This window comes from Amborella trichopoda, chromosome 8 (genome assembly GCF_054954075.1).
Source record: "Amborella trichopoda isolate Santa Cruz 75 chromosome 8, AtrichopodaSantaCruz75HAP2 v2.0, whole genome shotgun sequence".
NCBI classification, from domain to species: Eukaryota; Viridiplantae; Streptophyta; class Magnoliopsida; order Amborellales; family Amborellaceae; genus Amborella; species Amborella trichopoda.
Window position 1 is genome coordinate 5,254,246 of NC_142343.1, and position 72,089 is coordinate 5,326,334.

Here is a 72,089-nt window from a genome sequence, read left to right on the forward strand (position 1 = left end):
TCGAGTAACCACTTTCGACCCTATATCTAGTTAACTATTCCGATTCAATTTTTTGTTACATTGGACCAAATAATGTGTCCAACAATTTTTTTATCTATGAATCTCGAGATCGAGATGATTGATTTGAGGGTTTCCTAGTATAACAATTTTCTCTAATGGAGCTTTTAGGTGTACACCTTACATAAAATTTTTCCGTCTTAAATTGAGAAAAGCTCTTCGGATCCCCGCCCTTTTCAGCTTTATTAAGGGATTATTGTGTGCCAGCAGTACAATCCGGTAGGGACCATATTTCAATTGCGAGAGACAGATTGTACTTATCATTAATGGCAACATCATTGCGCCCTAAACATGCTCTCTATGAAAATGTGAGCATGTGGAGAGAGCGAGAGCAATACATTCAAGAAAGAGAAAGAGAGTAGGGGGGCAAAGGTAAAAAAAGATAAAAATATAAAAAATAAAAAAGGAAAGAAAGGAGAGGACTTTTAGAAAAATTGTTTCATGTGAATGGACTGCATTTCCACGCATGTGGTTCAGATAATGTAAAGCATCTATCTTCACGATAGATGTAAGTAGGTGTTCCATGTAAAAACAATAGAAATTCACAGTTCAAATGTTTTTTTTACAAGAATTATTTTTAGATTTTAAAATTTATTTATTTTTTCATATTCATGATCTCTATGTTGGATATTTTACATGTCCTTAAGAATTAAGTCTTAAAATCCATCTCAAAATTTTTTTTATTAAGAAGCCGATATTTCTACAAATGCGAGCTTGGCTTCATAGAAACCAGGTCCCTTTTTTTTTTTTTTAAGGAGTAATTCAAAGGGGAAGATACACCAGTCCCTACTCATTATTTCAAATAGTATAGGAGTTAGTTAGTTTTTTGTAAGTATTAATGAGGTAGTGTTCATGAGAATGAAAACCACAATATGGTGACTAAAGTGTGAAGACGTTACAACCACCACCCAACCCTTTTCCCGAAGAGAGAGGATTTCTTTGGAAACGAGTGTAAGAGAGAGATGGAAAAGTGTGGGAAGTTGAGAGTGAGAGGTTATGTGAGGTGGGGTTCCATTGAAGGTTATGTGAGCTGGGGTTCCATTGAAGGTTGAGTGCGCCGAAGGCGGCTTGTGGCCTCTCTTTGACAAAAATAAAGATTGGAAAGGAAAGAATGTGGGGTGGTGATGGTGGTGGTGATAGTGATAGTGGTGTTTAAATTAAAATGAAAGGGCAGCCGTCTCAACCACCATCATGAACTTCTTTACTTCAAACATTCACACTCGATCAGTCTTGAAGATTATGAGTCTAATGTTTCAAAATTCAATTTCGATCTCGGTTAGTTAATGGGCACATTCTGCAAAATCGGCTGGGTCAATCTAGAACTGGCCGGGTTTACTTGGACCTAGGTACTGGTGAACGGTACGGTGGTCAATTTGACCATCGTATCTTTAAGTAAGACTTGAAAAATATCAAAAAAAAGTCCAAAAAAAATAATTTGTTTGTAATAAATTTTTTAATGTTTTTTATTCTTTTGTAAAAGATTGGGATATATAATGACTATTAATATTTATTTTTATATATATTTTTTTAAAAAAAAATATTTCTGAAACACTTTTAGACACAAATTGATCTTTTAAATTTTATTTTTTTATTATTTTTTTTAATCTCGTTTAGATGTATTTTGTTTAATCATATTTAAAAATATATTTTTTATATTTTTAGGATTTTTTACAATCTTTTTAAAAATTTTGATCCCCATCCAGCCAGCTGGGACTTGCTCTGTTAGCCGTAACTAGTCGGATTTTTTAGGCTTAGGTGTAATTGTGGGCATCGACCGTCTTCTTTTTGTAATTTCAGTATGATTTTGTGAGATTTTTGCTACATTTCGGATAACCCCGAAGTCAAGCCACCCATGTTCCCTGAAACCAATAGAAAAGATGGGTTTTCCGAGCAAAAAATCATCTGAATTCGTTTTGGCCTTTTTTTAACTCTATCTTGGGTTTGTTCCTTTTAAAGGATTCATGGGTAAGATATGATTTTTTTAAATGGTTTCCTCAGTTGTGAGATATCAATTAGTATTTGGGCGGTATTGATATAAGGTGCCTTATGTGGTATCTTAATATTTATAAAAATGTGAATTTTCATTTTAAAACGGATTACAAATTTATGTCTGTTATTGTTTACTGTGCAATCTCTTATCTTTTAGCATACTAAAATTTGCCTAGAGTAAATAAATAAATAAAAGCTACGTTAAATTGGTTTAGTCATTTAAAGGTGGGTGATCCTTATTTTAAACCAAACAAGTTGGAATGATTCTATAACCGCCAAAGTAGTGTACTTATGAAAAATTAGATGGTATTAAAATATTTGATGATTGTCAATAATAATTTTTATTTTGATTTATTTTGATAATAAAAAAAAGTGTGAATCATTAAGGAGCCCACAAATTGGCGTTGAGCCGTCACAAATAAAAATCAAACCCAAATGTGGTTTTTTTTATCTGTACGCCTTGGCGGAATAAGATGGTTGGTGTGAGGACTGTAGACTTAGGTGACGTTAAACCCAAAGGAGTAATGTCTTCGTTATCTATAATGTTTGTGATCAACCAGCTATATGAAGGACATAAGGATTGATTCTTCACTAACAATAGACCGTTTGCGTATCATAATCTTGGCCCAAAGGAGTGGTGTGATGATGGATCGGTTTACTAAAGGTACTTGATTTTAAAATAATGAAACGTTAATTACTCAGTTTTATGGGTAAATATAGGTTTGTGAACTTAATTGTTCTAAAATCATGGCAGCTCTAGATCCCTTTGCATTTATTGGATACTTAGTTGGAATTCAAACTCTGAACGGATCTAACTTCTCTTATTAGAAGCTAAAGATTGTAATCACTCTAGGAATTTTGGATCTTGATTTAGTCTTCCGTGAAGGTGAACCTCCCAAACCTAACAATGAGAGCACTATTAAGCAGAAAGCTAAATATGAGAAATAGGAAGGTCTAACAGGATGAGCCTCATGATTATGAAGAGGTCTCTAGGTAAGACTATATGTGGTGCTATTTCTGATAAGAATACTGCTAAGAGTTTCATGAGCAAGGTGCATGAACAATTTGTAGGTCCCACTAAAGTTCCGGCAAACACCCTTATGACAGTTGCTGACCATGAGGCATTATGATCACAGCTCTATTAGGGACCATATTATGCAAATAAATTGATATTACAAATAAATTGAAGTCTATGGACATGGATATGTTAGAGGTCCACTCTTTGCCTGTGCAGTATGATACTCAGAAAAAAAAGTGGAATTTGAATGAGGTTCAAATTATATGTGTTCAAAAAGAAGAAAGATTAAATAAAAGCTAAGTTAGAAGTTGCCCATTTAGCAGAGTCTAACTCAAGCAGAAAAGGTACTTTTAGAGCATGAGAAGATACAAATTATGGGATCCATACAATTGTCAATCAAAAGAGACTACATATTAGATTCAAAAACAAAATAACCGGAAGGAAATAAAATATTCTTTTTGCAGGAAGAAGGGGCATTTGAAGAGAGATTGCCTCAAATATAATAAGTGATTAAAAAATAAATATATCCATCAACAGTCAAATACTCAATGAAGAAGAATTGAGGCTTGTGATGGCAAATGGAGTTGAAGAAGAAATAAAGACAATGGGAGTAGTTAGGCTAACTCTTGATGGTAGTTTTGTAGTAGACTTGAAAGATACTCTTTATGTGCTAACTGTTGGGTATAATCTTATATTAGCATGAAAATTAGATATTTATAGCTTTAATCTAATTTTGGCCATAAAATTTCTTCTCATATCATAGTAAATGTATTGTGGATTCTGAAAAATTATGCGATGGTCTCTATAAATTGAATTTAGATTTTATTTTTGTTGAATTGCTTTAATACCTTAATGTGTGTAATGTGAAACATGAAAATGTGAATGCGAATATTTTATGTTGTGGCATAGAAGGCTAGGACACTTCCCAAAAGAAAGGCCACAGAGAATAGTTAAGTAAGGAGCATAGTTAGTAAAAAAACGCTATACTAGATAAGCTATTTTGAAGTTGTAGACTAGTGAGAAGCCTAATTTAAGACATTTGCATATATGGGGACGCTATGCAGAAGTCAAATTTTATAACCCTTTTGAAAATAAATTAGATTTAATGTCTATAAGTTGTTACTTTTTAGGTCTTTCAAATTTGTAGAGAATCTTGTGGATAAATGCATTTACCTTGAGTTCAGTGGGAGCAGGTTCACTATTTTGGTTCTATATATAGATGATATTCTACTGCCAATAGTGACATTCATATGTTGCATGAAATAAATATTTTTATCTTTGATATGAAGGACTTTGGTGAAGTTTCATGTGTGATTAGCATGGACATTCATTGACACAATATGGAAGTACTTTGGGATTGTCATAAAGGGCATACATTGAGAGGGTGCTCAATAAGTATAGTTGTAGAATTGTTCCCTAGTTGTAGCGCCTATTATTAAGGGTGATACGGTCCCAAAAATAACTTAGAAAGAAATTATATGAAGAATACTTCTGATGCATTAGCTGTGGGAAGTTTAATGTATGCTCAGGACTGCACCTGTCCAAATATACCTTTTGTGGTCAAAATATTGGCTATATATCAGAGTAACCAATGACTAGAATATTGGAAAGCATCTAAACAAATAATAACGCATATGCAAGGGATAAAGAACATTATGCTCACATAAAGTAAATATGATCATCTTGATGTGATTGGATATTTGGTTACATATTTTATTGCCTATCTAGATGATAGGAAGTCGACATCAGATTATATCTTTACGATGGCTGGTGGAGCCGTTCTATGGTAGACTCATCAATTATAATAGCAAAATTTGCAGCTTGCTATTATAAGGCTACTAAGCAAGCTTTTTAGTTGCATAATTTTATCTTGGGGCTTCGTGTTGTTAATTTTATTTCCATGCCACTAAGATTTTTCTGTGATGATTTCGCTGCAGTTTTCTTCTCTTAAAACAACAAAAGATTGGACTTATCTAAGCATATAGAAATTAAATATCTTATTGTGAGGGAAAAACTAAGGGAACTTATAGTATCCATTGAGCACATCGGTACAAAATTGATGATTGTTGTTGCCTAGACCACGGGTTTGAGTCCCAAATGGCTTGTAGAGCATGTTGCTCATATGGATTTAAGTGACACGTGGGATGCACTTGGTCAATGGGAGTTATATTGCTGGCCTACATTCAGTTTGATTTATGCATATTGGATGCATCAAAGTTCCTGTTTTATATGTATACCTAACGATAATAAGATATAAAATTTTGGACCGTTTGTAGGTGAGATATGGATTTTACTATATCATAAAGTTTTTGTCCACCATAAACGTTAAATGTTGGAGACTATAGAGAGGGTTGGTGCTAATACTATAATTATGAAACGGCAATGTGTCACTTATAGAATACAATTAGCATTCATGATTTGATATTAGTAGTTTCACTTGTCAAAGTCTTGATTTGGAAAGAGTATTTTGCATTTGTTTAAATTGATGATGTATTTTTGTTATAATTATTGTTAGCCAAATTGGGATAAGATCATGTAAAAATAAACTACAGATTTACAGATTTAAGAAGTTGAAAAACATGTAAATCTTTCTTAGATCGTTGTTCATGATTACCAAAAAACAATCGATGTAAACATACCTTCCATAATCCAACAATAAAAAAAAACGTCTTTTTGTTCTCATCTTTGAAGGGGTGGACCGTCTTTCACCTCTTTTTCCGTACAAGCTTGATGTGAAGCTTTCTTGTGGAGAATGAGTAAGAGCTGGGACCGTCATTTTATATCATTTCCTTATTATGTTTCTTTCATTTATCCTACCCATCATATGTACTTATCTTTAAGAGAGAGTGTGGGAGATGATTATCAGTAATTTTTATCTTAATATTGAATAATTGACTCACTTAAATTATGGATAATTTTACCCTTATATAATTATTGTTAGACCATAAATTGGAGATATTTTCTAACATTTAGACGATGAGCAATGTTGTGTTCTATTTCTTAGTTTCCTTTTGATTAAGCCGAAAAGTTGCTTTATTGTCACCCCAAAAAGTGTGCAAAGAGGGAATAGCTTTCAACAAAGATCATTAATAATCATTGAGTCTTATTCCAAGTATATGGAGTCGGCATAAATCATGTTATGCCATTTTGCTATATCAAGAGCTATATCCTCTGTCAAATCATAAGTCACTATGTCAATTCTCACTAGTTTCATTCATGTTTTTCTAAGACATTACTCTCGCTCTCTTTTAGAGCTTTTTGAACCAATTTGCTCACGCAAGCCGGTGTGATATTAGGTCTAGCTTTTATCAAAGCTATTAAACTTGGTTGGGTCGTGGTGATAGGACCCCGACGCTCTAATAATCATGTTGTGGTTTTTGAACATCATCCTACTAATACCTTAAAAAATACTAATTCCTAAATTATTAAAAAACCAGGTAGAAATGTGAATTAACCAAAAAAAAAAAATTAAAAAATTAAAACCCTAAGGAGTAAGGACCAAACCCTTAAAAAACGGCCATGTCAACTATTATTTGCACCCATGTTTTGGGTGGCATAATGAAACCACCCGAAACGTGGGCGGCAAGCTGGGAAAGCCGGTACCATCAGCAATGCAGCAAATCATAAGACGCCGCGTGGAACCGGTAATCATAGAGTCACGTGGCCCATCGTCGGTAATCGACAAGCTCGGTAGCAGGCTTGGTCTTTGCTTTCGGTCGGGTGTACACCGGCAAGACTATAGGTTAATGACACGTGTCCGTCCTCTAAGATCCTCTTACCTTACGCATCTTCGTGGCAACGTACAAAAGCGAAACATGTTTTGTTTTTTATGCTCTTTTTGATTAGTGGTCGTGGCCTCTTCTCAGGACCACCCGAATTATTGGATGAAATGTACATAATAAAGAAAGGAAAAGTTAATATAGACCCGCAGGCTCTATAAAATTAGCCCACCCAGAAAATTTCAATATACGAGGTTTTTTACTATCTCCACGTCAAGACACGTGGACAAAAAAAAATGGATTTTCAAATTTAAAAATAGTCCATCTTGTAACGTATTTTTGAATAGTTAATTTTTAAGATTTTCAAATTTTTTTAGATCTACTTGATCCACATTATTTTTTAATCTTTTATAATTAAAGATAAAAATATACTTTAAAGCTCTTACAAAGATTTTCACATTTGAAACCATATTTTTTGACATTATTTGAAGATGTGTTCTACTTTGATTGTTTAGAGCCTCAGCTCTATACAAACCATATCCAATAAATTTTATTTATTTTTGATACAAAGCAGTCACAATCATTATCAGTCATTAGATATAAAATCGAGTGGCTTAAAATGTATCATTAATTGGGGGTAAAGTTCAAAATAAAATTTCTCAAACTATATTTATATGATATATATTAAACTATCGGACTAAGAATGACTACGACTTTCTTGTACCGAAAGTGAGTGGCCTTGTAGTATACAATCCCATTATAAGATTTTAAATTAGGGAAATACAAAGTTACCATTTGTATTCAAGTTAATTGTATAATAACTCTTAATGATTGGATGCGAAAGTTAGCAGCTAAATATGAGAGATTATTTGAGCTTAAGAAAAAAATTTGATTTCTATCATATACTTCAAGCTATCTCTCTTATTTTACATTTGATAGCAAGGAATGATTGGGACCTCTTTATAAAGGGCCTCCTCTATTTTATCTTCGAAAACTTTCATGCTTTTTATCATTTATTGTTAGTATACTCATTATTCGGATTTCAACACACAAATAAGGTATTTTACTATTAATAAAAACAAATATTATTGTAGCTTTTATTGTTCAATATGCAAGCAACATACGGCTTTGTCTTTTAATCTTCGAAAAAATTAAGGAAAATTTACCAAAATATTAGTAATAAATGAAAGTTTAATATTTTACCTACTTGTAATTATTCCATGACCGTGTGTGCATGAGTATTTTGAATTAAATCGAAAGAAATGAGTAGAATGTTCAATAATTCATCTCTCATGGGTGTTTAGAAGTTTTTTTGAAAATTTATATAAGACGTCAACTTATACTACAAATATATTGTGGACATAAAAAACCCACTACAAAAGGTTATTTCGACATTTGAAAAACTTCTAATTGCTCACCTAGACCGGTACGGATTATGATCATCAGTCAAACCTTATTCCATGAATTATGGTTCTTCATTCTTCTCCATCAAAAGTCATACTTTCAATAAGACCAAAAATTACTTAGACTTGCATGGATAGAAGGAAAAAAAAAAAAGTGATTTTTAATCCTAAAAATAATATATCTTATAGAGACAGTCTATAACCGTCTCGATTGCCATTTTAAGAAATCCCAATTCTTCTATACTAACTAGGAATTCCATTTCTCCCTAGGAGTTCCATCGTTCCCTCAATGTGAGGAAGCCACTCTCTCTTTCCAAGCAATTGCAATGGCCACATCTCTCGTCTTCTTACTTAAAACAAGGCTTCTTGATTGCTATTTTCATTAGGAGAGGCTTCACCATTGCCATTTTTAGAGAGAGAATTGAGCTGCCCTTGTTTTAGAGAGAGAGAGAGAGAGCTCTGAACAAGTACCCATGTTGTGCTAGAGATAGAGGGCATGTTGCCACTTAGACAGAAAGGAATATTTTATTTTCTTACCAAAAGTCAGTTGTTACTTTTGTTGTGGTGTGTGGAGAATGTAGATGACGAATTGTAGTTCACAAACAACAAATGGGTGATATCAACTGTCGCGCCACTCTATTTCTGCTCTGATGAAGAAACTTTTGTCAGAACATCCAGTGCTGATTGATGACTCATGGTTGAAGTGACCAACAATAGCACTAATCAAGGATCAATTTGTATTACACCGAAGAAATCATTTATAAACGCTAATACAATTAGATCAGCTCTTCGTAGACAAACTTGAAATTTGCGATCTCAGATAAGATCCGCTCAGGATCATGAAATGCTTTTTTATCGGATATGAACATCTTTTACACAAAATGCACTTTTAAGTAATTGCTCCATGGATCATATATCTACCTATATGAAGAAGAAATCATATAAGGAAATGGATTTGTAGTTGTACATATGGTACTTCAAACATGGAACGAGCATAAACAAATTTGCAATACTTCTTTATCGTTTGAGTTGTTCTGCAAGATCAGTCGTTCAAGATCTTTGGTGGTAGACATAATTGATTGGGGTTAATCCCATATCACATGACTGACATGCATAACTGATTGGAGTCCATCGCAACGTGCTTAACCAACCAAGATAATTGATTGGAGCTGATCCCAACCAGCCTTACTGACTACCATATAACTTATTGCAGTCAATCACCACTTCGCATATATAACAGGTTAATAGATTGGATCCACCAATTCAATTGTGCTTTCAAGCTATGCCCCAAACTTCTGCTCTCCCTAAGACACCAACAGTTACTCTGTTCATCAACTACACTAAAGTGAAAGTTTATCCATTTTGAAAGTTGGCTACATTGAGGCAGGAGCACCCAAAACCCAATTTTTTAAAGAACCAGGTTTGAACCAGGTTCTACTGATGATGCTTTGAGGACCAATCATAGCGGACAACGTCGCGCGAGAAATTTTTTACATTTGTTAATATCAATAACTGAAAGAAGAAACAATGACAAGAAATTGCAAATGACTTATGAAGTAGTTATATCCCCTCAACTTGAGAATATACAGTGGCTGTAATTTACAGTAATTTACTGTAAACTATTATTAGTGTTCTTACACAAATCGGCTACTCTAATTAAGTTAATTAACTATAAACAAAATTAAAACCAACATTACTAAAAATTACTGACTCTATAAAACCATATAAATTGCTGCAAATTACAACAAATGGAATTGTACAACCCTAGTTATAGTTAACCTTATTTACAACAATACTAATTACTATACTGGGGTAACTGTAAATTAGGGTTTCAAAGAACCTAAATACTATGAAACTTAATTTGGTGTAAATAGAAATAAACTTAATTGTAGTATCAAAATATCTAATTCATCTTGGGGCATATGAACCTAATCAAGTTAATAAAATTATTGTAATTACAGTGAAAAGAATGCAAGTTCAACAGTGAATAGAATTCAAGTTCAACAAAATTGTTGTAATTAGTTTTCTAAAGCCCCAATTACAGCACATCTAATCTACATTAACAGTATTAGGCATACAGTAAATTAAGGTTCTTATAATTAGGCATTTGGAAAATCTATGAAAAACATAATTGGTACCTGAACTAGTCCTCATTGGACCGACTCAGATCACTGAAATCACCATATTTGGGGTGACCCAACATCAAATTTTAAAGAAAATTAAAAATTCAGAAAAAGATTTAAATTGAAACTATTTGAACAATGTTTTGAAAAACATAATTGGGACCTGAACTAGTCCATCGTTGGACCGACTCTGATCACTGCTCCTATCTAGATCACCATATTTGCAGTGATCCAACATAAAATTTTAAAGAAAATTAAAATTCAGAAAAATATTTAAATTGAAACTATTTTAAATCATTAATTTCCTTTTTAAATTATTTAAAATATATTAAATATGTTGACATCTAGTGATTATAAAGTATTTGAAACGGAAAAGTCTCTTTTAAACATCATTAAAAATAATTATTAAATTTAAAACAACGAAAATATGTTTACAGATTACAGTTTCAACTTTAAATTTGAAAAATTAAATTAAACTGTAAACACTTGTAAAAATATCAATTGTAAATAATTTGTATAACTTATATCGTTATCAAATATATTTCTATAATCATTTAAACTGTAGAAAATTGTAAAAAAGTACCTAAACTAAAAAAGGCATCAAATGAAATATGATCATATTAAAAAATCTGATATAATCGGGATCTTGAAATTTAATGAAAGGAGGTCAAAATCATCCAAATTTATGAGAAAATATATCAATGAGGGAGAGATAAAAGAGGCAGATCGGGCAAAACCCCCAAAATTTTGAGCTTCTGGTTTCAATAATAAGAGCTTTCCATCCTAATTTTTTTTAATAAGGATCTTCTAGAGCAAAAGGGTAATATTAACATGCAAACTATTTGAGAGTAAATAGAGGTACGAAAAAGTTTATATAAAGATAGAACCTTATAATGTAGAACTATGGATGGACCTCAACAATCCATTGGAAAAGGTAGTTTTAATGTTGAACCGTTTGATTGATCATCTCGGCATCGAGATCTATGACCATAAAAAATAAAAAGATTTTAAGTCTCAGAAATCGTGCATTTTACAACATATTATCTACACAGTCAAGACTTTTATATGTTTATAGATCTACTTGATTTTAACCATTTTAAAATTTAAAATTTTATAATTAGATATAAAAATAGATTTTGAGATAATCCTAAGAACATTTTACATCAAAATTATATACCATGATAAATTTGAAAATACACCTTACCTTTACAGCTACAGATGCATCTGTATGCCAACTGCACCCATAGAGGAAAAATGAGAGAGAATGGTAGATTTGGATTCAAAAAGGGCAAAAAGAAAGAAAAAACCAAAATTTGATCTCCCCATGATTTCGGTGAAACCGGGAATGAAGCCTAAAAGTTTTGTTAGGGATATGTGAATTGGATCAAGATAAGACAAATATGAAAGAAATCAGATGAAATTAGGGAGGGTAATAAAAAATAATAGTATTCTACAAATAGTAAGCAAGCCTCTATTTAAAACACAATTTTAGATTTTTTGGAGGGATTGTCAATAAAGAAACTATTTGTCTTTTGTACATGGAGGTAACAATTATTTTTGTCTCTTAAATTTAAAAAATATGTGGTTATAAAAGTATCATTGAATAGATTCAAAGTTCTAAAAAAAATTATCAAACTTCATGACTCACTCCAAATCATCCAGTTTAACATCTAATGAATAGGAAAAGCATTGACCTCTATGTATAAAAGATAAAGAGAAAATTATAGATACCTATCAAAATCAACTTTTTTACTCATCCTATCCCAATATTTTTTCTCTCGTATCTTAAACCCCATTACTATTTTTTATTGTATTTATCCCCCAGTCAACAAGTCAACTAAATTAAACCTAAAATACCATTCTCCTCTCTCACTCTCTCTACCCACCCTCTCTCTTTCTCTCTCTACCTACCCCCTCTCTCTATTCCCTCTCTCTAACCGCTCTCTCTCACTCTCTATCTGCCTTCTCTGCCTACCTTCTCTCACTCCCTCTTTACCCGCCTTTTCTTTGTCTCTGTTTCTCTCTCTACCCGCCTTCTTTTTTCTCTCTACACACCCTCTCTCTTTTTTCTCTAAGATATTGGGGTAGGATGTCTAAAAAGTTGATTCGGAAGTATCTATAATTTTCTCAAAGATAAATGGTCTATTTGTAGACAATTCTGTTTTAAAAATCTCTTAAGGACTATGTGTTTTTCAAAGGATCTTAAAAAAAAGCATGTTTTTTTAGTGGAACCGATATAAATATGTATTTTTTTTTTTTTTCAAAAAATATTTTCCAAAAAACTTCTTCCCCATAGCTTTATTTCTTCATTGACTTAATATATTGAATTTTGGTTTAAAGATAAGCACATTATTAATGGGAGTAAATTAAGAATCTTGATTTAAAAAAAAATTCCATAAAAAATTCCACCAATAAGCTCTCTTAAAGAACGTGCATGAAAAAATACAAGCAATATGTTCTCCAAAAAAAATATATCAAAACAATCGTATATTTCAAATAATCGGCAGAAGAAGAGTAATCCAATGAAAAAAGCATTTGTGTTTTTTTAAATTTATTTAAACTCATAGCTTCCTTATAAAAAGCACGAGAGATAAAGTTTAGACATCTAGGAATTCAATAGGAGACTCGAATTTGCTTAAGCATTTTGATTAATTTCATATTTTTATTTTTTATTTTATTGGTATATACGATATAGCATTTTGGAAGGACCACTATTTTACATATTTGATTCTTTATGTTTTCTTTTAATTAACTTCAATCCTATATTGAGGGCGATTTTTTTATTTCTTTTGAAAAATAATCCTATACCTTGGTTTAGGGTTCTTGTTATGCATTAGTTAGTTATTGTGTTTTAGTATTGTTGTTGTTGTGTTATTTTATGCTCCCAATAAATCTTTGATATGTTTTATGTTGTGACAACAGTGTAAACATTGTTGTTGGATTTATTGAAAGTTTTTGACAAAATGTTTTCAAGTATTACTCTAATGACACTAGGTGAAGCCATAAAATTACTTTTGATTGGCTTTAATGTATCTATGCAATAGTTATAAATCATAATGTTATATTGTATCACCTTTATATATCTGTCGTTTTCACTATGGTTTTTTTAACTAAATCTGAAGTATTCACAATTCTATAACTTACTTTATTTTTTGGCATTCCGTATATTTGCTTTATTTTTTCCCCGACTTTTTGAAGTAAAACCAATTTATTATTGATGTTTTGGTTTGTCGATATTTTATTATTCCCTGACTTGCTAATTATGATTTTGACATTTTCTACCCAAAAAAAATCTACAAAAATCAGACCTATTCTTGGTTCTTGGTTCTATAAAGAAATGAGGAGTCACGTGGGAGCATACTGCACATCTACTCCCTCAGTCAAAATTCCGAGCTACGTTTATTTTTTTATTCTAAAATGTTGGGAACCATATGAATATTATTAGATGATTTTAAAAAAAGAAAATTAAAATTTTGAGTTTTGTGATACTTAGATCTAGCCCTTCAAATATTGAACGGTCTCCATTCAATCTTGAGGCATTTTTTTTTTTTCTAGTACATGGAGAGTTTTTTTTTTTTTTTTAACTTTTTTATTCAATGGGTTGTCGAAATTACATCCCAAAATTACTCCCCGAGGGAGTAAATGAGAATTTTGACAATAATCAATATGCGAATTAGGGGAGAGGGAGACGTAGGAGAGACTCGCGAATCATAAACCCCCTCTATGTTCCCCCATCTCTAGTTTTGGGAAGAGGGAATTCTAATCCTAGTTATTGTTTAATACTTTTAAATAGTTTTAAACTTTATTAATGGTTATTTAGACCAACATTGACAGAGGTTGTGGGTGTTTAGGCTCAACTAAAGGGACTCACGAGAAATTATGTTCCATGCCCATTTCATACAATATACAAATATTGATATATGGAAAAAGTTTGTCTAGAGCTTAGGCTCTAAATAATCAAATCAGAGCCACCTCAAAAATTTCACTAGAAGAGGTTGTTTGATGCTTAAATATCTTCAAATTGATCATCTCGACATCAAGATGCATGGACATGAGAAAAAAATGGATTTCAAGTTTTCGAAATAGTGCATTTTATAACGTATTTTTGGACCATCAATTTTCAAGATTTTCAAGTTTTCGTAGATATGCTTGATCCGCACTATTTTTGAAGCTTTAAATTTTATAATTAAAGATGAAAATATATTTTAAGATTATCATAAAGATTTTCAGTATTGAAACCATATTTCTTGACACTCTTTGAAGGTGGGCTCTAATTTGATTGTTTTGAGCCATGGCTCTATACAAACCACACCCTTCATATATATATGTGTGTATATTAAAATTTGTGTAGTTTACATTTGCATTTGTATATGCAATAATTCATGTTATACAACTATAATAAAGCCCCCAAATTCAACTTCTAAACATCCTCCCACCCCCAACCCCCCCCCCCCCCGAAACCTTTTTGCATCTCACCTTAAATCCCAATACTGTTTATTCTTATATTTATCTCCCAAAATAAAAAACAAAATAAATGGATTTAAGATAAAAATACCATTATTCTCTCTCTTCTTTTATTTTAAGGTCACATGACTCTCTCTCTTGGCCCCCACTTTCTTTCTCCTAAGACAAAAACCCATTATCGCTCTCTCTCTCAATCTCTCTCTCATTATTTATCTCTCTTTCTCCCTCTACCTTCCCTCTCTTTCTCTCTCAATGCCGGACTACATTACAACCCACATTACTGGAACTTGATGTGGTGTGCTGGATCGAATTTTTTTTTTGTAGCCTGACACTTTTTTGTTCCAGACCACCAAAAATTTTTGGTCCGGCACGTTATGTGCTGGACCGCATTACCAAAGAAAGAGAGAGAGAGAGAGAGGAGGGAGAGAGAAAGAGAAAATGGGTCAAAGAAAGAGAGAGAGAGAGAGGAGGGAGAGAGAAAGAGAAAATGGGTTTCTCTTTGAGAGCGAAGTGTCACATGACCCCAAAATAGAGGAGAAGAGAGAAAAATGGCATTTTGTTTGTCTTAAATCTATTGACTTTTTGACTTGTGGTAAATATATATAAAAAAATAGTACTGGGATTTAAGGTGGGACACAAAAAGCTTTGGGGTAGGATGTCTTGAAAGTTTAATTTGAGGGGCATTTATAATTTTCCCAAATATTTATAGACCAATTCAAATTACATCATAACTAAATAAATAAATAAAAAAACTGCAAATTATTAGCTAAGGAATTTGTTAGGCTATACTACGTAGTGGTGTAGACTCTTAAAGTGCTTTACCCTTGAATTGTAATATAAAATTTTTCAAGTATGGGTATTTTTGGTCATTTAGAAGGGTAAAATAAATATTTTTATAAAAACATAGTCACATTCTATTAATAGTTAAAACAAGCATCTTGTGGGTGATGTCGCACACCATATCGATGATGTCATTATCCACTATTGTTAATAAATGTTTTTGTTTCTATTAAGAATTTCTAGTTTACCTTTGATTAATTACTTAAAATACTCATAAACAAAAAGTTACTATATTATAGGATAAAGGTATCTAAATGTCTAAAAATGTTGAGCACTTTACGGGTCTTGTGGTGTAGCTTAACAAAACCCATATATATATATATATGCTTCTTTTATAAGTTATTTTTGGGATATTGCAATTTTTGACTTTATCAAGCTTAATAATAGGTGCTATACTTGGAGAACAATTATGCATATTATACATTTTGGCATTTGCAGGGTATCCCCATATATGCGAATGTCTTAAATTAGACTTCCTCCCTGTCCATATTTTCGAATAGGGTCTGTAGGATAGTTGTTTACTAAGAACATGATTCACTAGATAAATAATAGTCTCCAGGCCTCCATGGAGAGAAACATGCAAATTTTAGTTACAAACAATGCTCCTCACTTGACTAATCCCTGCAGCCTTTCTCTTGGGATGTGCCCTAGCCTTTTATGCCACAACATAAAATATTTTTATTCATATTTTCGTGTTTTACATTACACACATGAAGGGATAAAAGAGATTCAACAAAAAATTAAATCCAATTTCAATTTATAAAGACCATCATATAATTTTTCAGAACCCACAATATACTTACTATGAAATAATAAGTAATTTTTATTGCCAAAATTAAATTAAAACTATAAATATCTAATTTTCGTACTTGCCCAACAGTTGGCATATTGAGAGTATCTCTCAGGTCTACTACAAAACTACCATATAGAGTTAACTTAACTACTCATATCGTTTTTATTTCTTCCTCAACTCTAATTGCCATCACATGCCTTCATTTTCCATCAATGAGTCTCTTATTGTTGATAGATACCTTTATTTTTCAACCACTTCTTATATTTGAAACAATACCTCTTTAAATACCCTTTCTTTCTGCAAAAGAAGCATTTTCTTTCCATTGGCTCATTTTGTTTCTGAATGTGAGGAACAATCCCCTTTGATTGATAATTTGTATGTGTCCCATAACCTTTATTTTCTGATGCTCTAAAGGTTTCTTTTATGTCTGAGCTAGTCTCTACTAAATGGGCAACTTCTAGCTTATTTTGATTCAGTCTTTCTTCTTTTTGAACACACATAATTTGAACATCATTCAAATTCCATTTTTCTTTCTGAGTATTATAAGCAAGCTTGAACTGATCATATTGCGCAGGCAAAGAGTGGAGAATGAAATGTACCATAAAACCCTCTAAGTTATCCATATTCATAGACTTCAACTGATTTGTAATATCAATCATTTGCATAATATGGTCCTTGATAGAGCTGTGACCATCATACCTCATGGTCAATAACTTCGTCATAAGGGTGTTCGTGTTGGGTTTATGTGGCCTTTAAAGGCCTTATGAGTACTTGTAAAATGAAATGAGATGGTGAAACATGAACTCAATGGGAGTGTGGTACCTCGTGGACCATACTAAGCAAACGATGTTTACTGATACCGAACTGTGTTTGATGATCTAAGTCAATCGGTTGGGAACAACCCATATTACTTGGGTATAAAGAATAAACCGAGAAGGGTTCTAATGGGTCATCCCTTGATAAGGTCGAAGTATATGCCCGGACGAGTGAGTCGAGGGACTATGTGACCCTTGTGTGTAATGGTAGCCTACAGAGACGGGGGCCAAAGCCTCATCCATGTGCCATCACACGGCATGCAGATCGATAGATCATTCAGGAAAACAAGTAAGTCACATTTTAGAATGAAGCGTATACATGTGCAAGAGATACCCCTATGCGCCATAGTTGTGGTCGCATCAGGTCTAGGTGACATTGACTCATCTCTAAGGGAGGATCTGTAATCCACAGATTGGGATTGCGACTCCTTGGCTCATCGGCCAGACTTTGGCGACTTGACCCGCTAATGAGCCCCTGCTTGGACTGTGGGTCATGAGAAACACTGGGTCAGTCTGATAAAACAAGAGTAGTCTGTAGTCCACAGTTAAAGGTGGAGCGGCCCATGATTGTTGATTCAATTCCTAAACCATATAGATCTTTTTCCCATCAAATTAATTTAATTATATTTTTTTTATGATGAAAATTCTTTTAGAATTTTTATTTGAATTTTTATGAACCTCTGGATATTTTATTTATAATTTTTGGTTTTATAAAATTAAATATATTGATTTTATAATAGTTTAAATATTCAAATAATATTATAAAATCATTTTATTAATTTTAAATATATAAAAATATCATGGGGGACCATTGAGTCAATTATATTTCTAGAAGGTGGGGCCTATGAGTGCCTCCCTTGGGTGGCACGCCCCACCATTTATTCTCTTTCCTATTTTTTTTAATGATATGGCATGTGGCCATATGATTGGAAGATATTGACTAAATACTGACTTGATATATCTTTGAAATATTTTGTGGAAAGATTGTGTAGACTTGTGCTATTTTATGGTATGCAAAATATTTTGATTATATTTAATTTATTTAATTTTTAATGATAGAAAAATGGTTTAGGAATGGGGGATAATGATTTATGCACCTTCAATAATATTGATCGCCCATTTATGGAATAGATGACTCAAATCTCTTACCCCACAAGTCACCCAAGCTCAATGGTTCATATTCAATCTCATAAGAGGTAAGCCAAAAAAACCCTTAATAAACCATAATCTCGTTCAAAGCCTATAAAAAAAGATTGTCTCTACTCAAAAATCTCTATACCTTTTCTCTTGTACCTAATTCCCATTTTTCTCTCTCATATCCCACAAAAGGACCCGCTCCACTTAGAATTTTTCTCTCTCTTAAGAAAAGTTTCTCTCTCTCATGAAAGCCCAAAAAGGGGTATGAGGGAGCATGTCCCACTCTCTCATCTTTGAGATCTCTCTCACACACATTGTTAAAAGGGGCTAAGGGTTTAGGCTATGGGGTTTTTCTCTCTCCCATCTCTCAACTATAGATTTGTGGCTAAAGGTTTTAGGGTGTAGCAAAAAAAAAATCAATATATCTCAAACTAGGTTGCTAAGAGAATTCACCAAGGGCTTGAGTTTATAATCAAAGGGGTTCATATTCTATTAGTGTGGCTTGATCTAAACTTGTTTTCCCGATTAAGATTGAAGGTTGATCATTGATCCCATGCCATCGAATGGTGGTGACTCGGTGTGGGGTATAATAAGCCCGGTTGAGGTAATCTCTGGTGCTCTTCACTTTTATTACTTGTAATCTTATATTTATATTCTAGAGCATAGTGCATAGTTATTTCAATGGCATCGAGTTTTAAGATCTTAATTTTATTGTTATGTTGAATTTATTTTAAGGCATGTCTTATTGTAATAAAACCACTTGTAAGTGATCTTTTGCTAAAACAAAAGGGGTAAAAAAATATATATCTATATATATGATTCCTTGATAAAGATCACATAGGTCTTTCTTTCAGGGCCGTTTGGATACGTTGAAATATATTGTCTATAAAATATATTAAGGGCATTATACATTACTTGCAAATAGATTGTCATTGTTTGGGTAGTAATCAGATGCAACTTAGGAAATACATTGCTACTACTTAGCTATGTTTGGAAGAAATATGAGAAATGCATTTCCATCCAAATATGAAAAAGATGGTTATGTTTGGCTAACATGATTAGACTTTGGTTTTAACACGATAAGTCATTGGAATAATATGATTGGAATAACATGATTTTATTGTGATAAACCTTATTTTTATTTATTTATTATTGAAGCCTTTCAAATATCTCTCCATATATAATTTCAAAAAAATAATAAATTTATGATACCAAAATCAAAATATTTATGGTACAAGTTAAAAAATGGGAAGAAGTTTGATTAGTAAACTAGAAGGTTTAGTAATTACAGTGGAAAATTTTGAAGCATTGGAGAAGACTATAGAAGTATCTTATTTCAATTGATTTTTTACTAATTTCTTATAAGGATTATGTTGTGTGAAATTTTTTATTATGATTGTGTCATGTAATTTCTCATCGATTATCGATTATTATTTTTATTATTTTTGTATTTATACAAGAGCTGATGGCGGGCTATAACCCAAATCGGGGATAGATAGAAATAGAAATTTTTTTATTATGATTGCAGTAGAAACTTGTCTCTCACCAAGGTTCAAATCAATTTAGATTCCCCCTACTTTCACTTACTAATTATTAAAAATCAATTTAGATTTCCCCTTATTTCACTTACTGATTATTAAAAAATTTGTTTTTATATGAGAGTCAGATGAGGGTTACAACCCAAATTGGGGATAGAGGAGTGTAGAAATTTTTTATTATGTTTGCGGTAAAAAATTATCTTCATACATTTGTTCAAATCAATTTAGATCCCCTTTTCATATCCCCTACTTTCACTTTCTATTTACCTTAATAATTATACAATACAACGTATATTTGATAGAAGGAAATGTTTTTTAAAGCAGAGAACTTTCTACTTACCTTAATAATTATACAATACAGTGTATACTTGAGAGAGGGAAATGTTTTTTTAAGCGGGATAGGGTAGAGGGAAATGTTTTTTTTAAGCGGGCCACGCGAAAGATTTCCATAGATTACCCGTCAACCTCATAATAGATTTTTCACCCACGTGTAATGGATTTCGTTATTTTTTTAGAAATCTCGGGTAATCTTGTGTAATATCTTTTCATTTCTTTACTATTAAGTGTACTCAAACAGTGTAAATATCATATTTTTGTAATTTATTGTCACGTAATAGATTTCTACGAACCAAACCGGCCACTCATTTCACTAAACTAGGCTCTTATACTTTCTTCATCAAACTCTTAGGATTATCTTCATCAGAAATAGCGCTCATCATGTTAGACCTTTCCCATTTCGCATACTTAGTTTTCTGTTAAGTAGTACTCTCGTTGTTCTGCTTAGAGGGTTCATCTGCACGCAAGGCTAAATCAATATCCAAACTGCCTAGAATGATCTCAATCGTTTGCTTCCAAACAAAAAGATTAGATTCGTGAAAATCCCTTGATATATGCATATCAATGAAGAAAGATGGCTGTTGAAAACTTATGTTCAATTTTTTTTATTTAAATTTTAGCACCAAAACAAACATAACACAAACAATAACTTCTACCCAATTGTTAAGAGTCAAAATTTCTGTTACAACTTACCATACCTAATCTTTTCAATTCAATTTATAAAAAGATAAAAGAGGCAATAGCCATTTGTCCGTGCTAAACAAGTGGTTTTCAAATAAACACGCGGACTTCGCAATACAATTACATCCGAATTGCTGTAATATTTCGCAATTGAAAACCCCTCTATCATATGCACCAAAACGTAGAGCGAAAGCAAGACCAAAGCTTATGCCGAAGCACAGCGTATTAGACTCAAAACTAATAAACAAATATACGAGAAAGAAACAAAAGAACGAAGCAGCCATAGCCTTCTAGAATTATTATCGTTTTAAGTATCCATGAACAAGTCAACTATGGCTCGGATTCATGTAAAAATAAACTATATATTTACATTAATTTTTATCTTAATATTGAATAATCGAGGTATTTAAATTGTGGATAATATTATCCTCATATAATTATCGTCAGACCACAAATTGAAGACATTTTCTAACACTCAAACCTCTTTTATAAGAAGGATCTACCAGTATTATCTAAGATGGGCAATAATCAACCATGTTTAATGCAAAATGGAGAAGTCTCACTGTGGTTAAGAGACTCGAGGCAACATTTGCCTCTTTAAGACTATGCTATTGAAAAAATTAAGGGTGTACTCAGATGAAAGTCAATTTTATCTAAAGTAGATAGTATTTTTTTAGTTGTTTGGTACATATATCATGTATAACATTATTTAATTATGGAAAAAGTTTATATAAAGTTGCAATTTTAAAATGTAGCATTAAAGATGCACATCAAAAATCCATCATAAAAAGTTGTTTGGATGTTGGGAAACCCTCTAATTTATCATCTCGACATTGAAATGTATGAATATGAAAAAAAAAAAAAGATTTCGAGTCCACGAAATAGTGTATCTTGCAACACATTATCTGAACCGTCTATTTTCAAGATTTTCATGTGTTTATCGATCTACTTGATTTGAACCATTTTAGAGTTCAAAATTTTATAATTAGAGATGAAAATAGATTCTCAAGCCATCCTAAAAAAAAATTTATATTAAAATTATATTTATGATAAATTTAGAGATGCGCCTTAATTGGATTGCACCTCAAACAATCCAATTACTTTTCATTGGATTACAAGCCACCCTTTAGTAAAATTTAGAGATGCACCTTAATAGATTCTCAAGCCACCCTTTAGTTATGGCTTGAATAAAGATAGTTCTTTTCATTCTTTCTCTCTTCTTCTTTTTTTTTTTGACAAGAATAATTCCTTTTCATTTATTTATCAAAATAAAACAGAAGAAATTAACATTCAATCCAAAAAAACCCCATTCTTCACCAAATTATCTGCAATCCCATTCGCCTCTCTATACATAAGTTGGAAATTGACTACCGCCGATGATAATAATTCATCACCTGTAACCACATAGATCAAGGCACCAAGGTGATTTCAAAACTTCTATTACACAAGTTAATTACATAGAGGGAATCCCCTTCAATAAGCAAGATATTACCAAGGCTTCTCTCTTTCCAAATCAAAACCCCTTGCACAGATAGGCCAATTCAGCATAGTTAGCGGATACGAAACCACACGGACCAGCATAGTAGCTGGTAAAAAAGAATCGAACCCTCACTATCTCTACAAACCCCACCAACTCGTGCTATCTCGGTTAACCTAATGAAGACCCATCAAAGTTCAGCTTCAAACATCCTCCTATCAATGCCAACGACACCTTCGTCTAACCTTTTGAAAATTGTAGAAAATGAGGTTTGCCATATTAAGCATAATATTGATTACACTTAGTAAAGTTTAAAAACTACTTTTCATAAAGGTTAAACGTATATGTGAAACTACCTATAAGTTTATTTTAGAAAATTTTATGTTGGACACTACCAGACTATATAGATAATTCATTATCAAAATTAATTTTATTAAAACATTCTATTATAAGTGATAATTAGTGCATCCAAAACTTGCCCTAAGGCTTTAAGGACCCCAAAGTCAACATTATTTGCTATCCTCGTTATCAAACATATTTTTATGGGCAATTTGGGAATAACGATTGAGTTGTCTCCGTCATCAAACATACCCAAAAGGAGAAGAAATTTCACATTGCCATATTTTTGCACCCTTTAGAGAGAAAAAAGAGTGAGTTAAATTGTAAAAATGAGTGTAATTACCAAAAAAGGACGTAAAAGCATGTAAAGTGAAATGTATATACAAGTAAAAATGGGTGTGAAATAAATCTTTTTGAGCAAAATTCATTTTGTTAAGTATAGATGGTAGTTCTTACAAGATTAAATATGTGCCTTCACTATGCAACAAAAGCATGTAAAGGGAAATGTACATACAAGTAGTAGTTTGGATCAGTGTTCAAAACCGCAACTCCATGGGACGGACTCGGCCAGTGCCCGGTCCAAGTAAGTTGGACCGAGTACGAGTTATTTCACCTGACTTGGATAAGGAACCGGGTAAGCCAAAAAGGGATAAAAATAAAATTTTAAAAAATAAAAAATAAAAAAATTCCTTAAAAATAAGAATAATATGTTTAAAATAAAATTAAAAAAACACCCTACATGATGTTAAAAAAGTAGTGAAAATAAATTTTTGAAAAAATTAATTTGTGTCATGTGGTATTTTAGAAATAATCCAAAAAGAAAGGAGATAGTGAAAATAAGCATTCATGGCCAAATACTTTCCAATCTTTGTCAAAATGATAGAAACCATAAAAAAACATAAGGAAAAAGTTTATATAAGTACGATGCTCTAAACAATCAAATTAGGGCGCACATCAAAAATTTTATTAGAAGAGGTTGTTTTGATGCCCTAATATCCTCAAATTGATCATCTCGAACTCAAGATGCATAGACATGAGAAAAAAATAGATTCCAAGTTTTGAAAACAGTGCATCTTGTAATCCATTTTTGGACCGTCAATTTTCAAGATTTTTAAGTTTCCTTAGATCTGCTAGATTTATACTATTTTTAAAGCTTTAAATTTTATAATTAGATATGAATATATATTTTAAGGCTATCACAAAGATTTCCGGAATTAAAACCACATTTCTCGACTCTATTTGAAGGAGCATTTTACTTTGATTGTTTAGAACCTCGTTGCTTACAAAGCCGAACCCTACAAATAAATTTCTTATTTTTTAAGTTTTTTTATAATTTTTTTAATAAACTTTTAGGATCCTTAAACTGACGACCCAACTTGGGATGCTCAAACTCACCAAAGTGGCGAGTCTGAATTGCTCGTGCTAATCCGAGTTGGCTCACGGGAGTAATTGAAAACTGGTTTGGATATTCAGGTGAGAAATGGCATTGCGCAAAGTTTTCTTTGGATGAAGGACAGAGCTACTGGTAAGACAACAATATAGACCGTTATCGACAACGACATTGCCATTTTGAAATAAATATTTAAATCACTCATTTGTGCCTTATTTTATAGATAAATGACTAATCCACCCATCTTATACAATCATTTTCGTACTACAATTCAATTTGTTATCTTAGCTTGTTTCTTGTTTACATTTTTTTTTCCTTTTTTTTTTTTTTTCTTAATGTTACATTTTTACACCGTTCTTCTTCACAATTTTTATCAATGTTCAACTACCCGGGCGAGCCAACCTGGACTAACCGGGGCCCATAGTAAGCCCGAGTATCCCATGTTTGGGGGTCAAGCTCGAGATAAAAAAATTTAAAAAAAAAACAAAAAGACTTATTTGTAGTATAATTTTTTTATGCTTTTTATCATTTGGGTAAAGATTAGGGAGTATTTTGATCATGAATACTTATTTTACATTTTCTCTTCTTTTTTAGATTATTTCTAAAAGAGAAAAATTTGAATAAGATGTCAACTTTATACTATACAAGTAAGGTGCACCTAAAAAACCCACTAGAGAAGGTTGTTCCTATATTGGAAAACTCTCAAATCGATCATCTCGACCTTGATATTCATAGACATGAAAAAAAGGAATTTCTAGTCCTAAAAATAGCTCATATTCTTACACATTATCTGGATCATCTATTTTCAAGATTGTCAAGTGTTTATAGATCTGCTTAATTGTCACCATTTCTGAAACTTCAAATTTCATAATTGGGAACAATAATAGATTTTTATATCATCGCAAGGGTTTACGGCACCGAAACTGCATTTTCAGCATAGTTTTGAGGTACAACTTATTTCAATACTAAGGTTGACATCTTATACAAACCTCACCCTTTCTAAAATATACCCACTCACAAATTGATTTTTCCAAAATCACTTTTTTCACTACTTTTCTAACCTCATTTGAATGTTTTTGTTTAGTTTTATTTTAAACATATTTTTGGGATTTGCTCTTTATTTTTTAACACTTTTGACCTGCCTAGGACCTGCCAAACTCGGGCTGAGTTACTCAAACTCGCCGGCCCAAATGCCGGGTTCTAGGGCCGAGTCCTGGTTCCTACACTGGTTTTTAGTTTTCCACTCGTATATAAAATTCTTCCAATGGAATGCAAATGCCATCGTTGTCCATATAAAACAACAAAAGTCCACATTTCTTCTGGTGACAGTTATCTAACCTCCAACTTAATTTATATCTGACTTTATAAGTGACCGTGTACCATTATTTTCTTAATTATCAAATGAAATACAATGGTAAACTGTTAGGTTTGGGCTTTATTGGTAGTTTTTGATAATTGTCGTCACAACTCCAATTATCAACAACTCTAAAAAAGAAGAAGAAAAAAACCCATTTTAATATGTTCCTCTTATTCAATTCCTACCACTTATCTACGTAAGAACTTAAAAAAAAAAACCATTTTAATATGTTCCCCTTTAATTTATTTTTATGATCTCTCTCTCTCTCAATTTTGTAATACCACATGAGAGCTTCCAGGAAAGACACATGATATGACCCATTATATGAGAATTGCACTTATTTGGTTTCTTTGTATGATAAATACTCCTGTTGACTATTATATACCTGACTTTATAAGTGGTTGCGCTTTTTTCTTATTATCATATTCTAAGTTTAATAATCTCTTTCATACTGAAGTCCAATTCATAATATTCCCCTCTCTACCACTGCAAAACTTTCATATAATGTGAGTATTGCACAAGTCCATTTCCTCCTAGCCCAATAGCCCTATCATTTTTAACGATCATTTGATCTAATACTTTACGTATTAATGATCGTACGTCATTAATTTTTATTTCTAAAATTATTGCTGCAATGGGGGGCCTGGTGGCAATGGGCCGCCCAATAAAACTAGGACTTGGGCCACATTGCAACAAAATGTGGCTCGAGGGCCGGGCCAAGGCTGGGCAACTATGACCAGGGTAGGGCCAGCTTGGTTTGTCCTGACACGGCATGCTTTTCTTTGGTTTTATTTTTAGTTTAGAGTGATTTACATAAAGACCCCAATTACTTACCCTATTTATAAGCAGAAATTACAAAGAAAGTCGGTCATCCTACATTTTTTTATTTTATCTAAAATTTTCCTTCGGTTTGAGGATGGAATCCTCGGTCTGAATTATAATTTATTTATTTTTAGTTTTTTCGTTAGTAGAGCAGTGCCGCAAGCTTTAGGGTGGTGCCCTACTAACGAAAAAACTAGATGTACTGGGGCCGATGTGCAATTTTGAAAAAATTAATAAAAGTGGGTTGACCGATGTTCTTTATAATTTCTACCTATAAATTGAGTGTTTCGTATTTTTAGGGTCTGTATGTAAATCATTCTTTATTTTATTTGGCCCAGCCAGAGCTGACCTAGCCTTGATAGGCTAGGGTTGGGCCCAGGCCAGGGCCTATTTGGCCCAATCAATATCGGGACAGGCCTTAGATGGCCCTACGAGGACTAGGACTGGGCTCGGGCCAAGGCTCCCCCCCCTATCTCTCTCTTAAAATGTTCTCAAAGGACCACATGCCATCATCTTAGATTTTTATTCTCATTTAAAATGTTCTCAAAGGACCACATGCCATCACCTTCCTATGCTAAATAAACATAACTTCCCCAAGTTGGTAGCCAATCTTGGGGATTTTATAATGTATAATGTTGAGTCCCCAAGCCTTTTGAAGAAACAAACGGGCAGTTGTCTTCCTTTTAGATAAAGATGGATACGTTGGATCCTTCCTATGAATGTCATATTCATAGGAGTATTTATTGAATACCTTGTCTTTGGTGATACATCTTTTCCCTCTTTTCAATTTATTTTGACTTTTTTGAGAGTGTATGGATGATATCATTCCTTATTTCATTATGAGGATGAGACAAAGTGGCACACAAAAGCCTTTTTTCACTTAGTGGGAGAAATATTGAGCATCTCTCCACCCATCAATATCTCAAACAAAAGGGCTCATTTGATGACTCAAAAGCTTGTTTAATCCCACACTATCATTTTTCCAGGAGAAAACTACTCAAAAGTGATATTGGATTGGATAAATTTTTTTAAATAAGTTCCCGGCTTTTGCAATTAGAGGGATTATGTACTAGTATAGAAAAAAATACTAAAATACGAAATGAGTGAATTTTTTATTATAATTATACGGAAGGTCGGTCAACCCGAGGTTTTTTAGTTTTTTTCAAAAATTTCCACTTGGTTCAAGGATATCATTCTTGTACTGCATTATCTATTTATTTTTTAGTTTTTTATAGTAGGGTTGTGCCCTAATATTTGTGGCAGTGCCTAGTGGTTTGATGTTAGTATCATCGAACCGTCTTCTGTGGGTACTCTTCAAAGTGGTCCGAGGTCGGCATCTTTGCACCAAAGACTTATTTTATTAAGCATTCAAAGGCGGTCTGAGCTGCCCATTATTGGATGCCTTCTCTGGCGCTCTTCAGGGCCGTCGGAAGTTGGCATCCTCGGACCGCATTAGCTCATTTGTTTGCTAAGAAATAAGGCGGTCCAAGGATGCGAACCTTGGATTGCCTTCTTGACTGGGCACTGCCCCTCACACTAGAGCATTGCCCTACTAATGAGAAAACTAAAAAATAAAATAAAAATTAAAAAGTGGTCCAAAGATGGGGCAATTTTGAATATATATATATATATATATATATATATATATATATATATATAGGTTGACCACCTTCCGTATAAAGTTTTTGCTAAAAATTGGTCCATTTTGTATTTTTTTTTTTTTTTATCGGTACGTAAATTACTCTTACAATTATAATACTAGATGAGATTGCATATTATAAGACAATTTACCAGTAGTATAAAAAACCACTATTGACCCTTAGATGTATAATCAGGTAGCTAGGGCAGTGCCGTTTTAATTTTCAGGAATTGCCTGCCATATGATTTTGGATTTGATGGCTAATAAGTGGTCATTTCATCCTCTTTCCCATAACAATACTATTTGAGAGAAGACTACAAAGTTTTTATTTGAGCAAGGTAGAGAGAAAGAGAGAATCTTATAAAATAGGGAATCTTCATCTATGTTGTCTATCATTATTTTCATTCAAATCCATCATTATGGGGTCTATCTTGGGCTTGGTAGTTAGGGTGTAAGGTGCCATAACATGATGTTTATTGTTCCTTCACCAACCACCTTCCAAAAACATATTTTCATTTGCAAAAAGTAGGAAAGCCACCTCAAAACTAATAATATTGCCACATGCTTTTTAACAACAAATTTGGAACGTGAGATGCTACTATTTATTAGTAGTGGGTTAGTGACAGATATGGGTCAAATGAAACTTGATCGAAAAAACTTATTAATATTGCCACATGTTGAAAAACTTTTCTGGACTATTTGGGATCGGCCATACGAATCATGCTCCGTCGTTCTCATCCCTACTATAAATCACCTAAAATATATGGTTATCAATTATTACGCCAGTATGTATTCCTAGTATCCACGCAGTAAGAGTATTATTTTAAGGGAAAAATTCATAGATAACCCTAATTTCTCATATTATTTCATGATAGACCTTCTTTTCGTTTTTCTTTCAAGCGGCATAAGGAAACCCATGAAGATTTCACTATACCCCTTCTTCTCTTATTTCCCTCTTTTATTTATTTTTTATCATAAAAATTAATCCTAAAAAATCTTTTTATACTATTTCAACCCAAAAACTTTTTTAATGGGTGGAAAGAGAAATAGATAGTTGTAATAGTTTTTGGGTTGAAATGGTATAAAAATATTTATTGAGGTTAATTTTTATGGTCAAAAGTCAATTAAAGAGGGAGATAAGAGATGAGGGGGTGCTGTTAAATCTTTAGGGGTTTTCTTATGCCGTTTCAAAAAAAAATTGAATCAAGGTCTACCGTGAAATAATATGAGAAATTAGGGTTCTATATAAAATTTTCCCTTACTTTAAACACATTTTGTCACTTAATCCCCTTAATCTCCGAGGTAGAAATGAAACAATTAGTACAAAATAAGAGTAGAGCATGAAGTCCTCCACCTAAGCATGACATTGTCCCACTATAAAATAGCATTGTCGTATCCTAACAATTTTTTTTCTACTTCTAAGATTTGATATAAATGCTCCTAAGATAAATTTTTACACTACATTTCTTTTTGTGATCCTTATATATGCGCGGTGTGGGGTTTCCATACATCACATGCGATAAAAATAACTTCATCTGTTACACATGCATGGTTGTGTATCAGCATCCAACACTCATACATATATGAAAAATATTAATTTTAATTTTTTTTTTTTAATATTAACATAATTTTTTTTTAAGTTTGTTTTTCAAATACATATACCCGACATCAATTATGGAGAGGGAATATGAATTTTCAAGTGACATTAAATATTTTTATAATGAAATTATGAGAAAAACATTAAAAATATATCTAAAGTATTGTACGTAATATGAGAAATGTTAATTTTATTATACTAATTTCTTTTTTCTCTTTTTTTAAAGTTGGTTTTTTAGACATAGCATGCTCACACATCAATTATGGAGAGAGAATATGAAATTTTAAGTTACATTAAGTATTTTTATAATGAAATGACGAATACGCTATTCGTGATGCGTTAGACACACGCAAAAAGCTATAAGATTATCATGATACGCAGATTTCAACAACATCTGGTTGAGAAATCTTATCAAATTATACCCAAGTAATACTGTCGAGAAAATGGTTCGATCCATTTTTAATAACATCGTTTGGTTCATACCATCTTGAATCAACGTGTGTTTTATTTGAGCAGGTGGCATCATTTACTGAAATTTAAATATAAAAGTCACCTCTTAAATATACTAAACTTTGCAAAATCCTACCTCAATTTCAATAAAATATGAAAAAAAAGGGAAGGTACGTTTCTTTGGAGTTAAGACACACGATCACGAAATTTCGATTCTAGAATCCAAAATTTCAACCCTTTGGTAAGCTAGGTGCTATCTTTCTGAATTAATTTATGATAAAAAGGCGGGATCTTTCTCGTGGACTTTGTACCTAATCCTGGCCGTCTACTGATAAATCATGGGGATTACAATTTTATAAGGGCCATGAATAGGCAATCTAAAAAACATATTTCAAAAGATTGCTGTGAGAACACGAAACCGGCCGAGTTGATTATAAAAAATTTGGGGTCTATTTTCTCGTACAAAACATCCATCAATTCTCAACCGTGATGAAAGAATCGGTCGAGTTGATTAGGACCCCGGTCCAAGGTGATGGCTCCGAACCCAAGAACCATCTTGCTACAAACCAAATTGTTCGCTTCATTGAGGCGCCCTAGTCATAGTGGAAGTCCAACAATTCCGGAGTCTGAAGGTGAATTTTTTTCTTTTTTTTTTGTCTTTTTACCTTTACATTGAAGATTCTTACTTTTTTTTATTTGGTGATTTTTGCAAGGGAACTTTTTATACGCATAAAAATATTTATGTGAAAATATTTTTACGTAAAAAAACTCCCTAAGAACAAGCCAGTTTTGTTAGGAACCGGTTGATTAGGCCCATCTTTTATTTTATTTTTTGATATTTTTATTTTGTTTTCTATTTTTTTATTGGTTATATTTGTTTTTCTCTATTTTTTTTATTGGTTGGTTCGATTGGTTGGATCGCCTATCAATACCGCCAATCTGTCGACTCGAACCAATTTTTCGAATAGGCAATCTAGGTTACCAATACATTTTTTTAGGAATACAATTAGAGTCCTTGTAGAAATGAGTCAACTCTTAAAAATCTATTTTTGAGATTAATTTTTTAACCTAATTTTTAAAGACGTGTAACCTCAAACATGGAGGTCATGAATACAAATAAATAAATAAAATTTGACAATTAAAAATAATAATTCTATTAAAAAACATTTGGCTTGTTAGTTTCAATTTTTTTAGATGGACCACCTATTTGCATCCATTTTTAAGATGGATGTTTTACACCTCGGGAACCGTAAATGCAGAAATTCAATCCCCATGTATGAAACAATTTTCCTTATTTTAAAAAACTAAGTGAATCCAGGTTTTTTAGGTGGGAAAGGTTTCTATACTTTCCCTACAACATAAAAAATCTATACATCCCCTATCATCCACCCGTCTAATTTTATTCAAAATAGTCACTCACAGTTTGATCTCAGATCTAACGTCTCAAAGTATATATATATATATATATATATATATATATATATATATATATATATATATATATATTATACAAATTATATGAATATGAAATTTGGTATGTGCCATCTTCTCATTGCGGTGCACCTATAAAAAATATTAAAAATAATTTTTCGATAAAATATAATGACCAAAATACCTCTTGAAGATTTTAGAGGTATTTTGGTTATTTTATTTGATTAAAAATATTTTTTTATATTTTTTATTAGAGCAAGTTTAATAGAGGATCGGATTTACAAAATTTGGTATCAAAATAGTTTATATAAAAAAATTAAAAATAAAATAATCTACCGACGTGACATTGTGATTGGGACAATCTTAACCCTCCATTCAGAATGGACAGTTGAATAAAAAGAAATATACAACTTTTATGTTGCAGGGAAGCATAGAAAAGCTTGCCCTTTCTAAATAGAAAGGAAATTAAATTGGCAATAGCTACTCAAGATAGCAAGAAAATGAAATTTACATGGTGAGATCAACGGGGCAATAGCTACTAATTTTCTTGGAATGTTGTGATGCGCAGCTTGCGAACAGAAAACTTCATGTCAAATCAACCGTCCATTATTGCTAGTGGATAAGTTTTAAGTTATGCCCCATCGGCCTTGCTTCCATAACAGGCGGTCGATGTCACCTAAAGTCTACTGTTTCTGTACTGCGAAAATCACTGTTCACTTTAAAAAACCTAACCTAATCCTAATTTTGCTGATCCCCGATTTCACATGGCCCCCACATTCCACTGTCTCAGCGGGCGGCAATAAAATAACCTCACTGCTATTGGCACCCATATTTTCGGTATAAAAACACAGAATACAACACTGAACAGTGAAAACTGAAAGATTGTATGCTCTCTCGCGGGAGCATATTGGGAAAACCCTCACATGACTATTTTTAATATCTCTGGTTCATTGGCATGGTAAAGACACTAATAGCTGACTCAGGTGCTCAGTTCCGGCATGGTCTAAGGGTTCATAGCTTGGTTCAGGGGTCTAAATAAGCCAGAGAGGATGCTAGACCTAAGCCCATTGCTTTGCAGCTAAGCTAATATGCATCGGATAAAGAAAAGCAGGTGACAGAGGTGAGAAGTTACCTACTCCCTCTCGTAGCCAAGCGCTGCCTGCCCCACATGCAATCAGTCTGCTCTGCTGGCCCCATTTTCTTTGCACAATTCCATGTGTTCATTGGAGTAGGGGGGAGGGTTAAGGACTCAACATATGATTTTCTAAGATTTAAGGTTTTAAGAAATTTCAAAATTCGATTTTCTAAGATTTAAGGATTTAACAATTTAAACATTTATAACTTTTCAATGATCATGTGTCTTTTGATGGTAAATTGAAATTAGATCAAATGATATCGATAACAAGTTAAGTAGTTCATTTCTAATGAATATTCTTGTAAATTTCACTTTCTTTTTTTTTAAGTTTGCCATCCAATACTCAAGGCTATTCTATACTTCTATAATTTCAGATCAGAAAAATCCACGTGAGCATGTCTACAGCTTGAAATATTAAATATACAGTATGATCCTGTGGTAGCAGCTCATAGTCACGCTCGGTCTCTCCACCAAAGATTTCGGATAAAAAAAACTGGAAAAAGTGGTGCGAATAAGAGAATATAAACCAGGTTTTCATCCATTTTCAAATCCGCAAGGATTATGGCCGCGCAGTATTTAAAGGCGGGCTTTTGTGGAGTCGCCAGCAGCACTGTCTTTTCACCACCTGCAAACACACATTCTCTCTCTCTCTCTCTCCTCCCATTTCTTTTTAGGGCAAAAGCTGCTCTGCTTCTTTGGAATTACTGTTCTCTTTCTCTGTCTAATTTCAAGGCACTATTCTTGTCTGGTCACCCGGTTTTATTCGATATTGCAGGTCGAAGAGCGAGAAGAGCCTCTTTGTTTTCTGCTTTTTAGGGTTTTGTTAGAGGTTTATGTGCGGTCTCGCCTCGATCCTACGGTCAGGGCCGCTTTGCTTTCATTCAATACTGTTTTAGGGTTCTACTGTGTAGATTCGAAGAGTTTCTTTACGGCTTTTTGTGTGGTTGATGGGCCTGTTTTTTTTTTCTTTGTCGGATTTTGGTCGTGTTTTGAGCTGAACGGGGTCAGAATCAGGTGAGATTGGTAAATTTTAGGGTTTCAGTTGCTTGAGTTTCGGTGTCTGACTGTTATTGGAGTGAAAAAGAAGGGAAACTGAGTTTGATTGATGGATTTTAAGGTTTTGTTTGCTGAAGTTTGGAGATTTTGAAAAGTAAGCTTGCAAGAACTTGATATACTACTGTTTGTGATCTCTTGGTTTGGTTTGAGACGAGCTTTTAGAAGTGATACCAGTATTAGAAAACCCAAATAGCTGTGAAATGTTCTGATTTTTCACAGAGCAAAGATTGAAGTACAGGAGCTAAGATTGGGGGAGATTGTGGGATGCATCAGAGCAAATTAGCATTTGTGGGTTACTCCGAGAGCTTCGTAGACTAAGGAAGGAAATTTTTTTCGAGCATTTGTTACGCTGTTTTAAGTTTTAAGAAAGTAGTAGGACCTTTCTTAATTTGATCAGAATTTTTTGGGAAGAGACTGAGTTCCTTGGTGTTCAAGTTGTCAAGGAGTCTAAGAAGGCTTTGATTTGTGATTCTGTGTTTATTTAGACAACGATATAAGCTGCAAAAATGTTGCCCTGTGAAAAGTGCATGTGGAATGGTGTGTTCGGAGATAATTTTTGCAGAAAAGCATGATGATCGCACAAAAGAAGAACGTATTTTGACAAATATCTCTGATAAGCTCTTCTTCTTCTCCCTTCTCTTTCATTCAGTGGTTATTTAGTGCTTAAGCACGTAATTATTTGGCGTTTCAAGCCTTCACGCAAAAGTTTGAAGAACATATTTTTCTTTTCATTAGAATTCCATGGCCATCATCGTTTCAGACCCAAAAATCCATGTTACCAGGGCTTCTATTGTAGGCCTTTGCATCTTGACCTTTTAATTTTTGGCAACTTCTCGGAAATCAGGAAAAGGAAGTATCTGCCCTTTCGTGGTTCCAAGAGAAGGGGCCTGAAGACTATGGGCCAACTGCTTCTTAGTGCTTCAGGGCCACCATTAAAACGGAGAGCTGGTTTGCGAAGAAAACAAGCAGGAAGGGGTTCATATCGTGGCAGCTAGATAGGGAACTGAAGTAGTGAATACTATTGTCTTTTTTAAGAGGATTCTGTTAAGAATCTCTCTCTCTCTCTCTCTCTCTCTCTCTCTCTCTAAGAGGTGTTTCCAGCTTTGATCTCTGGTCATTCAAAGCTTGGCAAATGGAAACACCACTGAGGCAGTTGTTGAAAGGCTTTTGCCATGACTCGGAGTGGCAATATGCAGTGTTTTGGAAGCTCAAGCACCGGAGCCGCATGTGAGTGGATTCCTTAAAGTTCGATCATTTGTTGTATTATATGATTTTTTTTTTGGAAACACTGATGATTTTTCCAGGAAAGATGCTTTTGCTCAAAATAATTTTCACAATTGAAATGATTTTGTTGAGGTCCATAATTTCGATTTGTTACATACGTCCATTTCGATATGTGGAGTCAGGGTACCACTTCAATTCAAGTTTGTGATAATATTTCGGCATGATTGTGGAATTTTTCTGTGTGATTGAGAAAAATATGATGATTTAAAGGCCTATTTCTTGTAAAACTTTCAAACATATATTCATAATTTCATCTTTACTTGTAGGAAGGCTAAGATGCTTCTTAAATCATTCTGAATTAGATCTAAAATGATGTTTTTAGATGCATGCTTATCACTTTCTGATAGATGTTTTTTTTTTTGGGGTATCATCCCTTTCTCAGGCTATTGACTTGGGAGGATGGGTATTATAATTTTCCAAAACCACCCTGCAATATACAAGATACAACAACCAATGCATTTTTTAATTCCATCGGCGGTGCAGATTATTCTAGTGATGCAATAGATGGACGTGTTAGGCATTCAGTGAGGGACCCAATTGGAGCGGCGGTGGCAAATATGTCATATCTTGTGTATGCATTGGGGGAAGGGTATGGCTATTTTCTTTTCCTCTTATATTGTTCACATCTTCTTTTCTGAAAGTGTGATACATAAATTGGATTTATGCATTTCATGAACCCATCGTGCAGGTTGCCACTTTTTTTTTCTTTTTCTTTTTTCCCTGCTAGCTGCTATATTTTCTTCCAACCTTAATGCTATGATTTTTTGGCATGGTGCTAACTAATCCATTTTGTTTCCTAAGATTGAATTTACTTCTAAATAGTGTTTTAAAAGCCAAACCAAGGACTTGATCTGGTCACCCACTGGTATGGATCCACCCGTACCAGCTCGCAGGTTCTCCAGGACTTTCTTTATTACAAAATAAATATATTAAAAAAATTGGTAGGAATGGTGGGAACTGGGCAAAACTGGGGGTTCTTCGACCTTGGCCGGTCCACTTGCCAATTCTGAGCCGGCTCTCCAGGTTTTTAAAAACTGCTTCTGAACCTTATATTGTATCACTTTTGAATCTAAAGCAAGCTGTCAAATTAAGATGACAAAAAGCCCTTTTCACTAATCATTTTATGCATTAAATGGATGGGACCAAATCATTCTGGCATGTTGACATGTGGGCATTTGGTTTCATTTAATGGATGGAACCAAATGGATGAGCACGTGGCTTGGGGTTGCCACCCGGAGTGCACTGAGCACCCGGACTGTGGGATGCCACAGACGTGACGTTTTGATCTCTTCAGGTGCTGAGAACTCGACTTTTGTTAGTGGCCGGACCTTTTTTGTGTTGTCGATTTCTTGCTTTCTTGTTCTTTTTGTACAGGGCTCCCCTGCGTGGGATGCTACCTTATTAAACTCACATCTCGTGAGGATTTTGTAAACTTTATATTTCTATGTATTTATTGTGAACTTTTCAGGAGAAAAAAAAATGTTGGTATTTGGTTATGATGGGTCATTTGATCATTAATTATGGGAAAAGTCTAATGTGAGTCCTCGGTCTCATTAGTCCATCCATGTTTTCCATTGAATTAGGATGTAAAACACATCCTAAAGCATTGGAAATGCATTTTTTCCTTAGATCCATCTTTTGCAGCTTCAAAAGTGGTGCAGATATGATAATCTGCAAATAAGTAAAATGAACGATGTAAAGAAAGCTCAAAAAGCACTTTTCCAAATTTTCACTTTTTCAGATGCAGGATCACCATGGTCGAGATTACAAAAATCCATCTCTAAGATGGATTTGGAGGGGGGATGTATATAAACCAGTGCATCAGCTGGTGCACCAAAATCTCATCCGTAATTATGTGAGGTAATTTGGTTTGAGGGACAGCAAAACATTTAAAAAATGAGACCTTCTGTGGACCCAGTTAGTGTCAGTTTAGAGAGGGCATTGGTTTTGAGAAATTTTAAAGAATTTATGATGTCTGTTAAAATTCATGTAACATACAACTTGCCATCTGAACATATTTGAAGTTAAAAAGGTAGAATAATAGCATTTTGGTCATCTAGTATTTAACTTCTGGTATCCTAAGGACCCTAATTCTCTCTCTCTTGTTTTTTTTTTTTTTGTAATATATAATTTGTCGGAAAGATTTTCTCTTGAATTTAAATTTTTATGTTGTTTTTTTTCATATATAATCTTAGTAGTGATAGTGAAATTTGAGAGGGTATCAGTTTCTGTCTATGAGAAGAGAACCATTACAACGTTAAGGATTTGCACAGGATTTGTCTCAGATTTAAAAGGATTTGTTTTGTAAGGTTTGACTGCATTCAAAGTAAACTATTTTGTGGTGGATCATTGTTTAACCATGGATATTACTGTCCTTGTGTAAAAATAACATTGATTTGATTTTTGGGTGAAATCCACATGAAATTACCACGGCCTCTTATGGTAGTACATTGTGATTGGTTTGTATTACTATTTACTATCACTGGATGATTGACTACATAGTTTGATGCTTGGGGGCTTATTTTGGATGTCACTTGAATGATCCTGACACTACATTCTCGACTATGTAAAAGCCATCATCTGTCGATATGGCAGACTATGAAAGGATTATTCATGGCATAGCCAACCATAATCATATAAAACCCATGAATATGAATAAATGTCTTAGTAAGATAAGATCCAAAGTTAAATCATAGAAGGTTGGTGGGGACATGTCAACAGGTATCAAGTTTTAAGCCTGTGTTCGTTTGGCCATTCAAGCTATCATTTTTTAACAGAGACTAAGTCACAAGCTAGGAGATTAAGTCAATTATTATTATTATTTTGAACAGAGACTGAGTCAATCACAACACAACGTGTTTATCTTTGACATGAAAAACCAATTTTCTGTTGTACGAACATACACTGGGCTCCCTTGTGTGTTATTGTGGAAAATAGAAATTTAATTGCAGAATAACTAAGGTGTAGATCGAAAGATGCCAGGATTTTATTGTCATTGTTTACCCATGGCTTAAAAATATCTTCATCTCAGATTCTCCCACAATTACTTTTAGGGTTAGTTATTCCAAAAAGCATATATCTCAACAAGAATTTGGTTGTCTATCATTTGAAAATTGATAGGGAAAGTGAAAACATCTCTTGCCTTTTGATACTATTCTTAATTTCTCTATTATACCTAACTAACACGAAACAAAGTATCTGATAATGCGATAGTCATTTTTAAATTGAAGCTATTTCTGGGAGTACTCGGGTTAAGTGTGTGTCATTGGATCATCAAGTGTGAGCTTCACATTGAACTTTATTTTAAAAAAAAGAAAGAAAAAAGAAGAAAAGAAAAGTGAAGTGACAAAACATTTGGGATTGTAAAAAAGCTGCTAGTTGGAATCACTCCTATTTTTATTGGTTAGGGACAATTGATTTGAAAATGTATAGCTTATTTTCAGCAAATGAATTATTTATTTGACTTATGAGTGACTTACATCAGAGTGATGCTCATTGAGCAGGATTATTGGTCAAGTGGCATTTTCAGGGAGGCACTACTGGGCTTTTGCTGAAAAGGTTTTCAATGGTGAAGGGAACTCTCAGTTTGTGCCCGAGGTCAGTGATCATGAAAAGCTTCTAAGAAATCTTGAAGAAGTTGATATTTCTCACTTATTTTAGTTCTGAATTGATCACATTCTTCCTTTGCACAGTATCCAAGTGAATGGCAATTTCAGTTTGCTGCTGGTATTAAGGTAATTTGAATGGCTGTATGCCTTGAATGGTCCCCATTTGCACCTAAGGTTTAGCTAGTGGCTGTTACCTTAGATGTTTTATATTATTTTGCAGACCATTGTCCTCATACCTGTTGTGCCACATGGGGTAGTGCAGCTTGGGTCCTTGAAACTGGTGAGTGAGAATATTTAGACTCATCAAATGATCATCTTCCTTGTATACATATTCCTATTAATATTAAAGCTATACCACCCTTTTTCCTCGCATATTTTATGGCACGATTTTCAAAACATACATGTGCAAACAAGACCTGTCTTTGTATTTTCACATAAGGAGTTCTCTTTTTACAAGTAAATTTTATTGTTGTGTGACAAAGGAGTTCATGAGTTACATCAAAATTATTAGATTTTGAGGAAGGCATGGAAAATTTCCTTTTACCCCTATTCCTCAATTGCTCCCTTATGGCTCGATGATGTTCTCAGTGTCCCTCTCAGGCTTCCTATTGTTGAGACTGTCATTGTTATAACATACATTTCTTAATTTTCAAAATTCCTATTCATCTATCCGACTATTTTGAGTAATATCAATTGTAACCCAACTAACAAACTATTGAATTATTCTCTCATCTGTTGCACCCTTATCCACTTTGATCTTGTGTATGACAGATGCACTCTCTGCCATAGTCTCTGCCTTGTTCTTTCTTCTCTCCTTCGCACTAGACCTCACTGACCTGGATTTTGTCAATAATGTCCATTCCCTCTACTCATCCTTTCTCACTCTCTTTACTGCTAATACCAACCCCATACCTGTCCTCTCTACTTCATATGCCACATACACTAACGTGGTGCCATGCTCCCTGCCACATAATCTTGGACTGTCTCCTCTTCACCCACCATCCTACTGTTTTCAAAGCCTTTTCCCCTTTGGTTGTCACTTGTCACCTCCACCATATACCTATGTTTCTGATCTTTTCAAATGCTGCTTATCTCCTCCTGATGTTTGGAAAAAGGTAATCGATGTTGTTTTATGGTATGAATTCATGCTTCCTTGCCCCTATGCAACAGTAAGCTGTACTCTCATTGAATATGCCACTTTCATTGTTCATCAGATTGTTTCGTTGTTCTGAATTTAAGGGATTTGCAATGCCACCTGCTATAATTTAGCTCTCCAGGTCCCTTGCTCCTATGCAACAGTAAGCTGTGTTCTCATTGAAAATCCCACTGTTTTTGTTCATCAGATGTTTTCTTTGTTCTGCATTTACGAGATTTGGACTGCCACCTGCCATAATTTTGTACAAGTATGGTTTTTGTGGATGTATGTAGAAACATTGGATGCATAGGTGTATTTATGAATTAATTGCTTATCGATCATTGCTCTTTGGATTATGTAATTATGATATTCCTCTTGAATATTATGCACAAGATCATGACACGAATCAACAATTTTATAAACCTAATGGTTTGACATTTGATAAATTGATTTCCAAGAATTTAGTAGATATTACTGTATAATTGTTTATACATGTTTCAATTGCAACTTTGGCCTCAATAATGCTTTGGTGTGATATATATTGTGCAATGCTCACCCTACACGCCCACACTTGCCTAAGGCTCCACCAAGCCAATGGTTTTGATGTGGTCATTCATTCGGTTCGGCTGTCTTCCTTTCTGTTCTATCTAACCATTGAATTTATGATTTCTACTTTGTGGCACTCATTTTCATAATAATTTATTGGCAGAAGTTTGACGGATTTCTCATACCATGATTTTTTTTTTCTTGCGTGAATAAAATTAAACTGATACCATGATTATTTGCCTGTTGAAATTGCAATGTCTCCAGTGAGGAATTTGTACGAATACATATATTACGTTCCCTAATATTTTTTTTGATTCTCCGGTTATCATGGCTTTCTTGATTTGTGTTTATTGGTTTGCAGCTTATGGAGGATTTAAAGCTGGTGGATCATGTCAAGAGCTCCTTCAACATGTTACAGAATAAAGCTGGGGCTTTCTTTCCAGATCCTGTGCATTGCAGTTCAAACAAGAATAACCCAGATCCAGTATCATCATCTTTTGATTCAATCTCTCAGAATTCTTTTGCATCATCGGCTATTTACCCATCAATTTCAAGAGGAATCCAAGCTGAAAACTTGGTGGAGAATAGTGCGGCCCCCTTGGTTTCAAATTCATTTACTTATTTCCTCAATCAAGTTGTGAAGAGTGAACTGACATCTTTTCAGATTCACCACAAACCATTGAATGATTTTCAAGATCTGATATTAGGAGAAGAAATGGGACATTTGGCCATGCGACAAAAGCCAGTTGAAGAGTTGCCGGACCAAAATATATATGAGGACTCTCTGTTCAATTTTTGCGGTCAGTCTGATTCTAATATCATGCAAGGTTCTAGCTTATCCTCTCTAACACAAGTTGTTGATCAAGATTCTTTGCTGAAACAATCCATGCGTTCAGCATCATGTAAAGACCAGGAACAGAATGGTGAGGATTACTTATGGGCTTTGAGCTTTCCTGCGGAATCAGAGCTGCATAAAGTTCTCAAACCAGTCTTTTCCAACATGGGTTCAACAGATGCTGCTTCCACTGATTCATCTACTCAAACAGCAACAATGTCAGAACTCATCGAGCCTCTGGTTGGGGAGTTCGATGCATGGCTTAGATCAGAAGGCAGTTCAGAGCATCTATTGGATGCGGTGGTGGCGAATGCTCTGTCCACTGGTGCTCAATCTTGTAATAGCTCTTCAACACTTTTAGGTGGGTCTTGTTTGACCGAGTCTAATGGGGGTGGTAGTGGTTCAATAGCTGATGATTCAATTTCGGACCCATGGAGTGGTTACCTGGGGTTTGTTCAGGGTTCCAGAGGAACAAGTGTGAGATCTCCAAGTGGGTTGTCTTCGAAGGCAATGAGCACTATGGTTGAAGGGGAGAGGAAGGAAGTTTTCTCTTGTTCACATTCAAAGAAGTTGATCGAGCCATCAAAGCTTACTAAGCGAAGGGCGAAGCCCGGCGAGAGTTGCAGGCCAAGACCACGGGATAGACAGCAGATCCAGGACCGAGTGAAAGAGCTTCGCGAGATTGTGCCAAATGGAGCCAAGGTGAGTTCTCTCAGCTCAGTGCATGGGTGTTCCTGTTGTTTCTCATTGAAGATTTATTAATCTCTTGGAAAAGCATATCAGACCATTAAATATAGTCATGACTGTCCATTGAAATGGAGAGTGGGACTTACCAGAACAGAACATGACCCCAATTGTGGGTTACACTCTTGATTATGAATCATTTCATTGAACAGTGATGACTGCAATGGACTTTGGTTTCTATTGTCCAAGGAATTGTCATATATTTTGCCTTCCTATTTTGGTTTTTTGGTTGAAGTGTATTGTTATTTGTTGGTAAATACACCTGGTTACGTTAGAATTCTTGCTAAATACACCTGATAATCAGCAATGGAGGTGGTGACATTATCATTTCTGGTATTCAGTGCAGCATAGATGCATTGTTGGAACGCACGATTAAGCATATGATATTCTTGCGGAATGTTACTAGCCATGCAGACAAGTTGAAGCTTTGCTCAAAGGTATCCTGTCTTGTGATGCTCATAAATCTACATTGACCTTCTCCCAAATGCAAATACAATTTGGAAATGGTTTTCATATGTGCCATTCTTCGATATTGAAATTCTATTTCTGCTCCAGATATTCTCAGTTTTTATTTATTTTATTTTTTTGGGGCTTGACCAGGGCAGGATACTTTATGTAAAAGTTGAAAACGGGAGAGTATCAAAGGAAAAGAAAAAATATTTAAAATAAAAAATAGAATGAAGAAAATATGATTTTACCCTACTTAAGTTGAGGTGGGGCCTCTAGTGGTTTAAGTCTTCTGTATAATTTTGAATATAGATTATTATGCACTTGCAAGTGATACTTTTCTTATGACTTACGCTTACATGTATGCATGAATTTATATTTTGAAAAAATATGCATGAAATAAAACGAAGGGGTTATAATCTTGCAAATTTTAGGAACTAACATATTTTTTATGTCTATTATTTTTCTAAGATGTTTGAAAATTGAGATATTTGTTATGAACTTCCTGTGGCTTTGGCTCAGAGCATTCGTTTTAATTGAGACCTTGCAGCTTAGAGTGTTGATTCTTTGTGGTGCAGGTAGCCGATAACAAGCAAAGGCCATTATTGGTAGGGAGAAGCAATAGTGATCAGAGAGGTGCAAGCTGGGCTCTCGACTTGGGAAGCCAGACCGGAGTTTGCCCTGTTGTTGTTGAAAATCTTGATCACCCTGGCCACATGCTTGTTGAGGTTGATCCATTTCTATTTCCTGCTTAACCTGCTGTTAGTGTGTTATTGAAATAAGGAAAATTATTTCATGCGGGCTGGACCGCATTTCTACATATGCGGTCCAGAAAGTACAAAGCATCCATCTTAAAGATGGATGCAATTAGGTGTTCCATTTAAAAACAATAGAAACTAAAGGTCCAAATGTTTTCTTTCTAGAATTATTATTTCTAGTTTTTAAATTTTATTTATTTCTTTATATTCATGATCTCCATGATAGAGATTACACGTCCTTAAAAATTAAGTCTTAAAATCCATCTCAAAAATAGATTAAGAGGTCCACATTTCTACATATGCGGGCTTGGCCGCATAGAAATTGGGTCCTTGAAATAATTATACATTTTTTATGTTGATGATGATGGAGGAAACTATACTAATCTAACAGGCTATGGGAAACTGCACATATTGGGGTCTTGCCTGTTTGATGAGATGGCTGGCGAGGTGTGACATATTAGAACATGACATGACCTCATTGATGGGCCCTACTCTCATCACTGTCTATTATTTGCCTGAATTGGTTAAACCTCAATTCATGATGATTTCTGTAGTCTGTTGCATTGATGTATACTTTCCTATGGTAACTATAATGATAGTTATAATACATAAGAATGATTTATTGTTATATTTATACACAGATGTTATGTGAAGAAGATGGGCTTTTTCTTGAGATAGCGCAGGTTATCAGAAACTTAGGGTTGACAATCATAAAAGGACTCATGGAAGCCAGAGCGGACAAATTCTGGGCTCATTTTGTGGTTGAGGTACCCCCTATGATCCAGATCATCAAACTTTCATTTTGTATTGCTCACGTCCATATGTTTGCTGCAATACTCTTTTTGTTGAAAATTTTGAAAAGGGACAGGTTTCTATACTTCCCCTACTATTCCCCTACTGTATGGAAGGTATATACTTTCCCAATCCCTACTGTATGGAAGATATATACTTTCCCAATCCAACCTGAGTCCATGACCGTATGATCTAGATTTGACTCTTCAAAGTATATTATTTTTACTTTTTTTAAGAAATTATATGAATATAAAATTTGGAACGTGCCATCATCTCAATGAGGAGCACTTAAAAAAATAATAACAAAAATATTTGTGTTAAATTAAAAAGACCCAAATACCCCTAAAAGCTTTTAGGGGCATTTTAGTCATATTATTTTATTCAGAATATTTTTTTTATATTTTTCACAGGTGCACGATTAAGAAAGGAGTGGACCCCCAAAATTTGGTGTCAAAATATTTTGTAGAAAAAATATTAAAAATAAAAGTGTTGGGGCTTAACATTGCGATTGGGGTCATCTCAGCTGTCCATTGGATGGTTGAATAGGGGGATAGTATATAAGTTTTATACATTAGGGGAAGTATTGAAAGCTTGCCCGATCATAGAACGTTCATTTTGTATTTGAATTTGGAAATTGAGATTTTACTCACATCCATATGTTTGCTGCAATACTCTTCTTTGGAAGTTTTGAAAAATGAAGTTTAGGTACATATTTCATGGAGAAAAGTCTTTAATGAGCGCAAAATAAAAAAAAAAAAAAAAGATCTGAAACACAAAAATCGCCCAAAGATAAAAAATAAAAAAAGAACCATCTGAAACACAAAAATCACCCAAAGATGGAGAATGCAATACAAAGAGTTCACTTTTGTCAAGGTTAATTTTCATCATTGTATCATGCCCCTTGTGGAAATCAAAAAGTTCACTCTTTCAACAACGGAAATTTGCCCTGCCTCAAAACATACCCAATGAAAGGCATAAATAATTTCTGCAGTCCTCGAATTGTTGGCTTTAGATGATTCTAAGGTCATGTTAGGGGATTTGGGATGTCAGGCTAAGGTAAAAAATTTTCATGTCATCTATTGATTTTTTTTTACAACTACAAAGACACGAGTATCCAAATCATCCAAAAGTTCAGAGAAAATCTGTTAAAAGGGCTACATTTTCAAGAATTCAATTTGCACTGCAGCCAAAATTTCAGGTTCCTTCCATCCATCGATTAGAAGAATGACTAAAATTTGTAGCATGTAACATGAAATTTTTTTTATTATTTAGCTGTTTTCTGTTTACACTTGAAAAACGTAAAAATGTAGGTCTTTTTGCCTTCCTTGGGAACACTGAGATTGAATTGATCTTGTGGACTGCACAGGGACCTAGAGGCATACAAAGAATGGATGTTCTTTGGCAGCTAATGCAACTTTTACAGCCGAAATCCCCATCGACTCAGCTTCAAGCAAATGTTCTTCATGTCATGTGAAACTCCGTCGGCCACTTGATTTTAGTTCAGTAATTTGCTGTTTTTGCTTGGCTTGCGGAATGTATCTATGGTGTTCTAAGGAGTCATTCATCGTGCACAGGAGCAAAAACAGAAACATCCACCATGAAGAAACAACGTTTTGAACTTTCAATAGAGTTGCAGCCTAGTTTGAAGAATAAATTACAGTAAAACTAGGGTCAAGTGTTTCACAAAACTATACACTATCTGAGATGCATTCACCCTCGTGCATACACTAATTAAACAAATTTACATCCGTTGACAATGCTTTGTTATCCTATTTTCGGTCCCTCCAAAGCAGTTGTGAGCTCAAACTAGATTGGGATCTCGAAAAGATAGTGTTTCTTCTTTAGGGACACCTGGTACTTACACCAACCCCTTAAGTAAGACTCCTCAAGGCTCGCCAATTATCCTTTGAAGTTGAAAGAAATATGCCATTTTCTTTCATGGCCCAAATCAAGTGTGGAAATAAGAGCTGTATGCAATCCAATCTTTATGGTGCTTAATCCTTAAGTCAGTGCAACACTAGTTTGAGAAAGAATACTTTTCCTTATCCTGCCAAAATTGTAGTTGAAGTATGGAGCTACCCCACAACCCATTATAGTTGGGGCTTAGTGGGGGACCTGTGTCAGGAGGAGAGTGTGCCACCATCCACATGCAATGTTTGTGGGAAGGTACAAATGGTCGAGGGGAACCTGAGATGGGATACTCCTGTCTATTGCGTCACCTGAACCAAGCTACACCATATAATAAAAAATCCCTCTCAGTATATCTGCACGGGATTGATAGTTTGTTTACGTCAAAAGGTTTAAAATGAGTTTTACGGCACTTTGTTTCCCATCAAATTAGCCACTTTCCCAAAATTGTGCATTGGGGAACGGTTCTGGCCAAACTTACTCAAATGATTGGTGTTTTATGGGAAATCTTCTTCATGCTGTACTCGTTATGGCATTGATTTCATATTTGCTAATAATATCAAATGGGTTTTGTAAAATAAATGACGTAAGGAATGGGTTGAGGTTAAGGTGGTGCTACCACTTATGATTTAGCTACCGGTCTTAGTTTTCATTCCTACCAATGCCAATAACCCCTTTCGAAAACCCTAACGGTTTAAACAATTGCCAACTAACTTCTGCCCGTAAACATTCATGCTAACTTACTACTGCCAGTTAACAATCAAAAAATAATAATACACGATCAATGGAAGTGCCCTTAGTACAGATCTGGCTATAGAGGCGTATACCTGGCCATACTTGTTCCAACCCCAGCAGAAAACCTTTGCATCCTCTGAAAAAGAATAAGATACCAGTCATAGGTTAAGTTAGGTTTGGAAACCAAACCAAGCAAAAAACAGGGCTATTCATGCCAACATGTTAATAGTTATCCACCAATGCAGCGCATGCTTTGGGACTGAATCTAATAACTTGGTGGATTACCAAACATCACAGTTTCCCAATTTGTTGCCATACTGAATCCAATAACTTGGCTGATTACTAAAATCGAGGTTGTCCAAGTAGTTGCCAAAATAAAGTACCAGAAATCTATGATACCATCTGTGGGTAAGCTATTTTATTTTGCACTTTGAAGCCATAATATCAAGATAGGTATATGAAAAACACCCATTAAGATTGCGTCCATGTTTTTCTTGATAATCATAATAGAGGCAGGAGGATGGAGAGGCGTACCAGTTATAATAGCTGTGTGCCGTGCACCACATGATATCATTTTTACATGCTTGTTCTCTAGACTGGTGGCATCCAACAGCCTCGGACGAGTCTGAAAGCAAATAAATCATGACGTTTCCTATCATTTAATGGCTGGTTGTCTGCCATGAGCAAATCCCAATCTCTCTCTCTCTCTCTCTCTCTCTAACAAGGGGGCTTATGAGAAAGTATGGTAAACCACCTCTGCTTGATCTACCCCGGTGCCTAATTGCCCAAACTGATTTCCACCGAAAGCGTAAACCTCGCCAGTCGAGGAGATGCACATGGTATGCCACAGCCCAGCAGCTAAGCCTTGTATTTGGACGCCAGAAAGAGAGGATACAAATGCAGGACTCAATTCATCATCTGTACTTCCTTGCCCACACTAAGACCAAATAGTGCCCATAATTAATCAACGAGTTGAACTCTATCAGCAGAAGATGGTTTCTGAAGGCATATTAAAAGCATAAATTAAAGACGAGAGCGAAACCAATATGGATCTTCCTGGCAAAATCTCATGTTGAACATTTTATTGAGGCTTTTTCTCCATCTTTATCTACAAGGGGCCTACATGTTGATCCTGGGTATTGGTCAATAACTGAATAGTAGATGAAATAATTTGGTAACATCCACAGGACATCATAGGGTAAATGAAGATGAACATAAACATACAAAATCACTGTAAATTATTTAAATCAGTAAGATATGTGACTTCTCAATCCTGCAATTGGAGGCCAGGTTAACAAGATCAATGCGAGAAAGTAGGTGAGATATAGGTGTTTGTTTTAGCTAGCTCATCGATGTATGAAAAATAGCTGACTCAAATAATAAGGATAAAGCTCTGATGATGATGATAGTGATCCATGTATGAAAAATAATAATATGCAAGAAATGGGCTGAGAAGCTTTTCAAACCCATCGTCCGTTCATTATGCCTGCCTTTCCTTTCCTGATAAGTGAGAAGTCAAGACTAAAGATAACCAACGCAACTACAATATGCAACTGTTTTAAGTCTATGCATATTTAGTGCTTTTTCTTCCTTTCCTCTCTAGGCTCCCTTTCAAGAGGATAACAGATTCATGAATCCATGAAGGAAATTGGGAAAGCCTAACTCATTTCATTGAAATGAAATTCTGATAAGTGCAATCCAAACGAAGAGAAATAAGAGATTTTTAAGAGTAACGATTTTGTGACACTCCAAAATGAAGATTGTATTAAAATAATGAACCTACATAGCATTTTTTTTTTTGGGTAATTTGAAACTACATACCATGCTTTTCTCAAGGAAGTGAAAGGTTATTTTTTATTTTCATGCATCAAATCAGCTCATATAAGCTAAAAAAATTCGATGAAAATTCAAACTGAGCCAAGGCACATAAGCCAACATATATCTAGTAGACTCCTGGTAGTTGGAAACAAGATCATGAAAACAAGATGAGAAAAACTGCGAGTTGGTGCACATAGAAATTTTAGCAATTTAGTCACATAAAACGATTGCGGTAATTGCAAAATCAACAATTGTTTTTGTCGATGATAAGTCCAAAAGTAATTTTATGTTTTTATGAATATATTTGATAATATTATTGGAATGACGTAAATGTAACATGTACTTTGAAGGTTCAATTAAATATAGTAAGAAAGGGGTTTCCCACTCGTGACCCTTAAGGCCACAATAAATTTTTGCATTTGCCTATCACTACTAAATACTACAAAGGCTATCATACAAGGAATTGAGAAGACGATGGTTTCTCAAAAGAGTATGAAAAGCAATTAAGAGGAATGTGCCTCGATATCTTGATCAAAAGAAATATTTCAGTATCAACTAAAAATGAAATCCATAAAAGTTGTTTGCTGTTCAACACAACTACAATATTACCTATAAAGGTATGTCATCAATGAATAAACTTTCTTTCTAACAGGCGCTAGCATAGAATTTTGTGAAGAAGCTCCATGGGAGAAAAGGTGATGACTCACATCACTCATGAGTAGATATCAAATTACATAGAATAAAAATATTGACATGGTTGCATAAACATGTTAACCTAAAATACCTACCTGCCCATATTGTCCCCAGCCAAAGGTCAGCAGCGCTCCAGCATCTGTTATGCACATAAATTTAATGTAAAATCTTCTACAAGCAAATTAATAAAATGAAAAGAAAACTATTAGGGGCCTGACATCCCCACGAATACACCAAAAAAAAAAAAAAGAAGAAGAAGAAGAAGAAACCATGTGCAAGCCATAAATGGTCCACTCATACGGACAAAAGATCATCCAAAATGTATAGCTCAAACAATTGCACAATTACTTGATTCAAGTAGGACGGGAGCACTGCACTATGCATTGCACATGAATTTCTTTGGCACTCATGCAATAACATTTACTTGTCCTTGTTAGGCAAAATATTATACATAGAAATATCAAAGCTGGCATACTAATTCATAAAACAAAGTAAAATACATATGGAATTAATGAAATGTATTGTCTCACCTGTGAGCACTAAACTATGTCGGCCCCCACATGCAATAGCCGTTACATAACTTCCTGGAACCTTATGAAACTGCATATCAGAAGTGATGTTTCCTCTCAGACCTGCCGTGGATTTGTCTTTACAGTAAGAAGAGGTCTCGATGCACGCGATAGGATGGGGAGAGGAAACTGTTCGAATTCGAAAACCCAATCCTAGCTGCCCTTCCCCTCCATAGCCCCAACCCCACACCTGACCTATATCTGAAACTTTGGGGAAAAAGATAAAAGTACTTTAGGGGTTTCCTTATTCTATAGTCTATACCTCACTAGCTTCATACAACATAGAGTTTCCTGACTAGTGTGTGCATGTGTATCTTTGTCGTGTGTGTGTGTGTGTGTGCGTGTGAGAAAGAGAGAGAGAGAGAGAGACAGAGAGAGAGAGAGAGAGAGTGAGAGAGAAGAAAGAGAGAGAGAAAGATCATGCACATGTTAGGGAATGATGATGTTACCTGACAATGCCAAAGTATGCCGCCCACCTGCAGCAACTGAGGCAATCCTCACTCCAGGACTCAATGTGACTAAACATGGTAATGCCGAAAACGATTCTTCATTGCTGCTTGAGCTTTCAGAAGCTTGCTTTTGTGTCGATAACCTTCTACGCTTGGAGCCTTCCTCACTCCCTTTATATTCCTGACTAGATGTTGTTCCAGAACTTGATCTTGAAACTGAATGAATTGCTTGAGATTTGGGACTCACTGAAGCTATCTTGCCTTCTGATATATCTGTCTGCAAGAAAGCAGGGGTTTTGTCCCTTGTTCCTGTGATGGGTTTGCCACTCTCAATATAATGAAAACTATCCAAAAATGTCGTTGTTGAATGAGAACAAGAAAATCAAAGTCAATGTAGAGACAATCATTTACAACAGGGTCAAAAGTTTTAAACCCCAGTTCCCTAATAGGAAAAACCTAGCCAACTGAGTTTTCCAAAATTGGAGGAAGCTTGGACAAGCTTTTTATATTAGGAAAATAGCGTTGTTTCAACAGCAGAATTCAAACTTGAGACCAAGACTAAAGAAGGGACACATACCACCACATAACCCGCATCATATTTTGGCACATACCCTGGTGTATTTAATTCAAAAGAAAAATAGAAAAAAATTTCCCAAACCCAAGTATTTCATCAGAAAAACACAGGCAAAAAATCGGTTAAGTTTACTCAGCTCCTTCCAGTTCATTCTGGACTTTAGAGAGAAAATAGTTTATAGAAGCCCCTGTAAGAAAATAGAACATGAGACCAAGACTAAAGAAGGGACACATACCACCACATAACCCACATCATATTTTGGCACATACCCAGGTATATTTAATCCAAAAGAAAAATAGAAAAGCTTCCCCAAACCCAAGTTTTTCATCAGAAAAACATGGGCAAAAAATCGGTTAAGTTTACTCAACTACTCCTTCCAGTTCATTCTGGACTTTAGAGAGAAAATAGTTTATAGAAGCCCCTGTAAGACAATGGCTATTTTGCAGATCTGAAATAACCTTGATTAAGATCCTTCTCCATTACTCCTTTCAATGCCTGATCGACCACCAACTTACCAGTTGGAACACACTCCTTCCAGCCCCAAGTATAGACTTCTCCACTGTCTGCAGTTTAAAGTAATGCAGCTACTTACATATCTAGCTAAACATGATGGAGCGAGAACCAAAAATGAAGATGAATTAACCGAATATTGATAACTATACCGTGGATTATGGCAATTTATATAATACCTGTGACTGCGACACAGTGAGCCCAACCAGCACCAGCCTTCAATATAGGGGCATCATTTTGAAGTGGGTATGGTTCTGGAGTTTCCTAGATGAAAAACAGAAGAAAGATTGTTGATTAAACCTAGAAAGGCCTACCTTTTCACATTTATAGTAGGATCCTAAAGTAATAGTAAAGGTACCTCATGCTTCCCAGCTGTCACATAACTTTGGCCCATGTTTTCTGTAGAACCCCAAGTATTGAGCTTTCCGGATTCTGCAATCAAACAATATCATTTAAAGACAGCCATCAGATAATAACCTACTCATCCAAAGTGGCAATGCCAAAGGTGAATTCAGATGATAAAAAAAAAGCCCAAGAACTGGGAATTTGGACAATCTCAGTCAAAATCAATTGCTAATCTAAACATACGATTTCCTGCATCAGAAATAATTTTTTCTGATCATTTAAAAGATGAAATAGATAATTCTTTCAGAAGGCAATAAAAGTTAGCATTGGGACAGCAGCCAGAAGTCTAATATCTGTGAAATGCATATACAAATCTGAGATTTTGAATAAGTTTTGTAAAATGTAAACTTATAAAGTCATGTTGTATTTCAATAGGATTACATCCCAGAAACTTAAGCCCATGGTCGCAGCAAATAGAAACCAGAAAATTGGGACTTACAGATCCACCGCTCCTATAGGCCTCTATACCATGACAGAAGATATCGTAAATGCAGTGTATGGATGAAAGCACAAATACTATACAATCCAATTAGTTGATCACCAAACCCCAGAAAGGGAGTTTAAGAACTGCAAATCGAGATTATGACAATCCGATTAAGTTGCCCATATGCCAAAGAAGTAAAATGGGGAGGCAAAACAGTTGGAAATTGGAATATGAGGCAGCTGAATATCAAACTTCGTCAAATTGAGGTCAATAATGAGGAGAAGCCCAAACATTTTCTTTAAAAACCACAATGGCAAGTAAAAATGAATCAAATGATGCAGATGATTTGATTTAGAGAGCTATTGAGCAGATAAAAGGTGTTCAACCACTAACAAAATGTATCTGATGAAATTATTGAAATCTTTACAATTAAATGGAGAATGTTTTACGAGGAAACTAAAAATAGGAAGGTAATTAACCCAACAAAAGCTCAAATGCAGCTGAAGATATCACACAATTGTGCTGTGTTCCGCTAAAGTTTATGTAAATCAGGTATTCAAAAGCAAATTTGTTATTTGATGGATGAAAAATTAAACCTACGCTAATAAACTATGGAACAAACTAGGTAATGATATAAGAACCAGAAAAATAGAACATCAATTGATCATGTAACGAAAAACTGTTTCAGTACCTTGAAAATAAAAATAAAAAGAGAAGTCAAACAACTAGAGACGCTGAGAAATCATAGAAAATCCAGGAGAATTCCGTAGAAAAACGTGAAATACAATATAAATGAACTGCTGAAAAAAAAAAACAAAGTCATGTTCAAATGAACTGAATTTTCACCCAAGATAAATGATTCCTGCGAAGTTAACTATAGAAAAAAGAGTCAAAAAATGGCGAACATAAGCAACAAATAAAAAGCATGAAACAAGGTAATCACCTGAAATAGCCATGGCAAACCCACAACCACCTGGACAAACATCTTTCCATGAATCCTCTGGCGTAGGTTTAGGTACAGGAGTTGGAAGAAGCAGAGGGGCTCCTTGTGGAGAAGCACCAGGAAGATAGCCCCACATAAACACTGCTCTCTCCTTCTCCTCCGCACTGACCCTGACTCCTTTTCCCGCAACTTCTTCACCTCCACTCTCGTGCATCCCAAACAAGTAACTCTAAAAACCTTAACTTTCAGAGCAAAGTGACAACAAAAGGCCCAGGCTCTGAATCAAACGTGAAAAGAATCAATTCCTTCTGCAAACAAGCTTGATTGTCCGAAACCAAAGAACTCAAAACTCCTTAATTATTGAAAATAGAGAACACTTTCATCTCCTCCTCAACCACATCAACTGAGAGCAAAACCCTTATTTCCGCAAACTAACACGAGAGAAATTCTTTGCCAGAACTAAGAAGCTCTCTAAGTTCAGTATCGTAAAAGCCCTTCCTTTGTTCTTCTTACTCTCTGCAACACTCGAAGAAACAGCAACGAGGAGAAACCAGAAGCTCGAGAAACCCTAACTTTCCTATAGAGAAGCGTATCTCGTTTCCTTTTCAAAACCCGAACGTGTTCTTTCCTCTCAAGGAAACCAAGCGTCCTCTTCTTAAATGACAGAGAGAGAGATCCTCGCCCTAGTTTTGTTAGAGAGAAACTCTTGCCCTGGTTGCGTTAGAGAGAGAGACTCTTGCCCTAATTTTTCTAGAGAGAGAAGCTCAATTTTGCATTTCTTCTCTTACAGCTACTGCTATTGTGCAGAGTCAGAGGGTAGAGAGAGAAAAGTAGAGAGAGAGAAAGTGTATCATTTTCGGGGCGATGGCGAAGCCACGTCGATTAGTGCCACGTGGAATTAGCCTCTAACTTCATGACAGATGGCACGATCCGAGCCTCTGGGGGGTTCGGAAGCTTCCAAGCCACGAATTAGGTTTCCCCCAAAGAAGCTTCTGGAAACCCTCCGAATCATTTCCGAGCTTTTGGAATTTGAACGTGTGCTGAAGTTTATACGTGGTCCAATGTATGAACGCCATCTGCCCTCGTTTTATTTTTAACTTTTAATTCTCAATGAATAGTTTGTGCAGTGATGTTTGCTGTTGGGGTTTTTTTTTTTTCTCGGCAACAACATCCATTTATTCTTGGATTTTTTTTTTAATTATTTGATGCTTATGGTTATGCTTGTAGATATAAGTAAGCAATAACACCATTTATCATTTATACAAAGAGATAACAATTATTTGCTATTAGAGTATGTATATCTATATTGACATACATCATTATGAATGCATAAACTGATATGTATATGTATGAATATATATCTCTTAGGTGTTTCTTGACTATGATAAGATTAGATAGTAGTTATCCATAACCGTTGGTATTTATTTTTAATTGTTACTAACCGTATATTTATACAGGTCTTATATGTTCTTTATGAATCAATCAATAAACAGAGAGTTCTCTATAGTATTATAAAATAATCTTTTATAGGCCCAAATATACAGAAATACAGTTTCTAACATGGTATTAAAGTTCTTTGCATATTATGAAATAATTTTCTATGGGGTCTAAGGCTCAAATATACAGAAATATAGTTTCTAATATGGTATCAGAGTAAAGTTCTCTACAATCTTCTTCAATAGAAAGCTTTTACTGAGACGCACACAAATAGTTTTGAACGGCAAGTAGATTTGCTTGCAAAAAAAATAATTGATAGAGATTTGCTTGCAAAAATTAGGCACGAGTTATTGCATTGCTTACTCTCGTCAGCGTTTTGCATCGAATTGCATTGCTTGCTCTCGCCGTTGTTTGGCCCAACGCTACATAAGCATTCTAATCCCCTCCTTGGTATCTACACTAGCAATCCAATCCACCCCAAAGCAGCACAAGAGAGCTTGCACCATCTATATACAAAATCTTTGCTTCCATTCAATATGCATTCTATTCCCTTGCACTTTGAATGTGCTTTGCATTTTGAATCCCTTGATTGGCTTTGAGGCATTTGAGAAGCTACTTGAGATCATATTCTTGAAGCCCCCTATCTTTGTTGACCCCAAAGGTCTTGGCCTTCACGCCCTATCTCGAGCACAATTCGAAGAGATCATTGACTCTGCACGGTACATAATTGTCGATTAATCAATTGTCGGTTCTCTCTCTAATGAATTCCTCGACTCCTATATCCTCTCAGAGTCAAACCCCTTTGTTTACCCCAACAAAGTCATACTCAAAACTTGTGGGACAACCAAGCTTCTTCTATCGATCCCTTCGATTCTAAAGCACAAAAACTTCAACTCTCATATCCGTCAAAACCTTCAGCTCTCATATTCGTCTATAGATGAATTAATCAACACTCTCAATTTAGTGAGAGAAACTCATAGACCAAAAAAGCACTGCCAAAGGCGTCCGAGTCGTGTTTCGACTCTCTGTCTGGTCTGTTTCGACTCTCTGCAAAACAACCTTTGTCTTTATTACGGCCTGTGTTCTGGACTGCGAGTTGCTGAATCTATCTTGGATTTTTATCGAGTTATGTTGGCTCTTCCAAGAGACCACTGCTTCATGTGTGCTTCTTCTTCAAGCAAGAGACCTTTGTGCTTCTTCTTCAAGCAAGAGACCACTGCTTCCACTACTTCTATTGGTCACGCCATGCACGTGAAAACTTAAAGATCCAACTTGTTTGTTTATGGAACTTATTAATCAAACTCCAGCTGTTTTGTGTAAAAGCATCTTGAGTTTAAGGCGGAGTATTAGAATATGTATATCTATATTGATATACATCATTATGAATACATAATGAGATATGTATCTGTATGAGTATATATATCTTAGGTGTCTCTTGATTATGATAAGATTAGTTAGTAGTTATCCATAACCGTTGGTATTTATGTTTAATTGTTACTAGTCATATATTTATACTGGTGTTATATATTCTTTATGAATCAATCAATAAACATAGAGTTCTCAATAGTATCCTGAAATAATCTTTCATGGAGGCCTAAGTCTCAAACATACAGAAATATAGTTTCTAACACTTACAATAATTTGATGTGAAGTCTGATAGCTTACGTGTGTCACAAAGGTTGAAAAATTTCTTTTGAACTTTGAGGTTAGTCAATAAAATAAATTCAACCACCTACATTATATCCAAGGGGCAAATATAACTATGACCACCTTGTACCAAATGTAAACGGTCTCACTATTTACTATAATCAAATTAGAGCCCACCTCAAAATTTCATTAGAAGAAGTTGTTTTGATGCCCAAATATCCTCAAATTGATCATCTCGGCATCAAGATGCATGAACATGAGCAAAAAATGGATTTCAAGTTTTGAAAATATTGCATCTTATAACACATATTCTTATCATCAATTTTCAATCTTTTCATATTTTTCATTTTGCCAAAATAACAAAGCTTTCTTTTATTTGTATTTAAGTTTTTCCTTTTTGTGAATGTAAAAATTTGGACCATTTATGGATTTGCTAAGTTTTTCTTTTTATTTTTATGGACATGGTTTTCATGCAGGCTAACTAACTGGCCCATGTAAAATTTTCTTGTCCAACTAAGTTGGACAGGAGAGATTGCAGCGATTGCCTACCATCACCACCTCCCAACCAAGTTGGATGGTGGAGATTTCATGTAGCTTAGTGAGCTAGCCATGAAACAATTTACCTATTTTTATAGTTTAATTTTTTTCTTTTAAAACTTTTCAAGGGTTAGTCAACGATTTTGCATGATGTGCTTATTTTTGTATTTTGCATTCCCCTTTTTGTTTTTGTTAAGCTCAATTCTAATCTCATTAATTGTTTTTTTTTTCAACTTTTAGCATATAATTTCTCTTAGTCCATGGCAATTTGAGTCCATTACGATTCATTTTGCCTTCTTAATTTTTTAATTTTATTTATTTTTTGATAGAATTCAAAATTTATTCATAAGAAGGTACATATTACATCAACGAATCCACATTATCAACAATCGCCAGCGAATCCAAGAGAACTCCTCTCTTAGCCAAAGAATCAAGCACAACGTTAGCATCCCTATAGACATGTTCTACAGATAAAGACAATAAAGACAAAAATCGAAAATCTGCAACCCGATCAGTTTAAGTTGAGAAGGAAGCCGTTGTTCTTTCTTGCATCATCTAATAACATTAAGCGAATCCCCTTCAATAATAAAATCACCTCCAAAATTCCTGTCCATAATAAGTTTCAAACCATTCAAAACTCTAAGTAATTCAGCATGGTTAGTTAGTTGTACTACCGCAAGATCCAGCATATGCAAGTAAAACATTCCCTTGGCAATCTCGGATTACTCCACCAAAAACCAACTAGACCTGGATTCTCCAAAGAGCTACCATCAAAAATCAACTTTAGGACTCCCTGATTTGGTGTCTTCCATCTAACATAGAGTCTATTTCTAGGCTTATCCAATTGAAAAATATTCGAAAGATTAATCATAACATCAGTTTTGGAAATACCCCAACCCTCTTTAGTAACTGATAACCATGACTGTAGACTTAATTTGATGTTATTCATCACCTTTTCTAAGCTAGAAACCACCCCTTCAAAAGTTCTCTTGTTCTTTTCCAATCACACTTCCCACAGAATAGCTCCCCATAAAACTTTCCAAATTTGTCCTCCAACTTTTGGTAGAGGCACATCCATTTGAATAATCAGATCCAAAACATTTTGTGGTAGTAATAACATTATCGCCATCAATTGAAAACACCACCACCAAATTTTGGACATAAACGAGCAGTGAATAAATAAATGCGCCCATGTCTCTCCATCATCCTTACACATTAAGCACACATTCGTAATTATCTTCCCTCTCTTAATGAAATTATCTAGGATGAGGACTTTATCTTGAGCTGCCAACTCCCCTATTGATCCACATACTAGACCTATCCGCATCATATTTAGAGGCAAGCACTTTATACCACAACTAATCTTTAGAATGAACGCTTCGCCACCACCATTTGCATAACAGTGCTGCATTCATAAGTGACAATCATCTTAAACCTAAAGGCCCCTCACCTTTTGGGGTAAAAACCTTATCCCATCGAATAAGATGATATTTTCTCTCTGCTCCAAAAGAACACCATAAAAAATGCCGTATCATAAATTCAATATGCCTTGCCACTACCCTTGGTATGAGCATCAAAGACATTTGATAAATTGGTAGATTTGCTAAGCAAGAAAGCAGCAAAGTAACACGTCCACCCAAAGAGAGATACTTAGGCTTCCATAGATTGAGCTTAAATTGAACTCGTTGAATTGCATTATCCCAAGCAGCAATAGACACATTCCCTATCGAAATAGGTAGGCCCAAATATTTGAACGAAAAAACGTCCACCCTACACCCAAACCGAACAGCTAAGCTTTGAACCACTTCCTCATCACAATTGACCCCAATCATTGTTGTTTTACCAAAATTCACCTTCAATCCCATAAGAACCTCACAAGAAGTAAGGAAAAGCTTAATATTGTTAACTTGAGCAACATTCGCATCACAAAAGAGCAGCATATCATTAGCATACTGTAGATGGAAGATCCGCAAACCTTTATGGGCAACCTTAAAGTCATTGAAGTAACCCTTATCCACAATATTACAGATCATCTTACTGAAGCACTTCGTGTATAGAGTAAAAAAAAAGGGTGACAAGGGGTCACCCTGTCTAAGGCCTCTGGAAGCCCTAAAAAAACCTTTTAGGCTACCATTAGTTAGGATCGAAAAATGAGCTATCGAGAGGCACTCAAAAATCTAGCTTCTTCATTTAGAACCAAAACCCATATTTTTAAGAACCTCCATCAGAATACACCTCTCTACCCTATCATAAGCTTTCTCCATATCCAATTTTATCACTACACCCGGCTCCCTACTTAAACACCTAGAATGAATGCTCTCTTGCTCGGTGAGCACACAATCCAAAATCATTCTATTTTGGATAAAAGCCGATTGGGTTTCAGCGACCAATAACGGGATGAATGTCTTCAAATGCTTAGCTAATATTTTGGCGATGATTTTATACATACTAGTAAAGAGACTAATAGATATGATGTCAGAAAGGGAAGAAATAACATATCTCTTTAGGATTAATGCTATGAAAGTAGCATTGACACCTTTAAAGAGTTCCCCAGTCTCCATAAATTTCCTAACCATATCCAGCAAATCCACTTTCACCACTAATCAAAATCTTTGAAAGAAATATAAGGGAAAACCATCTGGTCTAGGGCATTTATCCCCTGGAAGTTTAAAAACTGCTCGATGTAATTCTTCCATCGAAACCCCAATCTCAAGGATTTCAGCTAACTTAGCAGGAATTCTAGAAAAAGCAAGACCTTCCATTTTAGGCTTTAAGGGAATTTTAGAAGAGAAAGCCTCTTGAAAATGAGAAATAATACTAGGTTCCCATGCAAGTAATATCAATACCAGGAATCACTAAGCCCGATAAATCGTTATGTCTCCTTCGAACACTAGCAATTGCATGAAAACACTTAGTATTATGGTCTATTTCTTTTAGCCATTTTACTTTCGACCTTTGCTTCCAAAAAACTTCTTCCAAACGATAATAATCATCCAAAGACGACAGCAGTCGATTCCTATGAACCAGGTCATCATCAGAAATGAGGCCTATATGGTGAACATCCTGCTCCCATCTCTAAATAGTAGTAAGCGTCTGATCAATTTTTATTTTCAAAGACGACCAATTGTCAGCTTTCCATGTTAACAATTTATGCTTACCATTGAGTAATTTTTTATGGATCCGAAAGTCAACAGAACTAAAAGAAATGAATTAGCCCAAGTGGATTTGATCAAATCAACAACATCAGGTTCTTCTAACCAAACCAATTCCAACCTTAAAGGCTTCCTCCCACCAGAAATCAATTTTGTATTTAACAACAAAGGAATGTGATCAGATGAAAGTTTAGGCAAAGCTTTAACCAATGCCAATGGAAAAACTTCCATCCAATCAGGAGTCACCAAGAAACGGTCCAGTTTAGATATAACCAGATTAATCGTATTGTTATTGGACCAAGTATATTTGGCCCCCCACCATAGACAAATCTAGCAACTGAAATTGTTCAATAAAAAAGTTAAACAATCGCATCATATAATTGATGGGAATATTCAAGATGTATCACCTGGCCAACGAATGAAATTAAAATCACCACCCAAATAGATAGCCAAATTATGGGAAATTAAAACATTGCCCAAAGCATTGAGAAAGTCTTCTTTAAGAGTAGATAATACGGGGCCATAGACATTGACAAGTCCCCAAGAAATTTCTGCATCAGAACCCTGAAAAACGCAAAGCCAAAAACCTATCCTCTCTAATAACCTCTACACAGTGTAGAGCAAGAGGATCCCATAAGACCTAAAGACCCCCAGAAGCCCCTATTGAGTCAACCTCCTCAAACTTAACTGCCCCAGGACCCCAACACTTCTTAACTAAAGCAAAAGTATGAGCAACAGACTTAGTTTCTTACAAAATAACAACTACTGGTCTAAACTTCTGAATTAAAAGATTTAAATCACTTATGTGTCTGGTATCCTCCGGACCTCTGACATTCCATGAAAGGATCGACATCAAGAGTGAGAGGTAGAACCAGGCCCCTCCTCAAAGGACCCAATATTGCCACCATCTTCAAATAAAACTTCAGCATCGTGACCATCACTCAAACTAGGGGAATCGCTGCTGACCTCCACCACTACAACATTATGGAATTTGATACCCCCTTCCAGCTTAGGCTTTGGACCTTTAGCTACGATCCGAGCAGACCATCTAATTGGGCGACTCTCCTTAATGGGACCACTCTGCACCTTAGACTTTTTTAGGAGTCCTATCGAACCTCCTTTACTGGAACATCTTTTGCTTATTTTGCTTTCTTCAACTGCACTTTTATAGTTTTGACTACCATAGCTAACGGAATCTCATAGGAAAACCCAATATCTTCCACCATCGTAGCAATCCTATTATCACTACCAATATCAGCACCACCATTATCCACTGCTTAAGAAAGATCGTCATTAGACAAAATAACAGTATCAGCCGGCTGAACAACTAGGAGCTCCAACAGAGCACCATGGTCCGGGCCAGCATAAGAGTTTTATTTACAATTGGTTCTCCTATACTTTTTTTATTGTTAAAATAGTTTCATTTATTATTTCACCGTTACTCTTAGAAATCCTAAGACCAAAACTCTCATGTGAGCATCGTATAAGTTGTCTTTGTAGTTGTGTGTCGGTTATGACCAGCCAATATGCGCGGGCAAGGTGCTGGGCGGCTTGGTCTTTGTCCGGCCCTAAAGAGGTAGGGTATGGACCACAAACAGAGGCTTGAGGGCCAGGTTAGGGCTAGTGTTGTCCTGGTTAGGCCTGGCCTAACTTTTTTTTTTTTTTCTTACTTTTTTAGTTGTTTTTTACCTGCCCAACCACGCCAAAAATGGGCCGGTCCAATATTTGGAAATCACAAAAAAAAACTAATAAAAAAGGTTGTTTGATATTTGCAATTTGAACCGGGGGCAAAAATGAAAAATAAAATAAAAAGAGAAATAAGGTTGCAAAAATATGGACTAAAGGGTAATTCTATAAATTAAATCTCGCTGCATGAAAATATGGTCTAAAATATATGTTTTTTTTTTTTATCCATATTTCTTGGAAAAAGAAGGACGCATGAATGATTTATCGAGGAGTTGGAAAAGCTTTTCATGATCGGGTCTAAGCTAAAAAAAAAAGTATTGGACCTAAACCAATTCTTAAAAAATATATGGGAAATTAGAAATACTAGCTTAAAAAATAAAAACTAGTAAAAGTTTACTATATTTATCAAGAACAGACTAGAACGGCAAATTCAACCAATGCATTCAACGATCTTGTCAAGAGCAAAACTGGGTGATTGAAAGCTGGTCTAAACTAATATTTGATTGGTTTGGGCTTATTCAATCAATCAATTTTGACCAGTTCGACTAAGTAAAAAAAAAAACAAACTTCTTTATATATTTAAACGTTCAAACTATTGTTCCTAGTTTTTCTTTTATTTTCTTAAAATCTAGTCTAATCGAGCTTGACCAATGCTCGAACCCGTTTAATCAAATAAGGGCTCTCACTGGTATTGATATTAATAAATCAGACCCCTCACTAGCATAGAGATTCTGTCTATTATAATTTTTAACCCCCAATTTAAAAAAGACATCATTTTCTAAACCCCCTGTCTCTCTTCATGTGTTTCTCTCTCCGAATTCCCCCCTCTCTCTCCCCCGTGTCTATCCCAAATTTTTAGAGATGAGGGGTTTGGGATATTCACAAAGAGAGAAAAATGGGGTAAAAATAGATAAAATTGTCTAGGTTAGAAGATGGTATGGTTTCTATAAGGTTTCAACCTTAAACAATCCAATTAAGGCACACCTCCAAATTTTATCATAACATATAATTTTGGTGTGAAATATTCTTAGATTTTTTGAAAATCTATTTTCATTTCTAATTATAAAATTTTAAACTTCAAAAATGGTTAAAATCAAATAGATCTATAAACATATGAAAGTTGCAAATGGATGGCCTAGATAATTTGTTGTAAGATGCACTATTTATGGAACTTAAAATAAATTTTTTTCATAATCATAAATCTCGATGTCGAGATGATCAATTAAAGGGTTTTTCAACATTACAACAATCTTTTTCCATGGACTTTTGAGGCACATCTATAATTCTACATGTTGCAACCTTTTATATATTTTTTCTTTAGAAGATATAATTGATAGAATCTCTATACCACAAGATAGGTTTTGAAATCTTAGGTCTATGAAAAAATAAAATTTAAAAATAGGGTCTACAATATATTTTTCCTTGCTTTTACTCCCTTGCTCAGAATATCTATTTGGGAGGATTTTTTTCAATCTCAAATTTTGGGAATCACCTAAGAATCACTCGATGATTAATTTTATTTTTAAAAAATAATAATAATTTTCTAATGCTTACCTCTCACCTTCTAAAAATTGGATGGTCTCCATTCAATCTTGAGATATTATTTTTTTCGGTGCATAAAGAGTGCAATTAGGAAATACTTTTTATTGAAGTTAATGTATGGGTTGAAGAGGTTACATCCCCAAAATTTTAGGTCCTAAAATTAATTATATATGGGGTTTTAATGAGGAAGTAAACAAACACTAGACTCCCATTGGAGTGTACTATCTTTCGGCATATCCAAATTAGTTGTCAAAACCCATAGATTGATAGGGTGTATTGTCCATCCCTTATACCCAGGTTGGAATGCCGTGTTGCCGATTCGATAGTTCGGTAATCCAAAAACATATTAAAATAATAAAAAATAAAATCAAGATCGAAGTTATGGGGTAGGATTTAGAGGGATCAGAGAAAATATTAGATTTTTTTTATTTTTTATTTTTATTTTTTAAAAAAAAGATATGATTGAGGGAACGTTGGAGTGAACCAGTCCGCATTCATTACCTACCTCGAGTCAGTCCAGTCCAATTCGAGATCCATTCCCAATCTAAATTAGCGATCCTGATTTCTAAACATTACCTATTATTTATACACTAAATGACCACCAACCATTGGCCATGCTCTCATTTCGAAAAGCCCATTTAGCCTACGAATTTGAGGCTGAATATTTTGCCCTTTCAAAAAAATGGAGCCCACTAACTTTGCACCTCTCAATGAGGGAGGCCTTGCCTTCCAATGATTATCTAATATGACCCACTCATCATTGTGGTCCGCACCTTTTCTCAAAAATTGAGCGGACGGGCCGGGCCCTTCGCATGGGATATGTTTTATAAGGCGACGACCCCATGCGCCATGCTCATTACACTTTAGATGCGCTCACACATTTGACCCATAATTTTTAACTCTAATCACGAAAAAGTTTATATAAAGTTGCAAGGATAAAATGTAGAATTACATATGCACCTCAAAAATCTATCGAAAAAATTGTTTTAATGTTAAAAACCAACTCCAATTGTTCATCATCGATATAAATGAATATGATAAAAAAAAAAAAAAAAAAAGATTTTGAGTCCCCAAAAATAGTGCATCTTACGACACATTATCTAGACCATCCATTTTAAAGATTTTCACATGTTCGTAGATCTATTTGATTTTAAATATTTTTGGAGTTTAAAGTTTTAAAATTAGATATGAAACTAGACTTTGAGATAATCCAAAGAACTTCTTACACTAAAACTATATGTTATGATAAAATTTGGGGGTGCACCTTAAAAATGCCATACAAGGATTTTTTAAAACATGTTTTTCTTTTCTCTTTTAACACCTAACCAAAGAACTAAGAACTAAAGAAGACGCTCCCTTTCTCTCTCTCTCTCTCTATTTTGCGCTCTCCTACATGTATTACCTTTTTCTCTCTACAAAGCTTTTCTTGATAGAGAGAAGCCCACAGAACAAGCATGTGACTCCCACCCTAATCCCATCCTTTTGTTATCAGATTTTAAAATATAGAAAAGCTTTATATGTGAGCCTACCCATATATAAAGTATATGTGACCTCTTCTCTCAACCATCAGATTTGAGTAGATAGCTGGGATGGATTGAGTCACAATCTCACTAGTTGGCCCTTAAGTGCTAAAACTTGATCCGACAGCCTATGGTATTTTATTTTTAATCTTTATTCTATAAATAATTTTGCAGCAAAATTTGGGGTATACCTACATCTGACAGCGGTACACATGATAAAATAATAAAAAATAATTTCATTCATAGAAAATTACCAAAATACTTTTAAAAATTTTTGGGTCATTTATTGTATAAGATATATTTTTATTTTTATTTTTGCTAGGTGCACCCCAATAAGAACATGGGATGCCCCACATTTCATTGAAAAAAGTTTTATAAAAAAAATTAAAAATCAAAAAATATTTTGGTGCAACATTATAACATGACAATACTAGCGACCCATTCAGATCTTACGGTTGAGAAGTGGGGTCACATATAATTTATGCGAGTGGAGTCACACGTAAAGCTTTCCCTTAAAATATTTATCTCTACTTTAGAATCACATCAGTTTTCCTAAGCCTGAAGGAATTCAAATCTCATAATAACAGTTAACCCTTTTTAGGAAGCATGATAATCACATTAATTTTTTTTCTCCTAAAACCATTACTTTTTCGTTTGAGAATAGTTCATGGCATCCGTGATTGGTTTCCTATTTCGTTTGAGAATAGTTCACCTAAGAATTTCTTGAAATAGTACTCCACAAACTTTAGGGTCGATGACAACCACAAAATTCGTATCCCTTTATGGAGAGAATGAATTCCCTCAAATTGTTTTCTCTTTGAAAAATGTTTCACTTTCTTTTCTCTTGAATGTCAACGTAGACACCTAATATTGAACTCTTATATGATGATGCGAATCCCTTTTGTTCTTCAAACTGTTGAGGCGTTTTTAAATGGTTTTCTTTTATTGATATTTTGGAGCCCTCTCAAGCACCAAACAATCCTATACTACCTTCTAATTGTCATTAACTAGGCATCAATGTGGACGAGACGATTGTGGTGTTGTTTAGCAGTGTTTAAAAGATAGGACACCATTTAATTTTGGTACAAGAAAGCCACAATCACTTTTTTCTGTCGGGTTTCAAGATGTTTATGAGTGTGGCATTTGACTAGTTTCAAAATTTAAACAAAAAGTTTTCGAACTTTGTGAAACAACTCAAGTTATTCAACTTGAAATAAGATGGCTTGAGGTATTTGTAACAAAGGTAAATGGTTTCATAGCATACAGTCCCTTCAAAGATCGGATTTATGCTTCAACTAGCCCAAGTCTAACTTAGTGAGTCTAAGTTGAACCGAGCAATTCTAAATGAGATCTGAAATATTTTGAAAAAAATTGGGAAACTCACGTTATTCTAGGGTTTCTCCACCCAGACTACCTAGCTCCCAATCCGAGCCAACTCAAGTGAGACCCGAGTCACCCCGACCAATTTCTAAATATTGTTTCTAAGTTTGCTAGGATGGTTTAGGCTCAATATCCTTCCCAAGTCATGGGCACCCCCCTTGTCTATGACCCCATGATGTTGATCCATTGTGCCAATATCTAACCCTAGCATATATGGTATGCCAAGATCATTTGTGGGTTCATTTATCACCCAAAAAAAATGAAAAAGAATTATGGAGGGTTTTAGAAGAGGAAAAAGTTTATATAGAGCTGAGAATATCAACAATTAAATTAGAGCCCACCTCAAAAATTTCAATGGAAGAGATTGTTTCAATGCTCAAATATCTTCAAATTGATTATCTCGACATCAAGATGCAGGAACATAAGAAAAAAATGGATTTCAAGTTTTGGAAATATTGCATCTTGTAATACATTTTTGAATAGACAATTTTCAAATTTTCATAGATCTATTCGATCTACACTATTTTGAAGCTTGAGATTTTATAAATAAAAATAAATATATATTTTAAGGCTATCACAGAGATTTTCAATATTGAAACCACATTTCTCAACACTATTTGAAGGTGCACTTTACTTCGATTGTTCGGAGCGTCGAGCTTTATACAAACCGTACCTTTTAGAAAATGTTCACACGTGGTGTTCTATATCATAAGGAAATGTAACTTCCTATAGTTTCAACTTCTATACGTGACCTGAAAGGCTAATAAAACCTCTCTTATGCCATTTTAAAAAGAGAAAAGTTTATATAGAGTCGAGGCTCTAAACAATTCTCGAAAATTTCACTAGAAGCGGTTGCTTTGATGCTCAAATATCTTCAAATTGACCATCTTGACATCAAGATGCATTGATATGAGAAAAAAATGGATTTCAAGTTTTGAAAATAGTATATTTTGTAACACATTTTTTTACCGTCAATTTTCAAGATTTTCAAGCTTTCATAGATCTGTCGATCTACAATATTTTTGAAGCTTTAAACTTTATAAACAAAGATGAAAATATATTTTAAGGCTATCACAAAGATTTCCAGTATTGAAATCACATTTCTCCACACTATTTGAAGGTAGGCTCTAATGTGATTGTTTAGAGCCTAGGCTCTATACAAACCGCACCCATTCAAAAATGAAGTGTCAACAATTATGCCTCAGGACATATGAGAGATGCTTGATGTAACATCTACGGTCCACGTAGCACTTGTTATTTCTAGCCACAATTGGTATGTGGGAAATGGACATCAAAGACAAGAGCAATGAAAATGATGCTTCATAGCTTAGTTGTCATTATCTCTCACAAAAGGCACAAAATTCTCCACCGTGTGTGATTCAGTCCCCTCTTATGAGAAGAAAAAACAAAAAGGTGTTCAAAATTTCACAAAGAGCTCAAGGATGCTTTTGTTCATTTCTTCCCGTTTTGGAAATTGCAAGGATATTTTAATGAGAACCATAGGATGCAAACAAGAAACATGTCTTTTTACATTCAAAATGCTTTGGCCATTCTTGCTACCAAGAGACACAAACCCCAATTCCCAACAACCAAGAAGCAAATGCCCTTAATATTCCTTCCACAGGTTTTCTATGAAGCCTATTTGTTTTCTGGTGAAGTGCCTAGCATGTGGCTTAGTGGTCCATTTAATATAGTTTTTTGGCAAATCTTTGACTTAGGCTGCATTTGATAACTTTCTCTATAATTTCTTTTTTTTTTGGCAAATCTGTGACTTAGGCTGCATTTGATAACTTTCTCTAGAAAAAGTCTGTTACTAATTTTCTTGGATTCTGGGAGACAAGTGAAAATTAGTAGCCTCAAAGTCGAGAACCTTAACCTTGTTTCAAAAACTACCGTACTGGTATCTTAACCTATTTGGTATTGGGAAAGCTAAAAACAGCCTGTCTTAACCATTCATTATGTATTAAATTGATTTGATATAAAATCCATAATTAGAATAAGATTTTCTTGCTACAACTCATCTAAAACATTTCTTATAAAATGCACGGTTGATATTAAGATTTGTTCTTATATCTATCTAACTTAAGAGAGGAATACCATTATAAATTCTAAATGCACACTATTGCATTTCAAAAGATTTTTGCATTCGTTTTTTATTCTCCAAAACAAAGTAGGCTGCAAGTAAATATCACAGTGGAAATTCCAATAAATAAAGATTTCAGACACAACTTTGACAAGAGAAGGTGTAATTTTCAATTTCTCTGCATTGCAAATCACATCTAAACAAATCATAACCATTCTAACAAAAGATATATACATAGAGAGAACAACTTTTACAGAATTAAAAGAAAAAAAAAAAGATTACAGAACCAAGAAACGAAAACCCAAATTAACGCAACAGCACGTCTTTGACAACCTACGACATAATCGAGAAGATTCCATATCATTAACACAAATACGAGCAATACCATGTCATTAACACAAACACACATATTATACTTCATAGCCCATATAAACAAACTACTTTCACTCTCTAGAAGCCCCTAAAAAAAGATAGTAGAAGCTACTCTCACTAGAAATTGCCAACAGAACTAGAAATTGCCAATAAAGAAAATAGTTTTCGTCAGAACTCTTAAAACATGAAAAAATTCTCTCATGCGATTGAATGTAAAAATATCTTTACATCAATTAGTTGCCATGTAAGATGAAAGATGTTGTAAAACCAATTGGTATTAAAATATGACACTTGATTGCAGGAGTGAATTTTTTCATGTAAAAGCATTTTCTAAAAAACATTTTCACACGAACCACACATACCTTTAAAATATGGGCAGGTCACCAGATGTGACACAAAATTATATTTTGGGTAAGTGGTTTTAAGAAATCAAGGTAAGGGATGAAATTACCGAGGCATAGACGAGCCTAAACCATCGAATACTATGGGTGGGTCTACTACTTTTGCATGGGCCCCTAATTTACTCTTCAAAGTTTGAACCAGCCAGGGATTGTATATTATGACTATTTATAATTATTACACGGAGGTCACAATTATTTCTTGTCATTAGATGTCGAAATGGATAGCTTTGGATGCATCATGAAATTCAAATATATATTTTTTGAACTTTTGAGTCTAGTTAATGACATTCTTACGACTACCTAATTTGAAATCCAAAAAGCAAAAGTATAACCTCCTTGTTCTAAAAATAAATATTCTCGTTGTAAACTTTTTCTTATATAATAACAATCAAATTTGTTGTAAATCTCATCAACAGGGCGATCCTTCTAAGTCCAGATCCGTGTTGCTATTTTTGCAAAAATTTGGCCAAGTCAAACCTTAGACTTGCTGCTTCTCTGACCAACTCAGGTCTGGCACCCTGGGGTGTCTGAGCACAAGTCCACAGTTTACTTTCACCAAATTTGGCCCCATTTGCATGAGTCTGATATTATGTGGTGTAAATCATTCTAACACAATTACACCCGAGTTGATGCGAAGAATACTGGGAAAAAGAAGGTTCTTCATATTTGACTATTTGATGCAATCCCTCAGATAATCTGAGATTGATGGATACGACCCTGCAGATTTCTCATTGAGAACATGCGTTCTCAAGATGTAAGTCATGATCTGATATCAACGATCTAAGTTATCAAAAGTACATGAGGAGGCTAGAAAAGTCGTCAAATATTTTTTGATGTAGTGTAGTGTGGATTTGTAAGATTAGATTTAGAGAGAAGCCAGAAAATTCTCTCTCTCTCTCTCTCTCTCTCTCTCTCTCTCTCTCTCTCTCTCTGCACCACTTCAAAGGTTTCACGCTATTTGTTCAGGAAGAGAGAGACCCCACATTCCTTCCAAGACTCAAAATTGACAAAAGTACCATTCTCTCCAGTGAAGCTCAATCAATCCCAACCAAAAAAACACATCAAGAAATACAGCTCTTCCCCTATACACGGATGTGCCTATTTCCATCACAACCAAAAGCATGTACACCAACCAACCCTTCCATCTCTACAACCTGGGCCTTGCCCTCCTCGCATCGCCTGAGTCACTAAGGGTTAGCCATTGGGTGCCTCTCTTCCTGCTCATTGGGCTCGAGTCCTCATCTGCGACAGCTACCATCTTCAACAGCTCCGACAAAATAGTCGGACACTCTTCTTCTAGGTAACTGAACCCATCCGACTGCATAACAGCTACCAAAACAAAGAAATTAGGCGAAAACACTAATAGCACTATCTACTATATGGAAGTTCTACACTTCCAAACTTATGTATGGCTTCAAACTGAAGCCTTGATTTTTCACCAAACTTGTAAAAAAATTATGGAAGCTGTATACAAGAGCTAATTCGATGACTAGGCCTCTAATGGGTACAATGGGAATCAAAAACCTCTAAGAGTTGCAGCCCCTACACCCTAACCACTAGCTAACCAATGGCTATCACTATGGCCTTGGAAAGGTTTTCAGGATTCTTATATTTTTCACACATTCCTCCTAATGTAATGGCACTTTTGCAAATTTTTCAGAAGCATAAAGTAAATATGCCCACAGTAGTAGAGTTGCATATTGTCCCTACCAATTTAAGAGAGAGAGAGAGAGAGAGTACCTCCTAAATGTGATGGAGCAGCAGCAAACCTAAGACAAACATCCTTCAGTTGCTTGCAGTGGTATCTCTCTGCAAGAGCCAAGGTGGTGGCCACAGAATCAGTGGAGACTTCCTCACATAACCTGGCCTCACACACCAGCTTCAGCCGGTCAAGGCCATAGCGATCAGCTGCAGCTAACAGATGCTGAGCCATGGGCGTCCAAGAATATGTTGAAGACGACTCAGGCAAGTCTGGTAGTGTGTCGGAGTATATAAAATGTAGCATTGCCTGCGAACAAGATGGCAAATGATTGGTAGATGCCCACGTACTAACAAAAGTATGTGCAAGAAAGAGAGGAGAACGGGGTGGGCGGGGAGGAGGGAGCAAGAGAGAGAAACATGAAAAATTTCAAAAAAAGAAGGAAAAGAAGATGAATACATACTACACCGCGAAAAATGCATATCAAGAATGATGGAATAATCAAATAGTGCTCTTTTAACCTCAAACAACTATGCCTATATCATTCATATTTTGGCTAACATGAGCAACAATTTATACTGTAAATTGCCAACTGATGGTTCAGACTCTAACTAGCCGATCTGAAACCGGTCAACCTGCAATTTGGGCAAGGCAACTTCTCAAGTAGGAACTCTCTCAAGAATTTTAATAATATGAAAGTGTTAAAAAATATGAAATCAAAGTGGCAACAAGTATTTTAACTATAAAAAAAAAGGAAAATAAACTGGCAGAATGGTCCATAAGAGCAGAACTAAGATGCTGATACTCTGAAACTTTCACCAATGGGAACCAAGGGGTAAGGTGGGTCATATCTTTTGGTGACTTTTTTATCTTAATACATGTTCTAAAAATAAAAGCCAACAATTACACTACTTGATGCCCCCAATGTCCTTGTAAATAATATTTTGGATTCAAATCTCTCTGATGTAGTGTGCTCTACCCAACTAGTAATCCAAACACACATCAACAACTTGAGATTAAATTATCAAATAGGTTCCCACGTGATTTCATAAAGAATTTGTCAGAATGTTAGATTTTTCATACTAGGACCACAGTTATAGTTATCACACTTTTCTGTCTCCCAAGATTAGATCATCACAAAGACTTAGAACTTGACTCCTTCCCTTTCCTATTTCACTTCAACTCTTTGAGTTTGTGACCAACGGAACACCAATCGGATGATACTTCAGATTATCCCATTGTATTTAAGTAGGAGGCTTTCAGAAGACAAGAAGACATTATATTCTGCAAGTATGCTCACAAACCACCTGACTAGTCCCACTCATATGGAATGTCAGGATTTTGTGTAACCATCTGTTGCAACCCTAAGTCCTAAGTTTGAATCCCACCATTGAACTACCCAAAATCAGCCCTTCATTCCCTCAGACAAATGCCCCTTCACCTTTCCTCTAAAACCTCACTTCCCCTAGGGTAGATAATTCTCCAATATGATGTTCCTCCAAATGCCAGTTCCTTCGCATCCAAAGACACTAAGAACCTAGCAAGAATTACCTTGTTAACACTTTTACTTTATATGCATACCCTCCAGACTAGACAAATTCATTCCAAATAACAAAATGAGCTTCCACCAGCCATTCCCACTCCCCAATTTCAGGGAGAGCAAATTCAATTTCCCAAACCTGCTGCTAAGGGCAACAATCATTCAAAAGAGGGAAATACTAAAATGCACGAATAGATGTTTCCTCAAGATGAGTAACCTCCCATTGAAGGACAAGTATCTTGGCTTTCTATCTATTCCTCAGGATTTTCCACTAGTAAGGGGAGATGCCAAGTACGAGATCTGATGATAG

The 72,089-nt window shown here is 34.7% G+C and overlaps 3 protein-coding genes across 14 annotated transcripts in view; 1 reads left to right on the forward strand and 2 right to left on the reverse strand.

Moving 5' to 3' along the window:
* The first annotated feature begins 33,102 nt into the window (after nt 1-33,102).
* LOC18436279 (transcription factor LHW) lies at nt 33,103-45,409 on the forward strand. Its single transcript, XM_006846301.4, has 10 exons — nt 33,103-34,833; nt 35,273-35,479; nt 38,394-38,487; nt 38,583-38,624; nt 38,719-38,778; nt 40,541-41,716; nt 42,100-42,195; nt 42,784-42,933; nt 43,605-43,730; nt 45,122-45,409. Exons 1-10 carry the CDS (start codon nt 34,739-34,741, stop codon nt 45,227-45,229), a joined length of 2,154 nt encoding a protein of 717 aa, XP_006846364.1. The 5' UTR covers nt 33,103-34,738; the 3' UTR covers nt 45,230-45,409.
* LOC18436278 (ultraviolet-B receptor UVR8) lies at nt 45,354-53,599 on the reverse strand. Of its 11 annotated transcripts, none has more exons than XR_016060444.1 (12): nt 52,784-53,599; nt 51,370-51,443; nt 51,191-51,275; nt 50,960-51,064; nt 49,928-50,236; nt 49,440-49,679; nt 49,005-49,048; nt 47,441-47,517; nt 47,153-47,335; nt 46,933-47,023; nt 46,491-46,534; nt 45,354-45,974 (listed from the first exon to the last, which is right to left on the reverse strand). XR_016060444.1 is itself a non-coding variant. In XM_088873468.1 (11 exons), the coding sequence occupies exons 1-11, from the start codon at nt 52,995-52,997 to the stop codon at nt 45,963-45,965; spliced, it is 1,401 nt and encodes a 466-aa protein (XP_088729594.1). In that variant the 5' UTR covers nt 52,998-53,599; the 3' UTR covers nt 45,354-45,962. The 11 variants fall into 11 exon arrangements, 4 of the variants coding, with proteins under 4 accessions (XP_088729594.1, XP_011624151.2, XP_088729593.1 ...); XR_016060443.1 differs by having other exon boundaries at nt 45,354-45,984; XR_016060441.1 differs by having other exon boundaries at nt 45,354-45,984; nt 47,441-47,530.
* Nucleotides 53,600-69,497: 15,898 nt separating this feature from the next.
* Nucleotides 69,498-72,089, reverse strand: part of BPM3 (BTB/POZ/MATH-domains containing protein) — a 10,263-nt gene continuing 7,671 nt past the window's right edge. The window contains exons 3-4 of one of the 2 annotated variants that reach the window (XM_020668478.2): nt 70,281-70,548; nt 69,498-69,858 (exon numbers count right to left, since the gene is read on the reverse strand). In XM_020668478.2, the coding sequence (XP_020524137.1) occupies nt 69,779-69,858; nt 70,281-70,548 (348 nt within the window). In that variant the 3' untranslated portion in view covers nt 69,498-69,778. Of the gene's footprint in view, nt 69,870-70,280; nt 70,549-72,089 lie in introns of both variants that reach the window. The other variant, XM_006846299.4, reaches the window with a different exon arrangement.

Excerpts from the sequence above, each read along its gene's own strand:
- LOC18436279 (XM_006846301.4), top strand. The coding sequence starts at position 34,739 with ATGGAAACACCACTGAGGCAGTTGTTGAAAGGCTTTTGCCATGACTCG. Across the intron at positions 35,480-38,393 it reads GTGTATGCATTGGGGGAAGG|GATTATTGGTCAAGTGGCAT; the intron begins GTATGGCTATTT and ends CTCATTGAGCAG. Across the intron at positions 43,731-45,121 it reads GGGCTCATTTTGTGGTTGAG|GGACCTAGAGGCATACAAAG; the intron begins GTACCCCCTATG and ends TGGACTGCACAG.
- LOC18436278 (XM_011625848.3), bottom strand. The coding sequence starts at position 52,997 with ATGCACGAGAGTGGAGGTGAAGAAGTTGCGGGAAAAGGAGTCAGGGTC. Across the intron at positions 49,686-49,927 it reads GCATACTTTGGCATTGTCAG|TTTCAGATATAGGTCAGGTG; the intron begins GTAACATCATCA and ends TTTTCCCCAAAG. Across the intron at positions 47,336-49,004 it reads GCTGGGGACAATATGGGCAG|TGTGGGCAAGGAAGTACAGA; the intron begins GTAGGTATTTTA and ends ATTTGGTCTTAG.